The sequence below is a fragment of the Desmodus rotundus genome, chromosome 12, assembly GCF_022682495.2.
Source record: "Desmodus rotundus isolate HL8 chromosome 12, HLdesRot8A.1, whole genome shotgun sequence".
NCBI classification, from domain to species: Eukaryota; Metazoa; Chordata; class Mammalia; order Chiroptera; family Phyllostomidae; genus Desmodus; species Desmodus rotundus.
Window position 1 is genome coordinate 98,886,101 of NC_071398.1, and position 69,859 is coordinate 98,955,959.

Here is a 69,859-nt window from a genome sequence, read left to right on the forward strand (position 1 = left end):
TGGCAATAACAGCCCATTTTGAAACCTGTCTCTCCCTCCTGGAGTGTCATTTTCAGACTGGGGTTTTCTTGGTGTCACGGGAAGGTCAAGTGCTGGAACACACGCCGAGAGCAGCCCTTCCTTTCCCTGAACAAGAGATGGTGCCAGATACAGATTTCTCTAGAACACAGCCAGCCCCCGCGAAGCTCCCTCGGGCAGCTCCCCCTGCAGGGACTGGGCTCCAGGACGCTCAGGCCACTTTTCAGGAACTCACAAGGCACGTCCCCCACAGAATAATCTTCACGTAAGTTGGTGAGGTTCCAAAACCACCTGCAAAAACATACTTCCACCCAAAAGGAGCAGAAGCAGCACGCATGTGCAAACAGAAAAGCCATTTCGTGGAGGGCCGACGAGAGTGATACGTGAGGTAAATACCAGAAAATGATTTCCAGTAATGAGTGAAATTAGACTGCGTGTTCCATGAGGACACGACCGTCTCTTCTTTAATCACTGTCTGCCCTCTGGGTCTCAGCTCACAGCCCACCAGCGAATTCCGGAGCCTGAGAAGGCAACGTGGAAGGAGAGGCTGCTGGCCGGGGACGAGCCCAGCCTCACGGCAGGACCCAGGCCACCAGGGCTGTCCTCCCAACACCTGGAGCTCGTTAGGAACATGTGCATGTAGCAGGGGGCACAGGGGACATTTGTCACACTGTGCAGCTTTCCAGGAACCAACCCACTTCCTATTTGGGAGAATGCAATGTGCTATTCTGTGAGTCTCCACAGGAGACGGTCCACGCCATTCACCCTGCAGAAGCCAGTGGTCCTGGTCCCCCAGAAATGTGACTGTACCTGTGCTCCTGCCTCCTGTCCCACCAGCCAACCGGGCCCCTGCCTGCGTGTCACGCCTGCCTCTCCAGCTGCCCAGTGAGCTGCGAGCCCCAGAGTCTGTCTCTGTTACGCACACCGAAAGGAGTCCTCGCCAGTCAGTGCATCCAGCAGGCGCTCAGTTGTGCTCCCTGCTCCGTGACGACCTTTGCCATGTCATTGGGTCACTCTGCTTCTCGAAAGCAGCAGAGCACCTTGCAGAACCACCATCCCACGCCCAAACCAAGGGCTACCGGCCCCGCCCTCCTTGGACGACATCTCGGGCGCCTGAAGCCGTGGCCCCTCTGACAGCCGTTCTGCTCTCGACAAGCTCTGGTCTGGGCCAGGTTCCCATTATGACAGAATACCATCTGGCTGCTGGACACTTCCACCCGCTAAACCATTCCCTCACCAGCTCTTCGGAGAGCACCGATTCCATCCCGGGACAAAAACAGAGTTCCCACCTTGTTCACGGAGGCTGTGTCCTGAGGCAGTGGCACTGATGTGGGCAGAGAACAGTCCCCCAGGGTGCAGGCAGGCAGGCTTCTCACTCACTGATGCTCACACCCGCGTCCCCAACCCCATGCAACCTGGGTACAATTATCACCCCCCCCCCATTTTACAGACGAGTGGGCAGGCCAAGAAGCATGTCCAAACTCACACACCAGGAGGGAAATGGGGCCAGGACTTGCACCTGGGCTGTCGGGCTCGAAAGCTCAGCATCACACCCCAAGTCACACCGCCTCTCAAATTCTGCCTGGAAACAAGCACATTCGGCTGTTCGTGGCTGACGTGTGCTGTGTGGAAAAACACCATTGGAAACCCAGCGCGAAGGGCAAGGGCAAGGGCGGCGGGCTGACACTGCTGTCGGATGCTTGGGGAGGCTGGGGAAGGGCAGGTGCCAGGACGACTTCTGGCCTTCGATCCCCCGGACCTGATCGGCTCCACTTCTAGTAAAATCTCCTACCTAAAAGTAACTCCCACGTCCCCTCCCTCTCTGCTCTTCCTCGAAACTCCCCTATTCCCTGTGTCGTGTTTGCCGAGGCCTACTAGGGCCCCACCGGTAACTCCACGTCGTCCTGAGACGGCAGGTCCGCAGGCAAACGACCCCCTCGTCACCCAGACCCCACACGTGCATCTCTGGATCCTCATTGTCCCCCGAGCTGCTGTCTCTTATCACCCCCAGTCCTTTCCCAGGCACAGGGCCTGAGCTACACTTGGACAACCGATTTTTTTTTTAATCTGTGATGTTTTAACTTCATCATATTCATTTCAGCCTATTATTCCAGACCCCTAAATTTACTTTCAAATCTCTGCTTGCCGTTGTGGCCACTCAGTTCCTCTGAGCTTTGTCTCATCTGCTGGATAATAAAATGCTTCCTGTGTCAATTGAGTCGCAGGTAAAATTCTTGACTGGGACAAAGCCAAGGTCAAGGACAGAGAGGCTATCCCACAGACAGAGAAAGGGTCCCATTTGTTCCAGCGGGACTGGGTACATCTGACAACAGCATCCAGACGAATGTTATACACTCTCCACCAGAAGGCATGGAACACGCTTCCTCACCATCTGGCCGAAACAGCAATGCCCTGTACCCACAGCGCCCCCTGGCCCTGCCAAATAACTGCCCTTTGTGAAAAAGCAGAATGATACTCATTTCTTATATTCTCTTCCCATAGGAAGTGATCGCCGTGCCCATTTCAAAACACTCAGAAGCCCTAAGAAATGGGGTCCCTCCTGCAGCTCCCCGTGACTTCAGCATTTTCCGCAAAGGTTCTGAAATCACATCTACGTATTTCTCCAGCAGAGCTCGCCACGCCAGAGCCCTTCATGCGTCTCCATGCTCCCCTCCACAGAAAAGGAAACTTGCACCAGACCTTTCAAAACACACTGGGAAAGAAATAACTGTGAATAAATATAATAAGAGAACCACATGAGAAGATTCATTTTTTAATCTTGAATCAACTTCTCTACAGAGTAAGGATGTCTGGGTCCAAACGAGATTTCAAAACCTTTTCTAGTATGTTCAACAGTTTTTAGAAGCCTGCCCCACCCCAGACCTTTCCCCGACCAGGCATTCCTGTGGGTCTCAGGGGTAATATTCTTTCTCTTTCGCAGCGCCCCCTGCAGGCAGCACCCTGAGTGGCCGGGCCGTGAGGAGCCCGCACACCAGGCGCCATGCTCGGCCCCTCCCTGACCTGGCCCTGGTTGGTCTGGAGTCGCTCTGCAGCTTCAAGCCACCTCCGCACACCCTGCACCAGCTCACCCCTCCCTTCACGTGGTCTGTCTTCCAGGAACTCGTTGGAGGTGTCAAAGCAAAGAGATGATATGAATCTGAGCCAATGGCTGAAAATTTCCCCCCAAATTAGGCGGGGAAAGATGCCTCTGGCATGGAAGGAATAAAAGTGCAACTACCTGATTAAGATGCCCCCCCCCCCAGCCAACCCCCCTCCCGCCGGCATTATTCTGTAAGCACACCCTGAGAGCCAGGGACCAACCCTGGTTTCTCCCAGCCACTTGAGAGTTCTTGTGGGAAATGAAATGATACCTTTGGGAAAAAACAACAATAAAAAATGATAACACGGCGCTGGTGGGCATGTGGCAAAATGAACACACTCGTTTGTTTCCTAGTGCCAGACAGGCCGGTAGGATCGTTTCGGAGGGTTAATGCAAAGTCAGGGTCAATAAGAAATGCGTAATTTTGGGTCCATTCACCCACTCCAGGGAAGTGGCCCTGAAGGAACAAGGAGCAGAAAAAAGACAGGGGCACAGAAAGCCATTCACCGCAGCAAAAACATCACATCCTCGTGCCGCCACCCCAGGTACGTGTCCCACGTTCAGAATAGCCACCGAAAGCTAAATACACCCAACAGCCTGTAACAGCTTAATACACTTTGGTACCTGCACAAAATGAATGTTTACACAGAAATTAAAATTATAGCAGTCTCTACGAAGATGGGGAACATTGCACAGTATAAAATTAAATAAATGTACTCCATTTCACGATGTTCGAATTGCCTGCAACTGCCACACGCATAGAGATGAGGAAAATGAAATACTGAAATGAAAAGTGATGCAAAGGCAGAGGCCTGAAAGCAGTGGTTATAGTCCTAGCACATTCTCTGTGACCGTGGTGGACTTTCTCGGTTCCTTCAGAAGGAAAATACACCGCCTACCAAGGCAAGGGACTGTAAAGACCTGTGGGGTTGAATGTAAACGAGCAGGTTAAAAGCCACTTTGCGTGACCCCGGGAGCGTCAACCTGCCTGTCGGGGGTGGGAGCTGCCCCCGTGGGAGACACGTAAGCATCACCGAGAACTGCTGGAACTACATTCCTCCTTCTTCAAGCTTAAAGCTACTGGAGTTGACCTGCCCATCAAAATGGGTGCTGAGTATCTGCTTTGCCCCGGCTTATCATACTGTCTTGGAAAATGCATTCACGCTCTTTTCCCCACGTTGTCACCTGCCCGCTTGGGTTAGTTTTGCAAGTGCTTCCTCTCCCCTCCAGGTCCAGGAAGGAGCAGCCCTTTGCTCCACCAAGGCAGAGCAAAGGGCTGGGCAGGGGGGCCTGCGATCACGTGTCTCTCGGGATCATGGAGCTGGGCGAACCTACAGAGGCCCTGAGATGCCTTCTTCTTTTCCCCAAAACACGTGCAAAAAACATTTTTAAACAGGCAACAACCAGGCTTAAGTTAAATGTAGAGAGTGGCAGGTCTGGGGGGAAAAATACATACAGACCTTGGAGCTCAGGAAGAGTGTGGAAGGGGAAAGGGACTTCTTCCCGGCTCGGCCTAGCGCTGCTGGGAGGACCGGTAAGGGGGTGCTTGCGTGTCCCTGATCCTCGGGTAGAAGAGGAAGCCCCTTCTCCTGCCCAAGCGCTGAGGCGCTCCAGTTGAAGGCAGCAGCGATTCACCCGCGAACACCGCAGGGCCAGGTAACTCTCACGTCTTAGCAGCTCCTCTGACATCGGCCGGAGACTGGGCCCACCCGTTCCTGTTCGAGAGCCGCTGCCTGCAAAGTGCCGGGCATGTGACAGGTGCCATCTCCCTGTAACCTCGCAACAGCCCTGCAAATTAAGTATCATTATCCACCCGCCTCTGCAGACGAGGAGGGAAGGCTCGGCAAGCGTTGAAAATCCCGCCCAGTGTCTCAGCCACCGAGGGCCAGAGGCTCAAACTCGGTCTTCCCAGCTCCTGCTATGGGGGTGCCTTTTGCACTCCACCCTCCCCCCCCCACACACACACACCAAGATCCAGCAGAGGGGACATTGGGGGAAGAAGACCTGAGCCCTCGGCAGCACCCGGCCATTTGCTCAGACTCCCGAAATAAAAATCACGCCCCTCCGGCTTGTGCTCAAGTCTCACTTTTCCCGACTTCCTGCTCACTCTCACTGTGTCCTCCGGTGGTGGACACCATTTGAATGGCTTTCCATAAATCAGCTCCCCCTTCCTCAACAATGAGCATGCTAAGTTTGGTATTCAGGCGGGAAAAAATCACTAAAACTACGTGTCAAAATCAGGGAGCAGAGGAGACCGTCGGGGAAAATATGAGGGCAAATAACCACCAAGCAGCCCAATCCCAAACTTGGTGTCTGTCCATCTTAACCGAGCTCACCGCCTCTCCATCCCCGAGCACCATGAATATGTCATCTCCAGGACCTACGCGTGTTAACCTCGGACAGTTCACACCAGCCAACCCACGCTTGGACTTCGGCGCCCAAGCACCTGGAAGTAGACGCCTGTTCACCCGAGATCCACTCCCGTGCCAGGACTTCCTGCGGCCCTCACCGGGTTCCAGAACGCTGGCCACCATCCACCGGGCAGTATGCGCGGGCAGTATGCCCCCCCAACCTGGCTTTGGGGTAGGCCCACCATAAACCACCCGCAAGGCCTCTGGAGAGGAGGGCGTCCACTGCCCCCCACCCCCACGGCTCTGAGGCAGCAGCTGCCAACTGGCCACAGCTGGACCCCATCCGGTGCTGAAGTTTCTCCAGAACCAGGGCTCCAGGTGTCTGTCAAGTGAGGGTTCACCTGCTGGCCCCCAGGCCCCTCTGGGCCGACCCTCCGGGAAGTAAGCGCCCCTGAGGAGTTGCAATACGGAGATGCCAGTGTTCACCCAAGAGCCCGCCCTGAAGGCCGGGCCTCTGCAGACCTTGACCAGCTCCATTGGGATCCGCGGTGACCCCAACTCGGCAGCACGCGCAAGCGCAGTACTCATCCTGCCCGCGGGTCTGTGGAGTAGGCAGCAGCCTGGTCCCCAAACTGCCTCAGTCCCCGGGACGGAGGGAGCCCACGCCTGCATGTGGCTCCGAGGCGGCAGCTACAAAGGGGAACAGTGGGTTCCCCGTGGACTTGTGGCCTGAAAGGGGCTCCCAGGTGCCTAGAGCGGAGGACACCCGTCAGGGTCCCTGTCCGGGCCAGCAAGGCGATGGGTTCTCTCCCCGGCGCCTCCGTGGGCCCGTGCGCATGGGGTGGGTCCAGGCTGCGCACTGGGTGCTGCCTGGTCCCCTGAGAGCCGCTCCTGTGACCGCGCTTCGAGTCTCACACTGCGGGTCCCAGCCTCCTGGTCGCCGTCACCATTGCGCACTGCGCCGCATGCGCACACGCCCTGCGCACGCCACGGGGCCGCCAGGGGCTCGCGCCGCGGCCCATCCAGATGCCCCACGGGGCCATGCAGAGGAGGGAGCTCCGTCCCCTAAGGCCTCTCCCTCAGAGGCTGTGAATGGACCACCACCGGCTGCCACGTAGCCTTCATAGGCCACGGAACCCGGGGTTTCTCTAGCAACCAGGCCCCCAGGTGCATCCTATCGAAGCTGCTCAGACCAGCCCACGCAGTATCCCCCCAACCGCAGCCTTGCCTTCAGTGGCTACACGTACCTTTGGGTAGGTTAGGGCTTGGACGTCGGTAGGTCCCTTGTTCCCCCAAGAGCCCAAAACCGTGACCAACACTCCCACGACCCTTTGCGGGTTCAGTCCTGGCCCCCCTAAGCTGCGCGGAACCCATCGGTGGGCCTTGGGCAGCTGGGGGCCCCAGGCCCGGGGAACTGGGCCCGGGTGACCACCCGCATAGCGTCCAGCGTGCAGGGGCTCAGCTTCGTGCCCTCCTCTGGCCGACAGAAACCTGGGACAGCGCACGGCAATTCTCCAAACACGGAGAAAGTGCCAACTTTGAGCAAAGGTAGCAAACTACACAAATTTACCAGGAAATCCTTCCCATTGGAAGCAGAGAAATTAATTTAGCTGAGGTAATATGTGCAAACAGAGCTGTAGAATTTGAGCAGGGGCGTCATTACCAGCCCACTCTCGTTTGTTCATCAAGGAAGGCTTTCTGGGAAAGGAGGGGTCTCAGCCAACATGTATATAAACATCAGGAAGATGAGCCTAAAATGCACTCATGTGGGTTAAAGGGTCCACTGACCCTAGATGGCAAGGTTAGTCTCACTCCATCGCCCAGGCTCCGAAGAGAAGACACGGGGCACGTGTGCCTTGTCCCCATTCCACAGAAGTCACAGGGACACCTAGGAAGGTGAGGAAGTCAACAGCCACGCACGGCAAAATCAGGATTTCTTATTCCCTGTAAATTTACAGCTCTCCACTGCCCTTGAAAATCAGGGCTGCGGAGATGAGATGACGGAGAGAGAAAAACAAGAGGTGCTCGACAGGGCTCCCCCCACCCCCACCCCCGGTTTTGGCCTCCTCTCAGTGGCCTTTGTCAACTCCCGGCCTCCTTGCCGTCTCTGAGGCCACATACACAGCTCTCAAGCAAGCTGAAAACTGGCTTGCTTTCAAGGTGATCGCTTTTGCAAGTGTAACAGCTTCGGCTGAAACAGGCTGGCTTTTTAAAGGGCTTGGGCAGCGCGCTAACATGAAGAGGAGCAGAGTGTGCCGGCAGCGGGGTGGTGGGGTGGGCTCACTGAGACCTGGGGGGTCCTGGGGAGACTCGGCTGGGGTGTGCTGGACCCCAGCAGAGCGCTGTTGTTTTTACAGCCTCCCCTGTGGCCCACGGGCCCTTTCCCTGCCCCTGCGGTGCAGCGTGCATGCCTCCGACATCGAACCGTCAGCTCCGAAGCGTCGGGACCAAACGGCATTTCGTTCTCAGAGGTGTTTCTTAAACGATGGCTCGCCTGGGGTGGGGGTTGTGTATTTGTTTTGTTTGCCTGTTCTATCCAGAAAGCAGCTTTCGTCCTGGTGACGTCTCAGTTATCGCCATGGCTGTCGTGAAAGCCGCCAGGCTTGCATGGATAGCTCTTTCTGCAAAAGAAAAATCTGCAGAATCACTTCTTTTTTTAAGTTCTGCGTCAGAAGATGCTCTGCCAGGATGCAGTGGGGAGGTGGGTGAACTAGCGCTTTGCTGCCACCTAGCGGCGGCCTACGGGATTGATGCGGCTGAGAAGCCAACTTTCCCACTGGGTGGTCCATAGCCGCAGACTTGCAGGCTCCGGACTGGGGACAGTCCCTGGGTCACACGGTGGGCTCTGAACCTTAAGCTACTAGACTCTGATTTAAGTAGGCCCGGCACACACACCCACAGGCCGGCGCCTGCCCTCACTCCCTTCCACCTCCAGGTCTTCCCAGTGTGATGTTCTCCAGGCTCTTCAATCCCCCAGAGCTCTTAGCACTGATGCCACACTTTTGAGAGAGGAATGGGGATTTCAAATCGATGCACCGAAATCTCCAGGAGATGCAAACCACCAAGGTGTGGCCTGCATGACTTTCCACAAGGCAGGGCTGGGGGAGGAACCTTTGAAGCAGCTACAAAACACACGCTCTGGAGAAACGCTGAAGCTCATTTATCTGAAACCAGGTCTGACGGTGGTTGTTTGCGGCCCCAGGGCCAATTCAAAGCCCCAGCTGCAGCTGGTGTGCATTCTGTGTGCCCCAGACTGGGAACATGCCCAGGAGACTTCTTCAACCCTTCACCAACAAGGCTGTGAACTTGTTCATCGGAAGGGTCGGGGCTGGAGAGTTTAATTGGATTTTCTGGTTCACGGAGACATTCCGGAGGAAATTGTCTCTCTTACCCAGGAACGTGGTTTCTGGTCATCACAAGAGAACAGTTGGAAGGTAGGCTGGATAGCATGTTGAGCCCCATTCTGGAATGTTTTAACAGTGGGCAGAGGAACTTGGCCCTCATACTCTCATTGGCGACAGTGGGCCACCAGAAGTTTCTGAGCAGAGGGGTGACACTGTGCAGACAGGACTTCCTGGAAGTGGTGCTGACAATTGGGGGTGGCCCAGGAAGCAGGGAGGTAGTCACAGGGGCCTGACCCAGAGCCATGGGGTGAGGCAGCTCCGTGGGGCTCTCACACCGTAGTGCTGGAAATAACATGAGAATATGCTGTAAAGGCCACAGCACAAAACACACAAGTCATGAGTCTTAGTGCTATTAACAGGAGTCAAGGAAAGGGCAGGGAAAGAATGTCGGTTAACCAGTGTTTGCTGTTTAATCAAGCAGCCCACCAAGAATTTGGATGGGAGCAGGGGGGTTGGGGTGGGTGTTTAAACTAATGACTAAAGTGAGGTTTGGAAATTAATTTCTAAAATTCTCCCATTCCCCCCTTTTGCATGGAAAATCCAGTCGTCCTCATGAGAACCAATGGGGAACATTTTGAGGGGTGGAGAGACCCACAGAAAGGGATAGGATGCGAAGGAGAAGACTCTCCCGTAAACAACCGTGAGTCTGTCCTTAGGGGCCCTCAGACTTTACATTCACCACACTTGCTGTGTTGCCATCCCTCCGAACTTCATTTGTCCCCCGCTCTTGACTTTGGAGAGCCCCTGGCTGCATCACACGGTGACCCGCAGCTCAGCTGAAATAATAAGAGACAGTGCCCAGCCAGGATTGAGGGGAACAGCACTGAACCCCTAAACCAAGCATGTTATGGGGGCCACATCTTTTGAAAGGACTTTCAGGGTTCGTACGGGATAAACTGGAGGCAAGGGAGAGGAAATTTTATTTGCTTTCGTGTTTGGGTGGAAACGAGCATGGAAGCGTACCCCAAAGCGGGCTCAGGACCGAGGAGCACTTTCCCATCCTGCATCTCCCTAAGTGCATCGCTCTGAAATATTTATGCTTGGTGCCTTGCGGATACTCGGAATCAAATACATGCTAACCTCTGACATTATTAATTTATCTAGCTCGATGGCCACCTACCTTCAGGAATCCCAGGGGGTCTTTAAACAACAAATAACTTTTTAAAAAATATATCAAGATAAAACAAGTCAGCAGGAATGAATGGACACAATAAAGCAGGAGGTCAAAATAGAGGAAAAAGAATTCAGAAACAGTCGTGGAGCCTCTGCTGTGTCACGGGTATTTGGGTCAGTTTCTAGAAAGACAAAAATGGAGGCAAGGCAGCCACGTTTCTGGGGAGCCTCACCCAGGGAGGGAGAAAGATGCCTGAGGAAACAAAACAGAGGCAGTTGTAGAAACCTCGACCTTCATTGTCAATAAAAAAGGAGCTTGGGAAAGCCCCCCCCCCCAGGAAGAATTACCCAGGAGAGGTTCTCCATCTTTGTCTGGGGGGAGAAAACTTCTCCTAAAGGAAAAGTTTTACTTTGAACTGGGACGCATGATTATTTAGGGTTGGTTGAAATTTGGGGAACAACAGGACCCCAAGTTGAGCAGTTAGCATTAAAATTGGACCTGAACTGACATAGCAAATGGGGTTTTTTTCCCCTCCAAAAAATGGCTACAAGGCCATTGCTCCTCTTACAGTGTGACTTTGGCACACCTGCTCTCCAAGGTGAAGCCTGCATTCCCCACAACGGTGGGGACCAGAGAGCAGGGTACAGGAGGGAGTTTCTGTTACAGAGCTGGCCCTCCCTGCCTGGCCAAGCCACTGAAGGGGCCCCACCTCTTCAGCCACCTGCTAACAACTAATGGGTCCTGGGCGATTTCCTTACCACGGGGCACAGCCTGGGGTGTGAGCTGGGATGAAGCCTACATCTCTCCTTGGGAGTGCTCTGAGCCCGCAGGACTCCCAGCTCCAGCTCTGGGCCTTGCTCCGAGCCTCCAGTATGGCAGCAACTTCAAGAGGAGAAAACCTTAAGCTCACAGACAGTGTCTCTAGGTCTCAGACCGCATCAAGCCGTTGGCAGAGAGACGCTCAACAGAGCTGGACAGACGGACAAGGTTGTCTGTCATGAAACAAGCAGCTGCTTTAACTGCACCCAACACTTCTGCACCGCCTTGTGCTAGGCAACAGAGCCCCCTACAGGACGCTGGGAAGACTGCAGGCGTGGGAAGTCAAGCCCCCAGGGAGCATGGGTGGGGCTCAGCTTTCACTCCTCTGCTCCTCTCTGCCCCATCCCTAGGGAGTGCCGATGTTCCTCTGCCCCAGGAACATCGTCACTCCCCAGGCGGGCAGAACAGCAGGACCCGGTGCTCTCCCCGCCCCCCCTCGGCCCACAGCAGGGGTTCCTTCCTTGGTGCGGGTCCAGGAAGCCCCTTCATCCCAGGGCAGCCACTGCGGTCACTGTGGGTGCCTGCCACTTCTGGATCCCAAGGGCCCACGGAACCCTCTGGGGCAGGAAGGTGTGGGGCAGGGGCAAACATCTACTAGCCTTTGAATACCTTTGATGGAGACTTTTGTCTTAATAGCTGAAGCATTTCCACTCTGCTCGGATTACCACCTCCTACCCTTCCCCCCTGCCACCCCCCCACCCCGGTTCCAGAGGTGCCATCAGCAGCGTCCTGTGAGCACCTGGCTTCAGCCTGGGGGGCAAAGGTGTTTGAGCCCCACAGCGGGGATGGCAGGGGAGGCCAGCAGACCCAAATCAAGGCCCCTCCAGGGGAGACTTCCAAACGGCCCAGGCCTCCAGGTGAGTGAAAACCTCTACCACCTGCCTGAAGGAAGTGTTAACTCGCCCTGTGCAGGTGGTATTTAAGTCTCTTCGATTTCATGTGACAGGCCTGAGCCCAAAGTGGTGCCGGTCCTGTTTTATTGCAAAGCGCTGGGTAACGAAGATGCTACAGAGTTTCTCTAAAATCTCAGGGACTCTGTCTTTGTTTAAACCAACTTAAGCCACCAAGCGTGTCCCTCCCAGGCGTGCCTGGACTCTGGAGAAAACCCCAGAAAGCACTCGGCTGCCTCTGGCTGTGTGGCTCACACCAGGGACCCTCCACGCAGAGCAGCTGTCACTCCATGTCACCTGCATCCTGTAAGACTGATGAGAGGCACGCATCCCCACCCCCACCTCCCCTAAGGCTGCGTCACCCTCTGCAGAGGACCCCATCCACCTGAACAAGAGAGGTTAAGAAGGGATGGAGGGTACTGGCTTCCTCTGCTCACTCGGTGCCTCTGGGCGTCTTCCGTCTGCTCCAGGCTGGGGGAGGTGCAGGAAGAGCGAGACTGAACAGGTGTGCACAGGCCAGGCTGCATTTGCTGGGCACTTCGGTGCGTGACCCCCACGCAGGGACAAGTCTGACCTGCATGGGCAATGGAAGGCCGAGACAGACGCGACTTCTAACTGAACGAGAAATGGCCACTTTTGACAACCTACCAAAATAGCACCTTGCAGAGATGCTAATACAGTAATAACTTAATGGCCTCTAATGGCATCGCGGAGGGACAGGGGAACCAAAGAGCCCTATCTGGGGGCACGCTGACCAGGCAGCTTCACAAAGAGCAGTGGCGTGAGTACATTGTGACTCCGCCACTGACGCACAGGGGACCCAGAGCTCCGGCCGGGTGCACCCAAGCAGCTTTCCAGGTCACCAGGTGGCTGGGGGCCATTGTTTCCAGAGATCTGAGTCCAGAAGTGGGAGCGGCCTGTTAAAGGACCCTCTTCTGCAGACGGAACAAGGACTCATTAGGGCCACGTTCGCACACCCAGAGGAAGGCTCGGGTGCAGGGCGGGTTTCAGTGGGCTCCTCAGGCGGAATAACAGTGGGGGCAGCTGACCCACGCCAGGCTCCAAGTGGAAACTTAGACCCCCTCTGCAAGGCCCTGAGCAACAGCTCCATCAGCGCAGGGTGACGTCAGTAATGGGGGAACCGCTCACCACCCAGGTCTGGAAACCTCACTCCTAGGGCTATCAGCACACCCAGTAGTGGGTAGTGGAGGCAAAGGGGAACTGGTGAAACAGTGATTTTGCTCATGGGCTACACCAATGACCTTGGCCAGAGCATGGGCTACACCAATGACCTTGGCCAGAGCATGGGCTATACCAATGACCTTGGCTGGGACACAGGTACAGCAATGACCTCGGCTGGGGCAGAGGTTGAAACTTTTCTCTGAAATTGGGTTCCTAGACTACTTATCATTCTATTTCTCTATTCTAAACAAGTGTTCTCCAAACTTGACTCTGTGGCCATTACCTGGAGCCCTTGTCTGACATGCAAATTCCTGGATCCTGGCCCCTGTGATTTGGGTCCCATAGGCGTGGCGTGCACCCAGGGATCTGTATTTCTAGCAGGTGCCCAAGTGCTCCCGGCGCAGGGGAGCCAAGGACCAGTGCCTGGGAGTTGCTGTTCTGGCCAGCACCTTCTCCATGTGTCAACAATCCTGAGAGCTGGCTGTCCCAGCATGTTCCTGGGCCCCCACACCAACAAGCCACCCTGACCCCTGCACCGCTCCCCCTCAGCAATCACGCTTCACACCAGTTCAGCTCAGCCAGTGTTTATTGGGCACCTACAACAGGCAAGGCACAAACCAGGGGCATGGGTACAAAGGCAGGGTGAGGCCTCACCCCAAGAGGCTTGCAGTCTGTGGGGGAGGGGCACACCCGCAGGCAAGACGAGCACAGGCAGAATGGGGTGTGCTCCCTGACGGAGGCAAGGCAGCAGGGGTGCAGGGCGAGCCCGAGTGCACCTGGGCGGGCCATCCGCAGCAGCACTGACCCGGGAGAGGGGTGGCATCCCCACAGTGGGGCCGGACAGAGGACAGCTCAGGCACCGGAGAAGATACAGTGGCGTGAAAGCCCACTGAACACACGGACAACCAAGGCAGACCGTCTCCCTCGACTAAAATACAGGGTGCTCCTGGGTCACAGGGAGCCTGGGCTGGAGAAGCTGCAAGGTGGGATGGTAGAGGACCTCCTGGTGGTGAAGGGGTGTGACTCCAGTCAGCAGGCACAGGTGAGCCACCGGAAGTTTCAGAGCAAGGGGGCCACAGGGTCTCACGCCCTCAGTCCCAGGCTCCCTGCTGGACGCCATGGTTAGCTCTGTCTCTGTGAACTTCACTCCGAGTTGCGGCCTCTCTCACACTCAGGGTAGAAGCCTTGCAGCCACACACCCCTTCCAGGGCTGCACAAAGCCACCAAGTGGAGCTTCCTTAACAGCTTTGCACCCCATCACGAAGAGGAATACAGCCTCCTAGAATCACTGGGGAGGAAGGGCGAGGCACGAGGAAGGTACTCAGGGACCTGCCGTTGCCTAAGCACAGCGTGGACACGCTGCAGAGAGAATGAGAGCGCAGGGAAACTGGGTAGAAAGATGCAAGTACGTAATCGGCATCATCCACACGGAACAACCTGCCGGTCGGCTGACAGGAGATCCCACCCCATCCTGCAGCTCGCTGGGGAGGGGGGAGGGCCTGCGGCCTCACGCACTGGAATCGGGAGGCGGGGTTTCTAAGTGCTGGACACTAGAAGGTCCTCTGCAGACACCCGCCCTCAGGTCCTGCCTAGCTGTCCAGTGAGGAGGGAGAATGGCGCCCACCCCCACCCGCGCCACCCCAGCCTGAGAATGGGTGCGAGGCCACTGCTGTCCAGGTGGACACGGCGATGCTGGTCAGTGAGGGCTCCCCCAGAACCTCCACAGCCGGTGCCTGGGTGGAGAGGGGTGCAGTCACCGCAGGGTTGCCCAGGAGAAATGCTCCCTGGGACCCGGCATGCACCTCTGGGCCTGATCCGGCAGGGCCCCTGCTACTGTTGCTGATGGTCCACAGGCACGGGTAGGGGCTGCAGAGACAGAGAAAGAGAGAGGGGGGTCGTGGGTGGCATTCCCAGGACAGATCGCGCCCGATGAGCACACGGCGTTGAGAGGGCTGTGGGCCTAGGAGGGGTCTCCTGGCCATGACCTGATTTCCAGCTCTGACACTGACAGGGCCTGTTTCTGCAAAGAAGCCAAGGGAAGCAGCTAGATTTAGCAGGATGAGCCTAAGATCAGCGTCCCGAGACCTGAGTTTTGAGGCTGGCCTGCCGCTAGCAAGCTGCTCGCTCATGACCAGGGCATTGTTACGTCTCTGCGCCTCCCTCCCTCGAAGGCTGTGCAGAGGGCAGGTGGCGCGAAAGGGGGGATTTGGACAGACTGACCTGTGAGCAAGATGCCTCACTGGCCCCTCACTGGCTGGGAGAGGCCATGTAGCATCATCACCGGGACACACTGGGGCCAGAAAGCCTGGGACAGAATCCCCCCTTGCCCGCTAATAGCTCTGTGACCTCTGTCTAAGTACTCAGCATCTCTGGGCCTGTTTCCCCGTGTTCCAGACTGGGAGTGACAACTGTGCGTGTGTCCAGATATAGTTGTAAGATATGCTCGGCGAGATAAGAAGGTGGTGCCTGGTGCACAGTGCTCAGTGAAGGGCAGCTGTTACAGCGAATTCTCCTGTTGCCGGCCCCCAGGCCGGCTCTGGCCACTGGCAGAAAGGCCGACAGCTGGACCACTTTCTCCACTTCTCTCACTCACAGGCTTGGCTGCACCGAGTCCCCCGGCGAGTGTTTCAGAGACAGCTGCCGGGGTCCCACCCCTGCACTCTGATTTGCCCGGTTGGGTGGGCAGGCTAGGTATCAGGATTTTTCAAAGCGATCCAGCCGACTGTTGGGGTGGCGGCAATTGTGCACCCTGACATAGAACCCAGGTGGAAAGGACAGCAGCTGGGACCGACAGAGTGGCCTCCAGTGCCCCAAGCCTCTCGTCAGCAGTGCGTTCTGACTTGAGAGCAGACTCATTACCCACTGACGGCTCTGACACGTGACTTTTCCTCGGGCAAAACCTTTGCGGGGTGGGAATGGGTAGAACACAGCCCGGAGGAAAGCAGAGGGGGCAATGCCACCTCGCACCCTGCCATATTTGGGGTGTCGCTGGCCCCCATAAAACCTGCAGAAGCCCGCCCTGGACTCTTTTGTTCCTGCCAGCTCAGCTTGCAGGGACCCTGGCCCCAATTTTCTCTGCGACGTTGCTCGGGGCCCCCTTTCTGGTGACTGTGGTATTCCACAGGCGCTGAGTCACATAACTCACTGGGGGACCTTCAGGAAGTTTCTGACGCTGCTCAGCTTCAGTTCCTCCCTCAGTAAAACAGGCATTTTAATACCAGCCTTGTGGGTACCTTTGAACACTCTAAGTGACTCCCATAAAGTATCCAGTTCAGGGCTTGGCATTTGATTACTTAATATCCTTAAGGACATTCCTTCCCACTTCCTGGCACAGCCCAAATCAATGTGCATCCCTGAGAACCCCCCCAAAGGCAAGTGTTCATTGAAATAGAAGGTGAACCCCAAATGCCGGGCCAAATTTCCTAGGGGCCACATTTTCAAAGACCTCTGATTGTTAACACTATTTTAGGTAACTGAAAATATTTAAAATATTATTTCATATTTCCTTTGATGTAAAAAAAAATCACTGATTTTTTTTTTTTTTTTATTCTTTGCTTCGTACTAAGTCTTCCCAATTTGGACAAGCTGTGTTTCAAAGGTTTGGTGGCCCCAGGCGGCCGGTGGCGGCTGCATTGGGCAGCCTGGCAGTGGACCCTTGTGGCCACAGCAATGCCAAGGTCACATTTACAGCCACATCAGCACCACCCAGAAGCCTGTGGCAAACACAGGCTCTCGGGCCCCAACTGTGCACTTGATCGACAGCCCAGGCGATTCTCACGCACGGGAGAGTGGCGGAAGCATGGCTGCGGTCCAGGGCCCTGCATCCATCCTCCTGACTTTCTCTGGGCCCATGAACTCACGCATCCTCCAACACCCCCCAATCCTGTCTTTGAGTTCTGAGTCCCCTTTTTGGGCCTCCTCAGAATTCCGCATCCTCCCATGGAGCGCAACAGCTGACACGGATGTAGAACTTACTGCTCACACAGCATTTTGATGCATCTTCTCTCGGGCTCGCTGCAGCTCCGCAGAGGAGCTCATCTCACCACAGACAGGACGGCCGAAGCTCCGGAAGGCTCAGAAAGTTGCCCACGGTCACCAAGTCAATGCAGGGAGAACTGGGACTCACGCCCACCTCCGTCCAACCCCAGGCCCCCTTCGTGTGCTCCCCACACCGGGCTCCAGAAGTCAGAACCGATGCAGGTCTTGGTGTGAGAGTTATGTGACACGCCCCACATGCTACACTGCACCCTAATACCTGCATCGTGAGGAGCCAGACACCCCCCATCAGGGCGGGCAGCGTAGAAGAATCTAGACAACGAAAGGTCTTGGATTCTCCGTGTGAATTTGCACCTTCCCCTTCAAGTCCCCTGTACCCGTCACCTACCCGCTACCATCGCCACTTACAGTGCTTCCCGCTGGTCTCAGACGAGCGGTCCCCGGCCATTTCAAAGTAACATACTAAAGGTCCCCCCAAACAGACATGCAGCCCAGCAGCTGCTTCCCTGCCTCCCTTCCAGCAGGAGTGAAAATGCATCCTGTTCGCCTTCAGGGCCCGGTGGCTTAGACGTGAGGACAAGAGGCGAGCCCACCTCGGCCTGGGGAAAAGGATGCCCCTGCATCCCCAGTGCTGACATCCGCCGCCCCCCTGGGACCGATGAGCAGGCTGCAGGTGTTGGTCTTACCTGGGCCCTGGGTTCATGGGGCCACTGGTGTGGGGCACAGACAGGATGCTGGCGTGCGGTGTGGGGGATATGGAAGGCCAGCTGTCGGCTCCAGAGAAAACTTGCAGATTATTGCCGGGGCTTTCTATCAAATTCACTTTGGAGAGAGAACAACAGTTCAGTGGACGGAGCATGCAGACCCCACAAAGATGGCGACCAGGGGCATGATCCTGGGGCCAGACACAGCCGTGGCTGCGCTACAGGGGCCAATGAGCAATCGCCTCACTAACACGCCCTGTCCAGACTGGACCTAAAACCCAGGCACGTGCCCTGACCAGGAATTGAACTGGCAACCTTTTGCTTTGCAGGAAGACGCCCAGCCCACTGGGCCACACCATTCAGGGCGCGGTGGAGCTTTCTGGGAAACAGACCAGGGGGAGCTTGGGCTTCCTGAGTGCTGGCCGTACGCCATGCACTTTACGCACTCATTGGATTTGCCATCAATCTCCCCATCTGAGGACAGAATCCCCACAAGGGTCGGGTACTTGTCTATTCTGTTCGTGGGCAGAACCTGGGACATTGTCAGCCCCAATAAGTATTTGTTGCATGAATCACTGAATGAGAAATCAACCCTGGGTTTCCTTGCTCCGTCCCTTCTGGCAAATAACCAGGCAAGGGGCTTACACACTGCCAAGGCCGACAAAGCAGCCGTCCAGGAGGCCAAAACCTCACTACGGCGTCAGCGTAAACAATCCTCAGACCGCAAAAACGACCAAGGCGGGCTCCTCACGCCTTGGATGGAACGGACCCAAGCCTGGGACCCAGCTCCCCAGAGACCTTCCTGAGAGCGCTTTAGTGTATGTGGGGGGCGCGGGGGGCGGTGCTGGTGTTCCCCCAGATTGGGCCACGTGCATAACTGTAGAAAAGAGCCTGGGAAGGCAATGAGCTGGTGTCTCGGACCCCACCTCCGACTTCAGGGAGCCTGGGATGCCCCTGAGCCATCACGCCCATTAGAACCAGGAGACTCGGTGTCTTATAAAAAAGTGACAGAAACGCCGGTAATGTTATAACTGCACAGTAGACCATCAGTGTATAAAAGAAAACATTAAATTGATAACATACAATAGAACCCTACCTATGTTAGGTGAAAGGGGCTCCGTCTCCAGGCATTTCTTTCTACCTGCTGTTTATCCATCTCTCTCCTCCCCACCCCACCCCACCCCCACCACCAGCCCGGCCCCTAAGGGTGTCACTGCGGGCAGAGCCACACACCTGGGGTGGCGTGGTTTCTGTGCACATACGTAGAAGGGTAGGGCGTCTGCCGGTGTCCACGGAGGCCAGGGTGGCGCTCGCAGCCGCGGGGGGTGTGGGGCGCAGACAGAGGCAAAGGGGTCGAGTACTGGTAACTGGCATTTCCCGCGGGGCATGCACCGTCTGCGTTGGAGAAGATCCAGCCTCCCCCTGGAACCGACAAGGGGGAGACACAGAGCCTGACACCCAAAATCGGGCTCCGGGCCCCTTGGTTCGGCCATGTTTCTGCGCCGACACTGCATGTCTGCCTTGTGGACACAGATACCACCCCCTCGCCACGCCCCTTCCCTTGGTCTCTCTGGAGATGGATGACTGACAGCTCCTATCCAAGTTTGCAACACTGGAACCACAGCGACATAAAAGCCTGCTTGAGTATATAAGTGCATGGGAATTCAAAGCTTAAGTTGCTTCTGACTTCACTGGGCAGAATTAAGAGTCAGTCCGAGGAGGAGGAGGCGTTAGCGGTGTGCACAACTCACCGACCTGTGGCCGCTGTGTGGTGCGGTGCCACACAGCGGGAGAAGGCAGCTCTGTCTCCGCTCCCTGGGGAGACCCTCCCGGCCTCCCATCACCCCCACGGAGAGGATCCCAGAGCTAAAAGGGAGCTGGTTAGCGTGCCTTCACTGCAAGGATCTGGGAGGGTATTTTGGAAGGCTGCAAAGTGTGTCATAGAAACTCGCTTGTGAATGGTGCCTCCATCAATGCAGAAAATGCATCTGACAAAATTTAACATGCTTTCATGGTTTAAAAAAACACACACACAACAAACTAGGAATAAGAGGAAATTGCCTCGATGCAATTGAGGCCACAAGCCCGCAGCTAACAGCAAACTCAACAGTCAGAAATGGGAAGCTTTCCCTCCAAGATCAGGAACAAGACGAGGGGACCTGTTCTTGCCACTTCTGTTCCACAGGGAGGGACTCCCTAGCGAGGAAACTGCAGAAGGCATCTTAGCAAACACTACAATCTGAGTTAAGGAGCGTGTCTCAGACACCACGGTTAGCTTTCCACACCGACATCCCTGACCTTGGGTCACTGTTGCAGCTTCAGGGGGCTGGCCTGTGGTGACCAACACAAAAGCAATCAAGTACGCAGAACGGGAAATGCAGGACAGAGAGGCCAGAGTGCAGAGAGTGAGGGTGGAGATGGGCCCCGGGCACACATCCGCGGGCTCTCCGCCTCCCTGGCAAGAAGCTACAGTCCGAGAAACTCATCCTTCCCCCTCTTGTCTGCTGCCTAAGGCTTGCTGACACCCCTGGGAACACTGGTCCCCTGGGGAACTCTGGCAAGGGCAGAGACCTGTCTTGAGCAGAAGAAATAACCCGCTGGGTGTGGATGGAAGACTCGGGGTGTATAGTGAGGACAGGTGAGGAGTCGGATGTGGTGGGAGATGGCCCGGAGCCTCCCACCCCACGTCCCCCCGACTCACAGCGGGAACAGGCCGCGTGCTGGCTCTCCGAGATAGCTTCCGGAACATCTTTCAGGTGGTTCCTGAAAGAGGAGCGAAACGCGCCGTCCAGCTTACCACACCAGTCGGCCCCAAGTCTGCCCCAAAGTCTCTCTGGAGAGCAGCACAGTTCTTGAAAACCAAACACCCTTTTTTCTCCAAGCAGCTACCTAGCCCCCCGCTCTCCTTCCTGCAGGGCACTTTACGGACCCGGGCAACTGCTCTCTGAATTGCCACGGTATGGTCCTCCAGGTTACCGCGTTTATGGCTGCCCCTACTTAGGTGACCTTACTGACATCCGGCCATCACTCCCGCCTGATAAAATCCAGGCACTAACGACAGCTGAGGTTTGCAGAGAACGTCAAGGCGCAACCACCCCTGTGCTAGGCTGGAGCCGCCAACAAGCCTGCGAGGGGAACGCTGCTACCCCCATTTTGCAGATTTAAAAAGTGGATCTCAGGGGTAAACTGACATCGGACAGATCAAACAGCCAGGAAATGGCAAGACGCAGACCCCAAGTCGGGCGCTCTCGCTGCAAGTCCCAAACGCTCCAGGTTACACCACGTGACCACCCTTTGACCCCGGGTTCTGCCACCTTGCCTATCAGGTTTCCCTCAGGCCCTTACTCATCTGAAAAAGCGGTAAGTATGTTTTTCACATCCCCAAGGTTAAGTCAGACATTGCCGGGACAGACCCATGGGGCATCGTTATAAATGGCTGTCCGTGAACCTCGGGCCTTTAAGACGAAAAGGGGAAGTTAGACAGTTATAGGAGGTATCAAAAAAGGCTTGGAACTCAGGCACTAAAGTCAGTGGTGTCCTATCTACACTCCAGGCCTTGTTGGTAGAAGTCAATGAGAAGCACCATTATTTTTTCATTTTTTCCTAGAATGGAAAGATGCAGAGATTGAAGTCACGGGCCCAAAGGGGTCGAATTATCATGCACACCCCAGCAGTCTCTAACTTCTCTCAGAGCTGAAAGAGATGAACCTCGTACCTTTATGAGTCTCTCACCTTTCCTAGCGAAATGTAGTTGTCTAAAACTCCAACTTGTTGAAACCACAGTCCTCAGACATTTTGGGGAGTGACAGAATGAACTAGGTAAAGTCTAAACACTTAATTCTTTTCAAATGTGGTCATGCCACTTCCAAGAATCTATAGCAAAACAGTGACCAAACCTCACCAGCTAGAGACTCTTCTCCCAGACCTCTTTTATAAGGAACTGATAATCCTGAGTTTGTTGAATCTTAGTGACATAGTTAAATTTTAATATTAAATATTAAAAACCCATTTCTCTCAAAGGTAATAAAGCAAGTGCTACGAGCCTAGCCCCCTCCTGGATGACCACACATCTCGCATCTGCAGAAGTCGGTGCGTAAGATTCAACGGCAGCGTCTCGACTCACCTTTCCTTGGCGTCCAGGAAGGCCTTGGCAAAGGGGTTGTACTTGATTTTGAGAGCTGTTATCTTAGTTCACAAAGACAAGAAGTGTCAGTGAAAGCGGAACACGCGTGAGCAGACAGAACCCGGTATCCTCTCCTGGGACTTCCTGCAAAGTCAGAATCAACCCCCTCCCTCTCTTTGTCTCCCCCCTGCCCTGCACGTTGCTTTGCTGACTTCTGTGCGGAGCCACTCCGGCACCGTCTCTGGCAAAGGACATTTTACTGCGGCCTGTGACGAATGTGCAGCTGCAGCGAGCCTGAGCAGAGGCAGGACAAAGCCCTGAGAATGAGCAAAGCCTCCTGTGCGAAACCCAGCGTCCTCCCTTTGACCTATTCATTCCTTGTTTTCGACAATTACGGAATGCCCACCCCATGTCAGCTGCGTTTCTGGTCACCGGTGACACAGTGGAAGGCAGAGTGGTGAGACCCGCCTCCCCGAGAGAGTGGTCTAGCTGATCACCTCCCGCATCCTTAAATAATCGCCGGCAGGGGGCCCTGGTCACTCAGAATGCCCACTCTCACTCCCACGTCACTCTGTCCGCCCGGCCTTAGCCTGCTCCGATTTTCTTCAGGGCCACCTGACATATATACGTCATGTGTCAGACATAGGATACACGTGACATATTATATTTGGTCTTCGTCTCTCCCTGCTGGGACCTGAGTGCCTGGGGACCGAGCACACCCCTGTTATATTCACTCCTGTATTCCTGGAGGTGCGCCCAGCGGGTGGTCACCCTCAACAAACATCTACTGAATGAACGACAGTGAAAAGATAGTGAAAAGAATGCTTCCGTCAGTAAAGAAAGGCCTGAGACATGCCACTCTCCTTCTGGCCCTGGAGTGGGGGAGAGCCCAGGCGGGAGGGAGGAGACCCTTCTGGGTCACATGGGCATGTCCCCATCTTTCTCCTGGCCTCACATTAAAGGTGATACATGGTGACTTTCTAAATGCCCACATTGTAGACAACAGTACAGAAGTATGCAGTGGAAATGGAAGATAAAAGGTAAAAAAGTATCCTCTCCCTCCTGCCCATGATCCCATCCTCCAGGGTCACGACAAGTAACAGCTCTGTGTGTCTTCCCCATACGTATTCTGTGCGTAGGTAAGTCTATAGTCACATCTACATTTAAAATTGTTTTAAGTATAAGCAGAAGGAATCCACACTTCTGCAGGTGCTGGGACCCCCAGAGGACAAGGATGGACCCTAACCGCCTGCCCCCTCCCATTCAGCAGCCACTGTCTGGTGACCCGGCTCTCACGGCCAGAGTGGCTCAAGCCAGGCAGGAAAGACCAAAGTGTTCTTGGAGGACCGCCAGCCAGCAGGGCAGACGGCACGACACCACCGAAGGAGGGACAGATTTGGCTCAGTGACCAGCTGCCAGAGCAGGGCAGACCCCAGCTCTGAGCAGGCCAAGGGCACACAGCCCTGGAAGCAGACCCCTGGGTTCGTGCGGGGTCTCTCACCATGCTCGACCTGCCCAGCACCATAGGACAGGAAGTGCTGGCGGGCCTCGGGCAAACGGGCAAGAAGGAGCAGCAAGGTGAGTGCATCTGACCCCTGGAAAGCCTACCTGGCATCCCAGGTTGGTGGTGCAATGAAAGCACCCCGCCTCCTCCCCCCAGGCTCTCCCAGGTCACACACGCACACACACAGACACACACACACACACACACCCTCACCTCCTCGTTCTGATAGGCCGTCACAGCTATGAACTGGGTTTCCGGGAAGGAGCAGTTGGTGACCATGCGGTGGGCGCCCCCCACGCGCACTATGTGAACCTGGGGCTCGTATTTGTGCAGGGAGTTCAGCATTATCTGTTGAGAGGCAAGAAGAGGAGGAAGACAGGACAGGCAAAGCCCCGGCTCTCCAGGAGGGTGGATGGGTAGCTCCCTGTGGCTGGCCCCCAGTCCCGCACCACCCAGTCAGGGCCGCCCACCGGGAAACCTCAGTCACCTGACGTGGCACCACACCTGTCAGTGAAATGAAGGGGGAATTTTCCCAGAAGCTTCCAGGACCATAATGTTGGTGCTTACGGGGTGGCAGGGGGAGCGGTTTGCTAGGGAGTTGTTCTAAAGAATATTCAGTTTTCTGCCGAAACCCGGACTTCCCTCCTCCCTGTTCCCTATTTTCAGCAGAACCCTGCAATTTTGACTGGTTAAAACACAGGGGTTTCCTCCACTGCCCTGGAGGAATGCAGCAGCTTAACCCCTGCCCAGGGCTCCTCCCACCAGGGGTCGCCCAAAGAAGAGCGCTCCCTGGTGGTGACCCCCCGCTGGTGACAGAAAACCCACTCCAGAAAACCCACTCCGTGCCTCCAGCGAAAGATGATCGGGTGAAAGTCTCCTGTGGTAAAATCTGGGAGGCAATACAATTTTCAATTTCCTGTTTTCATAAAGAACTGGAACCTTCCAAAAATGGCAAAGACTTGGGTGGATTACCTTCCCCTCCAGGCTGAGCAGAGAGAGACAGACCAGGGAAGGGCAGACAGACTGAGGGCTAACAGGCTGGCCAGGAGAAACATGGGGAGCACAGACCTTTCCCTCTACTCCCCCCAAATTCTACACATCATACAGTGAAGAACAACCCTACGTGGTACCCAAGTCTCTGTACTCCTACCGGAGACAACAAAGGAGACACAAAGCCCCCAAATCTTGTTCACTCTAATTGAAGACCCTGAGTAATCCCTTCCTAATTTGAGGTTGGTTTGTCTCTGTGTTCTGCAAACCCCAAGCCGATTCCATATTCTGTTGATAATTACCCTAATGCCCAAGTGGAGGTAGCAATTATTTCATTAGGAGCGGCTTTTGATGAAGGCCTTTGTCCACAGCCAGCACGCCACTCTCGCCAAAAAAGAGGGAGAGGGAATAACAAAACCTCCCACCCACCCCTCCCTCCCGGGCTGGAAGAACTCTGAAAGGGCCCCTGATTTTAAGTAAGCTCTCTCTCCACATCAGGGAGTCCATTAAAAACTGAAAGCACCAATTAAGAGCTGTTTATTCCTGTTTACATTTGGACTCAGGGGAATAATTGGCTCCCGTGGGAGAAGAGGCCCGTGAGGACCCCTCTAATTGACTAAATGCACACTTGTTTTCCTTGATTGGTGTTGGGGGGCGGCCGGCGGCCAGGCCGGCCAAGATCGTACCTGCCCGCCTCCATTGAACTTGTTGGTGAGCTTGACTTTGCTGAAGGAGATGGGCGCCTTCATCCAGTGCGCCCCGAAGTTGGGCGAGTCCGGGTGGATGTAGACGCAGCTGTGGCTGGAGGCCTCGGGCTTGCCCGCGGGCACCCACTCCCCATTGACGTACTTCCAGCGGTGGCTGTCGGTGGGGACGAAGTCCAGCAGGAGGGAGTACATGGCATTGGGGTCCAACCCCGTGACACTGATCTTTAGAACAGGGAACATGCGTCTGAAAGGAAAGGCGGAAACTGAGCCACAGGAGGGACGTTGGAGTGTGTCAGGGACACCGGCCCCCTCGTCTAGCCGTCTGTCCACTCTGAGCTCTTCCGTGGAGGGCCTCGGGGTGTGCAGAACACCTGTGGGGAGGCCAAGGAAAGAGGGGCCAAGTCGGCAGCCCCAATTCCACCAGAGCTCCTCTTCACAGACGCGTTTCACACTGGGGTTTCCCTTCAAGCCACTGCGCTCCATATTCAAGTCTGGAAACCACTGAGCTAGCCACCTGACGGAGGAACCTGAAGCCCAAGGTGTACGATCAGGGGTGGGACTCCCACACTCATGCCACAGGGCCGTCCTTCCCGGACTCACGAGAACACTAGCTCTGAACAACGGTCAGAGCCCCGAGGGCAGAAACGGGGTTTGGAGGCCACGTAGGAGAGGGCAGCTGCTGGCTAGACAAAGCTGGGCCAGCGCCCTTCCTGCAGGACTCCTCGGGGCCTTTACAGCCCTGCCGAGCACCACAGGCCTGAGAGGGGCAGGCATGGGCGGGCGCACACTCTGAACTTGAATGACAGCAAAGACAACTTCTCATGTGTCCGAGGGATGCACTGTGGTCTGGACTCACGGGTCTTTCCTCCGCCCCCTAGAACACAGAACAAGTTTGCTCACAGGAACTTCTGCAGAAGCTCCCTCGCCACCTGGCTTCTGACTCCCTTTGGTTCAGTTTTCCTTCACCAAACATCCGGAGCTGCTCCAGTTGGTCCTCTAGAGGCCTGGTGTCCAGGCACACACCACCCCTGGAACTGATCGCCCCAGGTGCTGTCTGACTGGTCGATGCCACTTTTTACATCTGCATCCCCTGACGGAGGAGCTCACCCTCTGGGGTCCAGAGGCTTACCGCCCAAGTGGTCCAGGAGCCAGTGCATCAGTGTAGAGGAAGGTTACAGAAACGCAGACCTGCAGACCTTACTCAGCACTACTCAGTCCGAACCTGCTTTCCCCAACCCCCAGGTGAGCCAGGAACAAGGAACAGGAACCCTCATATTGCTGGCCTAGAGCATCCTCCGCTGTTAGGACAGCCCCTGAGGAGATGTGCGAGGGAGTGGCCCGAGGACTGGCACTTCTGGTGAGCTGGGAGGAGAATGAAAGGGAAAGGGGTGGACCCACAGCTAAGAGAAGGGGTCCAAGGAGGCAGGGGTGGGCACAGGTAAGGGTCTGAGGGTCCCTGGGCACATCCGACTGTGTGGCAGTGCCCAGCTTTGACACAAGGTGGAAAGGGAATTGTTACATGTGGAAAAGGAAGGAAATGACTGACAGGTGAGAGGGTGGGGCTAGGAAGGACTCAGGCCATCCAGGCTCCGGGCTCCTGTGTGCCAAGTACATGGGCTCCTGGAGCTCGCTGGACACTGACATGACCGGTGCCCTTGGCTCAACCACCTCAGTGACATTTCCTTTCCAACTCCTTTGCTGGCCCCTCTTCCAACCTAGTCCTGCAACTGTGGGTGCACAGTTTGTGGGGTCCTGGTTTCTGGGTGCCCTGCTCGGGGCCATTTCTAAGCTCCTCTCGGCAGAACAAAAAGAGCCTGGCCTTTAACCATCACACCGACCGAGGTCCACGTCTCTGCCTGGCACTGAGTCAGCAGTCAGCCGCTGGACCCGGCCACACGAAGAATGAGTCCAAGTGTCGGTTCTGGTTCCGTTTGCCTGGTGCCCACCCCCACCCTCGCTGAACACATGGCCATAAGCGGCCTCTCTGGACCTGTCCAAACTTCATTACCACACTCGCCCAGCCTCAAAGCTGCTGCAAGAACTCAAAATTTGCAAAAAAAAAAAAATTTTTTTTTTCATTAAAAAAAGAACGCAAGGAGCTAATTCGTGCAAAGTGCCTCTTCTAATGCCCCTCGTGAGTGCTCTGGGCATGGCGGTTGTATTGCCCTCATGCCTGAGGCTTCAGCCGTGGCTCTGCTTCCGCTCTAGATTCTTACCCCGGACAGCGACTTGGGGAGCCGGAAACCCAAAGGACATGGGTGCTGCCTCCCTCCTGCCCTCTGCTTTCCTCCCTGAAGGTAAGAAGTCCGGCTGGGAGTGGGGAGTGGCTGCTAATGGGGTTTCTATGGGGGGCAGGGAGGGGCGGGGACGGAAATGTGCTGAAATTAGGTCGTCGTGACCAATGCACCAACCTGGGCACTCACAAAGGGTGACTCTGACGGCATGTGAATATTTCTCAGAACACAGTAAATTAATACCTGTAACGCCACCTCAGTTTTCATTCCCCGACTGACTCACGGCCGTCCGCACACAGACCCCAGGCTTTGGGATCTCTTGTGGGCCACAGCCCATCCTGCCGGCTTCCTCCATCCCTCGACTCCCTGCGGGAGGGTCTCCCACCCCTGTGTGGGGGGCTCACAGGGAGAAAAGTGACGTAAGGGGATTAGGACGCGTACAGGAAGTAAGGCGATTTCCAGGGAGAGCACCGCATGAGAGGGTGCACCCCGATCCAGGGCTCGCCTGAGCGTCGCCTTGCTTCATCGCGTCCCTCAATGACACGACTTATTCCTTCTTTTTTGTTTGTTTGTTTTTATCCTCATCCAAGGACATTTTTTTTTCATTGCTTTTAGAGAGAGAGAGGGAAACATCAGTCGGTTGCCTTCTCGTCCAGGTACCAACCAGAGATCGAACCTGCAGCCTGGGTATGTGCCCTGATGGGGAATCGAAGCTACAACCCTTTGATCTTTGGGACCACGCCCCAACCAACAGGGCACGCCGGCCAGGGCTCCACCTGCACGCTAACCAAAACGATGATGCCCCAGAAGGAGGCTGCCTGTGGCATCTGAGCTCACCCAGTGGCATATCCTCCTGCTCCTTCTTCCACAGAAGGAGTTTTATCTGTTCTTCCCTCTTCACGTCCGACTACACCGCTCCCTCTGACGATATATTTTAATGTTTTCACTTACTTTAGCAACACTGGCCAAGTGTGGGCCCAGAGCCCCTGACCGCACAAGCACCGCTTGTAAAGACTCGCAAACGCGGGTCAGGAGTGAAAGGGATCCAGGGGTCAGACAGGGTCATCGCCGGCCAGCCAGCAGCTGAGCTGGTCTCTCCGAGGACTGCAGAGAAGGTCTGATTCTGGTCCTGGGCTTTTCTGAAACGTGCAATTTTCTTTTTTTTTTTTAAAGAAAAAAGAGGGATGGAATGCGCATGACTTGCCACTTCGCACATTACAGCTGAAAAGTAGCGGACGTGCCCTCAGTACGAACTCACAGGGCAGGTAAATGCAGGCAAAGCAAAGAAAGCTGACGTGTCTTCTCCACGCGTGGGGCTGCCAGGGTGGGGCTCCCTTGGGCAAACGTGAGGGAGTTCCGGGCAATTCTGACTTCGTTTTCCAGACACAATTGAATGCAACGCAGGTTTCCGAACGGCGAGAGTTAACCCAGACCGCGTTTTCCCGTCTCTAGGCCTTCACGCACCTGTATCTCACTGAAGCCTTACTTCGCCCTGGGAGGTAACCGCTCTTACGCCCATTTTACAGATGAGGAGACTGAGGCTCAGGAAGCACCAGCCTGGGCCCTTTCCCTCAGGCCGCGGCCCTCTCTCGCCACACCCCTCCTGTCTCTCCTTTCTCATTCTTCTAGAAGGCAAACATGGGTGGGACACAAAGGACAGAGGACAGCCCCTCAATGTTTTCCTAAATCTGGACACTTGTCAGAGGCTTATTTACTCATTGACCACATGGTGCGAAGTGCCGGCTCCATGCCAGGAGCTGTTGCAGGCGGGCCCTCGGTGGCAGAAAGCGGCAGGCCCCCATCTTGGTCTCGAAACCTGTATGCAGGCAGAAACAGCAGCCCACAGAAATGTAGACAGGGTTTTTTTTCAATGTGCTAAATAATTGCAGATTGTCTGCCTGCCACCAAGGGATTCAAGTGGGTGATGTCAGCAGGGAGACGTGGGGGTTAGGGGAGTAGCGCAGAGCTACTCAGCTGGACCTTAGTGGTTCTACACTGACCTCTGAGCTGAGACCTACATCGTGAGAGGTGTGGATGCCAGAAATGAGTGACAGGAACACATCTGCACACAAAGGAGCCGAGAGTCCAGCACCCTGAAGTCCATGCGTGCCTGGGCTGTCAAGGAAGGAGAAGGCCAGAGTGGCTCAGGCAGAAGGAAGAAAACACTCCATTCTCGCTTGTGCCATCACCAGGCTGGAAGGCCCTCCTCCCTCTCCCTCTCTCTCTCTCTCTCAGCTCCGTCATGCCAGGCCCCCCGAAGTGTGGAGCAGGGCCTTTCACGCAGGGGAAGCCCAATGCGGGCTCTGCTTCTCTCACGCTCTGTCAGCAGCTCCACTTGACATTCCAGGGAAACTGCGACCACGTGGGAAGGTTTCGGCATCACTGGCCATCGGGGAAATGCAAACAGGAACTGCAGTGAGGCGCCGCTTCCCGTTCACGGGGATGGACAGTAACAAGCGTGGGGAGGATGCAGGGAAATCGGCGCCCTCACACCACACTGCCGGTGGGAGTGGGAAGGCTCCCACCGCCTTGGAACACAGTCCGGCAGTTCCTCCACCAGTGGAGTGCAGAACTGCCCCACGACCCAGCAATTCCGTTCCTGGGTGCACATGCAAGAGAAAGGAAAACACGCGTGCACACAAAGACATGCGTGCTCAGAGCGGCTTCCGTCCAAAGGGGAAACAACATGCGTGATGAATGGATGAACAAAGTGGGGTCTACTCATACAAAGGAATGTTAGCACTAAAAATGCTGCAACATGTGTGAACCTTGAAGTCATTTTGCTCAGGGGAAAAAGCCACTCCCAAAGGACCACGTTTGGTCTGACTCCGTCAGCCAGAAGTGCCCAAAGCGGGCGATTCTGTACAGAGAGAGAGAAAACAGATGAGGGGGGGGGCGGGGGGAGACAGGGGGCCAGGGTGCAATGGCTAAGGAGGCAGGGCTTCTTCAGGGTCCAGTGAAAATGTCCCAAAATTATCTGTGGGACTGTATGCACACTTCTGTGAACACACCCAAAACCCTTGAATTTTACACATTGAGTAGGTGAACCAACCGCGTGGTGTGTGAAGACGACAAAGCTATTAACGAGGAAGTAAAGAAGGAGCCACCGTGGAAAAGCAATGGCTTATCGCTTCCTGATTATTTTTCGTCACTCCACGAAGGAAGTAGGGGACATTGTGTCTCTTTTCATCTCCATTACGCAAAGAGGATTAAATGTAAGTCAGTCGTCTTGCCACAAGTCTCGTTAGCTCCTCCCACCTCGCGGAGGCCTGGACGCATGATACGTCCACCTCCGGGCAGTGCCCACGGCCACGCTTGTTTCCAGGGATGAGCTTCCCTTCTTCTCCTGGGGTTGATTTTTCCGCCTTTTCTTCCCATGGTGCGGCTCACCACAGAGGTGCCCATGAGTCTCCAAGGAGCTGAGAAATATGTAGGTCAGTCCCTAACTAAGGGGAGAGGGTGCTGGAGTGGGTAGCGAGACAGACAGACAGACAGACAGTGTGGCAGGTGAATAAGCGCTCCCCACACCTCGCTGGGGGAACCACGGGTGCTGGGGCTGCCCGTGAACTCTCTTGCTTGGCTGTGAGGCTGGTTTTCATTTCATTTCCCTAACAGGGGACCTTGGAGGCAGCAGGGCCGAAGGAGGCGGGAGGAGGGAGGTTTGTGGGAAGGTACAGTAGATGCTGTAGATGGGGGAGCAGAGAAGGGAGCGAAGGCCCCGATCAAGAGGTGTGGTTCAGGGGACAATCCAGTGTTTTCTGGGAAAATCCTGTGTCATTACTACTACCATGTCAGATGCGAGCGTCCAGATTACGCAAATCAACAGCTCCCCATTTGAAAATGAGACTTTCCTTCTCTTGTCACTCTGTCCTGTGCTATTTCAAAACTTGCCATTACTCAGCCCAATGAGACCCCAGTGCCCACAAGCTGATGACCCCAACGGAGGCTTTTAGAAAAGTCAGACCGTCCACTGCCGGCAGAGGTCGCACGAAATGTGAATAAAAGGCCCAGGCTGGGTACTGATTGCCAGGAACACCCTCCCCCACGGGGAAGGGCCACAAACCCACCTGCCTCGGGCTCGAGAGTTGGTATGGGAGCCGGGGGGGGGGCGGCATTTGGAGGGGATGCAATGGGGCTGCAGTCCGAGGACATGGGTACAAAGGACACCCTGAAACAGGCGGTGGGAGAGAAGGGGCAGACGGAGATGAAGAAGGTGGGAAAGACAGGGGGCGAAGCAAGAAGGGACAGCAAAGTGTCGCCAACGTCTGGATCCGTGAAACTGAGAGACTCCGTCCTTCCAGGGGAAGCTCATTCATCATCGCTCACACCAATCTCGCAGAGACTTGTCTTCCGTTGTTATCTGAAGAAGGAGTGTTCAGATCTCCCGGCAAAATTTTGACCCAAAGAGGGTCAGAAGCCTTAAGAGAATCTAAGGAAAGACTCCGTTCATTGGAGGAGGAAAGAGCAGTAGGACTTTCCCAGAGAGTAAGGACACCAAGCTAAACGCAGTTGGATTTTTTTCTACACGAAACAGTTCCTATCAGATGGCTTGAACCATGGGAAGAATCCTACATGTTAAACACGGAGAAAAAATTGTACAGGTAAAAAAGGCAAGAGAAAGTGCGGGCCAATATGACTCATATTAGTAACATTTAAATTGAATTTTATAATGCTATCAGAAACTTTTCTTTAGTCCCTATTGAAAGAGATGAAATATATTTTTACTTGGTGACTACTTACTGTATGTTTCCAGATGGCCAAACAGATACTGCGGGGCTACATATCAGTGTAACTACTACCCCGCATGTACAGAAAATAAGCAGAACGTCCGCCTGTTATCAGACACCCTGTTTCTGAGCGGGGCTTCCCTCTCGGGGTGACCGCTACAGCCCTGCCTGCCCTCACCTGCTCCGTGAACCAAAAGGCGAGTGGACAGCGGCTGAATGCCGCGAGCCTGTCTGGCCAGGCAGGGAGCAGCAAAATCATCTTTCAAAACAGTTGTGTCTTCTCCTAAAGTGAAAGCTTCTAAAATTACCTTGACAGCCCCTCAGCAGACGCAATTTAATAGAATCCAAGAAATGCCAACAGACATCAGGCTCGGTTAATCCCTCACCTGTCGAAATGAGAACAAAAAGACACCTTCCCCTCTCTCAGGTGGCACACGTGTGTTTCGTTACCTTTGACCACAACGGCTCACATCTCACTCACTCACACACACACACACTCACACTCAGCCAAGCCCGAGCCACAAACACGCGCCGGGAAACAGAGGTAGTGACAGGCAGTGATTAAAATGTGCCCTTTGGCTCCCAATTTCAATGAGTCAGAAATCTCTGGCAAGTTGGTTACACTTGAGCAGAAACCACCCGGCTCCCACATAAACTTGGCTTTCACCTTGTCTGCCCAGCACACGCGTCCGCCCAGACCTGCCCTTGCTCTCTAACAGGTGAGTGCATCTCCCCGACCCAGGGGGCATGCCCCTCTTTAGAGCAATTTCCCAGATCTCCCTGCTGTAAATGCAGGCAAGACAGGTGGCGTCTCCCTCCACTTCTCCGATGACCTCAGGGAAATTAATTAAGTTGGCAGGAGCAGCGTGTGACAGTTCTCGGGAGCGTGTTTCACCAGACCCCATGGCGGCCCCACCGCCCTCCCGAGCCCAGGCAGCCTCCACAGGGCTGCAGACCGAGTCACCTGCCGTTCTTGGTCACGATCATCTCGTTAGTGGCCTCCTTGAACCTCTGCCAGAGGGGGGCATCCTCCAGGATGATCTGAAGCTGCTTCTCCGTGGGGTCGCCTCTCTCCCTGCCGGCCTGCAGCTCGCTCTCCACCGCGGTGAGCAGGCGGGAAACGGGGCCATCGCCGGCCTTCTGCACGCCCAGCTCACTCATGGCCACGGGCCGCTCTCGAACAGAGAACGCGGGGCTGAGCAGCGTGCCCTGGGCCCTGCCTGCTGCCACCTCCCACCTCCTTCCCCTCTCAGTCCGCTGTGAGAGGCCAGGGCCTGGGGAGCTGGAGAGATAGATGCCTGGCTCTTGCCTAAGCTCCTAGCATGACACCCCTTAAAGTCTCCAAATTGTACACCAACCTGTTAAGCCTCAGTTGGGGGGGCGGGTGGGCAGTAGAGGGAGGGGAGGGGGAGAAGAAAAAGCCCTCTCTTAATTACTCATTGGATCAGGTGGAGGAGAGCCCGGCTCTGCCATTGGCTGCCGAGCACAGAGGAACCGTTTAAGAAGAGTACTCCATCCAAATTACCAGGCTTTTATCTTGTTGTACCTGAAGAGGTCTAATCAGTGTATTGAGGACCATTTTCCCATTAATTAAAATCATTCCAGGCCCAGACTGCCATAATCAGGCAAATTCTGTGTGTGTACAAACCATGGCATGTGGCACCTATAGGAATGGACGAACTTGAGGCCAAGCCGACGCAGGCCCGGGAGACGAGAGTACATGCGGAGGCACCACGCCAGGGAGTGTGACCACCGCACCAGGGGGCGAAGGCGGGCTGCATGCCAAGGCTGAAGGTCAGAGGTCAGAGGTCAGGACAAAAGAGCAGAGGACCTCTTCCCCCCAGGTGTCCCCGACGGGTCACCTCTCTCCTGAGGGACCCTACACACACCCACGCCCTGCTCCCCTCCCACAGACAGATGTCCTCTGAACCTCATCCTTCCTCCCTGGGCTCCAGAGCCCTAGTCTTCCTTCTCTGAGACCTAGCCCGGGGGAGAAAACCCTCCCTCAGCATCACCTTCATCTCCCTGAGGGAGCAAAGCTCTGCCTCCAGCGAGTGAAAATAAGCTTCTGACGTTACTGTGCAGAGCAACTTTGGTCCTGGGTCCAGAGAGGCGCTCCAGCATTTTCCTTAGACAGTCCGTGGCACTCGGGGAGGAGGGACCCCACACCCCCTGGGAAGATGCTAGCAGCAGCGCTCCTCTCTTGCCCTGGACACCCAACACAAACCACAGACAGGAGGAGCCCGTACTTCCTCCTCCACCCTGAGTGGGTCCTGGGGGGTGTGGGTTCTTCTTGCTACAACAGGCTTGGAAGGTCAAAACCGAAGGAAAATAAAAGAAAAAGGGAAGACCAAGTCAGGGTGAGGACCATATGCAAATACATTCAGTGGTGCTAGGTGCCGAGGCCTGGTGACGTGTCACACCCTGTGATGGATGCAACGGCAGTGAGAGAGAGGTGAACCATACAGACAAGCAAGCCGAGCACGCTGGGTCTCTGAGGCTGTGGAAGAGGGTGCGGAGGGAGAGGGACATGGGTGCCAGGCAGGTGGGGAGGACCGAATGAGAGGGGGCTGTAGGGAAAGTCTTCTCTGGGGAGGAGACAGCTCAGCTGAGACCATGAAGGAGCCGTGCACTAGGTCAGGGAAAGGATGGGGGAAGGGGACCACACGCGAGAAGTGAGGCCGGGGCAGTGAGGACATGGCGTGAGGGGACAGCAGGGTAAGGCTGCTTCAATGGGGGCCTAATCAGCTGCCATAAGGACCTGGGTTTTATTCATCGTGGGACAGGAGACCTTTGGAGAGGACTGTACAGGAAAACGGCATGACTTGCTCTGTGTCGTTAAAAAGCTGGCTGGTTTGGGGATAACAGGCTAATAAAAGGCAAGACTTAAGTAAAGAAAGAGACTAGGAGGCTGGTGTCACAGTTCCAACAAAAAAATGGTGGTGTCTCAGCCTAGCGTGGTGGCCATGGCACAAAGACAAGTGACTGGACTCTAGATCCATCTCAGAAGTAGCTGTGACAGAATGACGTGAGGGACTCGGTGTGGGGGTAAAGGGGGTTAGCGGGTGGTAGGGCCATCTACTGGGATGGGGAAGGCCATGCGGTGTTTGTTACAGAAGCAGTAAGAAATTAACACAAAGACCAGGACACGTCTAAGTGGAGATTTCAAAAAGGCTGGGAACCAGGACACAAATGTGGCTCTGAGCTTCCTAGCAGCCAAGGCAAAAAGGGAAATACAATCTGGCATACATTACTCTGTGTTCCTAAAATAAAAACAAGCCATTTGCCTGAGGGAAACTTCTCCTATGAATCTTTATAATGAAAATGCTGTGATACAGTGAACAAGCTTTTCCCAAACAGTCCATAAACACCAGTAGGATGAGGATCCCTACCTTTAAAGAGTTTAACAATCTAGGAGAGCGAAAAAGGCATATGCCCAGAGAATTCCAACATAGAGACGTGTCAAGTGTTTTGGAGAAAAGAAGGAAATACCTTTTTTTCTTAGTCGTATCTGAAACAGTGTGCTCCTGAAAATTCAGTTAGCACCTGAGTCTCTTCAACCAGCAGGCCGGGAGAACGGCTCTTGGACAACAGCACCGCGGTGGCTGTGGGGAACCCCTCGCAGCAGAGGTGGCCCACGCCCCCATGACCTTGAGTCTGTTCTGTCTAGACAATGCCTCCCCTTGCCAGGCTGTGTCACCTCTGAGGTCTGTGTTATATTAGTTTATTTTTTAATTTATTAATTTTTAGAGAGAGAGAAACATCGATTTGTCGTTCTACATACTGATGGATTCATTGGTTGATTCTTGTGTGTGCCCTGACCGGGGACTGAACCTACAACCTTGGCAAATCAGGACGACGCTCTGACCAACTGAGCTACCCAGCCAGGGCCATGTAGTAGATATGTTAGATTGAACCATATGGAATTTCTGATATTCAACCTTTGTTTTCCCTGAAAAAACAAACAAAAACATAATTTCATAGGTTCAACCTAAGTGTTGGATTCAAAAGTAATATAAAATGCTTTGATGGATACATCTATGTAATAGTATTATTTTACTTGCATAATTGTTTTCTAGTTACTAAATAGCTTATTCTAGACAATTTTGGGAAAACCAAGAAAAGAAAATACTCATAATCTCAACACCCAGAGCTGACCTCTGCTCACAAGCTTGGCGCATTTTTTTCCTTTAAAAAGATGGGGCTTGGAAATGGTTCCGAGTGGGCCTGGCCGATGGAGCACATGCTTTTCTGGCTGCTCCCCACCACACCCCTCCAGCACGGCACCAAGGCCGTATCAGATGTGCACCCACAAAGTTGGAGAGTATGGACGAGGCAAAGGCCAAGAGGAGATGTCGGGAAAACCTTTGGAAACTGACCACGCACATGGCTGAGTGGTCCCTGATGGCGGCACAGATGGGAGAACGCTGAAATCCAAGGCTCGGGAGAAGCCAGCGAGGGACAGGCCACTCTGTGCACAGGACTCGGGAACATCCGAGGCACCGGACCATCGCTCACCTCTGAAAGCGGCGCTGTGGTTAGTTCTGCACCGGATGGGGTGGTATCTTCAAAGTTTACATAAGAAACAGTCCCTTTTGAGGCCCCCAGCCATCAGCCAAGCAGTGGCCCCTCCCCTGCCACATCAGAAAATGAGAGACCAACTTTCAGAAGAGAGGGGATTAGGAAGGCTTTGTCCTCAGAGTCAGGAGTCACTGATGGTGGCAGGCGTGAGGACCACACCAAAGACAGAGACTTAAGACACAGTCCTCAGATGACTAGATTCCTCCGTGAAATGACCCGTCCCCAGTCACCGCCAGCCCCGATCGAACGGGAAAGCCAACCTTTGTCATGCTGTCCTTACTCACAGGTATTCCGTCATCACAGATGTGTCTCAACCTTAAATATAGCCATACGGTCAGGGACCACCCGACACAGAAGTCAAAAAACCAAAGCAAGACAATAAATTAAAAAAGAAATTCTGAGGAAACAGAGACTATGCAGGTGGCGGACGATAGCAAAAGAGAACCGCAACAGTTCACTTACACTTAATCCTCTCCAGCCCCACCCAGGCTGTTGGCAGCACTGGGTCCCCTGGGTGTAGGACCAAGACCCCCGCTCCTAGAGGCCTCCGCTCCGTCAGGGCAGAACTTGGCCATTTGCTTTCCCCTCCAGACCCACAGGGGGGCAGCTGCTGCCACTTCTTTCCAGATTTAAGGGCTCACCTGATTGGGTGACACCACCTAAGGGACCTCCCTTTCATTAACTCAGTCAACTGATTAGGAACCCTAATTCCATCTGAAAACCAGTCCTTTGTGCCACATAGCGACAAAACCACGGGACTGATATCCCTTTATACTCAGAGGTCCAGCCACCCTCAGGAAGGGGAACATGGGGCACGTCCACCAGGGGACAGAGTCTTGGGACATTAAAACCCAACAAGCAAGAAAACCAATGAAAAACCAGAGGCAACTATAAACTACAAAGGATAAAACAAGTTGTCCCAGAAAGAAAATACAGGGTCCGGCAGAAGGCAGGCCTGCTGCAGTGTGGGTGGGAGGGCGATAATGTGGGTGTGATAACTCATAGTTTTAGTTTGAACTTTTCACCTAAAATGCCACATGGGTGTGCCTAAGTGTGACACTGTCATGTCACAGAATTACACGCTAATGATTTTATAATAAACACTTTTGTAATAAAGGAGGGGTGTTATTGGTGCCGGGCCCTGTATAATCAATATATCACAGTATACTAGACTTCAGCTAGAAATACAACAGGAAAAGTATAAATACAGATTTTTGAAAAAACCTGTGATATCAGGATGATGAGAGACGGGGAAGCTTGCATTGCAGGGGCAAGGGGGGCTACATTCTCATCTCCTATGGCAGGAAGACAGTAAATAATGTCGAACGTTGAAAAATGAACACGGAGCAGCATCTGTACAAGGTCTAGGAGACCGGGGAGAAACAGCAGGTTAACTGTACAGAGAACAGAAAATGCAGGTAACTGGAATTGAACGATAAAGTAATTTAAACCACAAAGAGCAGTGGCTGCCTCCGGGGAGAGGGACAGGTGAGTACAGGTTTTTTCCTGTACGTGTTTAACCACATGAGTAAATGAAACACTAATGAGATTTATTAATTTGTAATCTAATTCATTTAACAATCTTTGAAGATAATTTTCCCATGTTATCATGTAATGTTCTACGTTGTTAATGTTTGTGAATTATTCCATCTCATGAATGGGTCATGTTTCATTTACCCAATCTTCTACCCTTTTACTCGTCTATTTACTGTTTCTCTGATTTTTATCGCTTTAACAATTCTGTACAATAAACACGTGGGAATAGCCGTGATTGTTTTCTCACACTGCGTTTTTGCGAGTAGCGCTAATTGACAAGCACAAAATATGCTAAGCACTTTAATGCATTTTCTCACTTAATCCTTGTAACAATGCTAAGGGGTAGGTTATACTCATTGATTAATGGATGATTAATCCATTAATCCTATGATTATATCCATTTTCTAGGTGAGAAAGTTAAAGCTCAGAAAGTTGGTGAAGTAACCAGTCCATGGGCATCGAGCCACTGAGCCACAGAAAACTGTGTCCTGGACAATGAACTTCACTGTTCCTCTTGTTTCACGTGCCAGGAAGAGCTGAAATCTCTGAATGCTCCCAATGTCCCCTGACTTGGTGAACGGGACTCGTGACCGGAGGATGGGTGTGCTTCCCTGGCACCAGCTCACGCACCCGCCCCACCCACATTATGGAGCTCCGCTCCTGGCTGCACATGACCTTCAGGAGGGAGACGGACTGGTTAGCTGCAGTGGAAGTTTGGGAGTGAAGTCAGAGCCAGGGAGAGCCAGGGACACCGCTGCGGAGCAGGGGACGCCTGGGTTTTGAAGAGGTAGACGTGCGCCTTGGGCAGAGGACGAACTACATTCCAGAAAGAGAGAATATTCCGAGAAAAGGCATAAAAACATGAGTGTTGAATAACACAGAGGAGCTCAGCCCACATGGGACGTGGGACGAGAGGAAATTGAACGGGGTTTGGACGTTCGGTTTATTTCCCACAAGCAAACACTGCTGGGCAGCACAGGGACCGACCCTGTGACGGTGACACTGACACCCAAGAAACGGAGCTCGCGTGTGAAACCTGTGTCTCCTGGGACAGAGCATCTTGGGACAAGGAAAAAGTGCAACTAGAGAGAGATTTACATTTGAATACGAATAAAGCAGTAGTGAAGTGTGAACACACAGCTAGTTCAAAGATGACTGGCGTTTGGCCCTGGCTGCTGTGGGTGGTCAGAGCGACCGCGTCACTGAAGCGAGTAGTAGCCTGACGTGACAGGCGTTTTAGGAGCAGGGCAGGCCAGTGAGGCCGGTGAGGCAGGCAGGCAGAGGGCGCAGCCACCACGAGAGCTCTTCCGAAGGTAGGATCCATGGGGACAGGTCACCCCTGGATGTGGCTGTTAGGGGAGAAGGCACGTCGATGATGCTCCAGGATCCGCTGGGAGACTGGGCAGGTCGTGGGGCCACTCCTCCAGGACAGAGGAGACAGGGAAGTATCCAGAGGAAGGGCCTCCACGCTCACCACAAGCAGAGGCATGAATTTCCAGCTCACAGGCTGCAAACTCCTGCTCACCTCTGTGAATATTCGGAACTGGGAAACTTGATGCCCAGCTCTGTGACCTCTGGCCTTAACCGCTGCTGAAGAGGTGAGGGGACTCAATGTTCTTCTGCCTGACGACCTGGTGAAGTTTTATCTTACAGGTCCAGCAGCTGCCCTGCTGCTTTCACCCTGGGGGTAGGTGGGAGGGCGGGGGCGGGTGTTCATTAAGGTGTGTCTCGGACGCAAAGAGCAGAAATTGAAAGCCACGCAACCTGAGCTCCCCACCCAGTGCCGCCCTCCGGCACACTCCAGGCCGAATCCACGTCTGCACATTGAGTCCCTGTGGCTACCTGACACCTGTCCCCTCACCTCCAGTGCCGCCAGGAAATTAACACTCACCCAGGTACCTGGCCGTAATTAAACTGAACAAAAAGACAGCTGCTCTGCCTTCCTGTCTAATCACCGACCTGCAGCCAGGGGATTACTAGCTTCGGGGCAATTTAGGGAGGATTACGCTTTCATTAGTCTAGGGGGTCAGTCCCACACAATGTCGCAAGAGCCTTGCCACCGTCTCCCGGGCCGAGAGCCCATTCCGCCCCTCGTCCAAAGAGTTAGCTGGTACACAGCCGCTGGCAACCGCTCGTCTGACCCCGAGCAGCTGCAATTTTTCACTAGAAATGGCGCCCAAGTGAGCTCTGCCTCGAGTTTCCGGGTGTCTATGAGAGTGTCATTCCAAATCTCCAGTTAAGTCTCTGGCAGCGATGAGCAGGAACGGGACTAAGACTGTCCACCGGGGTGACAAAGGTAAACGACTCTTGACCTCTACACAGCTACGCACCATACACCCACCCCGCCCTCACGAAGCTAAACCTGGGGACAAGAACACGCTGACCCAGGACTGAAGTCGGGGCACTTGGGGGCTGGAGAGATGAAATAGTGAAATGGTGTGGGGACCCACGGAACACACCTGCAAGCCAAAGTCGGCCTGCCTGTCGGGGACCTCCAGTTCCTACTCTCGTTCATTCGGCAACTGTTTCTGCAAAGCCCCTTCCTTCTCCTTTAGGTGGTGTGCTAAGCGAGGGGCGGGGCAGGCTGGCCATTGAACAAGGCCCAGTACCTTTTAAAGGGCTAACATCATCAGAGTATGTCCTCTACCTGCAGCAGAATTAAAATGTCAATCAATGATAAACATCTAGAAAACCCCCAAGTGCCTGAAACTTAAACACACTTCCAAGTAACCTATGGGCCGAAGAAGAAATCACACGGAAATAAGAGTGTTTGAAACTGAATTCAAATGAAGACGCAACATATCAGAATCTGTGAGGTGCAGCTAAAGCCGTGCTCAGAGGGAAGCTTATAGTATTGTGTTAGAAAACGTGAAGATACAAACAATGAAGCTCCCACCTTAGAAAACCAGAGTAAGTTAATCCCAAAGTGTAAGAAAATAAATAATAAAGGCAATAAAATAAAAAATTAAATAAAAAACAGACAACCAATAGTTAAAATAAATGAGACCACAGCGGGGACTTTTATTACAAAATAACACATCACCAAAGTACACATAACACAAAACACACCCTGCGATGACTTATCGGAGTAGACCCCTTGTAAATGTCACTTGATCAAGAAAAGGGACGTGACCGGCACCCAGAGCCCTTGGGCACACCCTGTCCCTTACCAACCACTGGCCTCTCCTGCCCCCTGCCCCAAGTCAGCACTATCCTAACTTTTAGGCAAATAACTTGCTGGTCATTGTAATTTTGCCACCTAAGAATATACCTTTCCGTCTAGAATGGAGCTTTACCTGGTTTTTACTCTTCGTACAATCACAGTATTAGATGTGCTCATTGGCCACTCACATATCTCCCTTTGTTAAATATCTGCTCAAATCTCTTTGACTGAGTATTCTCGGCAACATTCAACAAAATTCATGAACCTCAAGCTAGACTAATCAAAATAAAGAGACGAGACCCCAAAGGCCAGTGTCTGCAATAAAGGAAGGAGCACAACTACAAATTCTACAGACATGAAAAGTATTTTTTAAAAATGATCAACTTTATGCTAATTTGCCAATCCTAGTTTATGCAATGTGACCAAACAATCCAGATGTGCAGGAATATCCCAAAATAAACACTTGAAATTTCTTACCTTTCAAAAAAAACCCTTCAAAATTGTCCTCACACTAATGTTAACCCCTAAGTCAAACTCCTTCTCACCGGGGGCCACATCAGCCTCACAGTGGCCTTCAAAGGGTCGAACGTAATGTCGACTCCTCAACAGTAAAGGAGTAGTCCCATTTATACAGCCCTAAAATTATTTCAGTCCTTTGAAGGCCACCGTGAGGCTGATGTGGCCCCCGGGGAAAATGAGTCTGACACCCCCGCCCTAAGTCATAGGAAAGAGAGGACTCAGCTCAGAAAGCCCCGTGAGCGCCCACAGGGAGTGCTGCCCACCGAGGATTCACACCGAAGACGCAGGCTATCCTGGTGGCCACGCACTGCACTTGGCGCGGCGGCCGCAGAAAGAAAAACACGAGCAGGAGACGACACTGGCTTTATTAAAGATCGTAATGCCATCGTTTATTACAGGGGAAAAGCAAAGCAAAAAAACGAGTGTTTTGTGATGCTTGGGGGGAAAATGGCTTATCAGCAATATCCTTTCTCTTTGAAACGAGCTGGTAAAAAGCACAATCTTCGTTGTATGAAAGAGTCTCAAGGTAGGAAAAGGAGCATGCACGAATATATTTTCAGATAGAAAAAATTCAGTTATGCAATCAGCAGCATTCAGAATTATTGACCGTCTACACAATTACAAAAATTGACTCATGTTATAACAAAGTGTTTTAAAAGCTCATCAGAGCAGAACAGGCACAATGTTCTGAAGGCATAAAAGTTCCCCACAGGCTTCTGAATGTCCCCGCCCCCCGCTTCACGACCAGAAGTTTAGTGCTTCCTTTCCTTGTTCAGAGTGGCTAAGTCAAGCAAATACACTGAGGTGCGCAGACAGAATCTGCATTTAACTTCAGCTGAAGGTGCGTGAGCTTTGTAAAAAATGCTACCTGCCAAGAAACTACTGCACATCCTAAACATAAAAAAATCTTAGATTTAAAAATAAACTATACCCCAAACCTCGCAAAGTGGCTTTAAAAGCCTGAACACTGACTTCCTGTGGTGGTTAATTTGCTGAAAACGGAGGCTGACAACAGGCTGTGAGTGTTCAGATGCCTGTGCCCTGCAGCCGAGCCCGGGCAGCGGTTATGACGGACAGAGGCAGGCCCGGCCCCGCCCCCACAGGGATCGCCAGCCGCAGGGCTGAGACTAGCTCATTCCACCAAGTCTGGTCACTCACACAGCAACAGGAGCCACCAACACTGGAAGCAGCCAAGCCAGCAGCCCCACACCCTCTTTTTAAGGTACAGCCCACTTCTTCACTGGTTTCCGATGGAAGTACCCACAACCCCTTTCACTCGGGCGCATCCCGTGCCCTTGGTTCCCGCTCCCTGCACACGCCATCTGGGGTGGAGGGAGGTGGCACGCAGGTTAAGCAGTTCACAAGGTCACCCCTCCAGAGTGACCAACGGAAGCTCCCCGTGAACACACTCAGCTGGGGACAGTTTTGCCTGCCCAGAGACGAGGAGGCCCGCCCAGGAGAGGGGGACGGGGAGCCACAGCAGGTGTAAGCAGCGGTGGCCGGGGGCACCAGGGGCAGATGGTGAGCCCAGACCCCGGGCCCAGAGTTACTGCCAACACTGTGAGACCACGCACGGCGGGACCTGCAGCGCCGCGCATGGAGCAGCAGCGGGTTTGTGCTGGATGAATCGACGTTCAGAGATAAAATGCACCCCGTCACCTTCCACGGTCACCAGCTCTGTCAGGACTGACTACCACCACCTACCGCTCACTGAGACGCACTCGCCCGTGTCCTGCCACAGCCGGCTGGGGCGACTCGTCCCCGTGTCTTCAACCAGGGGAGCAGTCTGAGGACCAGAGGTTGAGTGGCTCGTCCAACACGACACTAGCACGTGACAGAGCCACACTCACACCCACAGGTGATATCTGAGCCCACGCTCTCCACCACTGCACAGTACACACTGGTGACACCCTGAAGGCAGCTAAGGGCCCACTGGGGAGCAGTACCACTGCCTTCCAGAGACCCCCGGTGTGGGAAAGAACCCACAGAGCCACAGGGAGGTAGCATCTCACTTCCCTTCCTGGCAGACAGAAGGCAGGCGCGGGACCCTCAGCCAAAGACAGGATGCCCTCAGCAGCCTAGAAAGAACCTGGCAGGCTGGCCCCTCCCACGGGCCCCGTCAGGCTTGCTCATTCCTCCCGTCAGAGGGGAAGGCTAGCGGGTCTGAGGTCTCCGCACACAGGGGGGCAGTCCGACATGGCCACGGGCAAGGAGACCACCACTGCCTGTAGTGTGGAGGCACCCGGAGCAGAGCCTGGGGGCAGCCAGAGCTGCTGAAGGACAGAAAGGCACCACAGAGAGACCTCACTTGCAGGGTGATTCAGGGGGTGCTGCCAGCCCAGAGCTCTGGCAGTCACCACAGGACACTTGAAGGTCAGGCGGCAAGGGCTCCAAGGACACACAGAGAACAACGGGGATGCCACAGGCCAGGATGCTCCTCTCGGGGAGACAGGGCAGGAGACTCTGCATGGACCTCGAGCAACCTGGGCCAGGAGTCACAGGCCTGGCTGGTGACAACAGGGACCCAGCTCCCGCAGGGGCCCCAGAGCCACATGGTGTCACGAGACAGACTGAAGCCGGGGCACCAGGCTCTGGGTCCAGCTCTGCCACCCACCATGGCGTCAGGTACATCTGGCAACTTTCCCAAACCTCGATTTCCCTCAGTGCACAGAGGGACAACCCTGCTTCGTCACAAGGCCCCTGAGGACAAGCTCGGAGACACGAAAGCCCTCTGTCTGTGGTTACGTGGCCCATGGTGTCATCTCTCCCAGGGTTTCCCACACGGCTCGAGTGCCAATGTGGGACCTACTTAAAGGTCACAGGGCGGGACGCCTGCATCCTGCTGGCCCCACCGTGAGGCTCTTCCTTCCCTCCCCACCACCGGCCCCGCTCTAGCAGAATGAAAACCAGCCAAACATTTATAAACAATGAAGAAAACAAAATACAGCAAAGAAAAGCAAAAACGGTCACCTCCTGTCAGCTCTTGTCCAAAAGGAAAAGCACCATCTTCTCTGCTGCTTTGCTCTCTCACAAGCTAGTTCCCAGAAATCACGAGGAAAATAAGACATAAAAACCCAAGAGGAAGAGCGGGCGCCGCCGCCACACACCCATTCCACAGCCAGGGTGGGCCTGTAAGCGCCGAGGTGCAGATTCAGAAACCACCAAGCGTCCCTTTGGTGTCCCCGATCGCCGGCTCTTCGGGCAGGCGCAGCGGTCAGGAGGGCCGCGTCCCTAGTCCCAGACCCAGGCAACAGCGTGTCCACACTGCATGGGGCACGGGCGATGGTCTCCAAGCTGAGGGACAAGTCTACAAAGTCCCTGTGGGCCCCCAAACACTGTCCCTTACTGTTGTACCCCTGCTGTCCCCGACGGGGCTGCCTGTTGCCACCTGACGATCCCTGGCTCCCAAGGCTTGTCTGCTGCTTGACGCGGTTTTTATTTGTGAGAATTCGGGGAACCACACCCAGCGAGGAAAGGGGTGACGAGGCCAGCGCCTCTCCGGAGGATACAGAACCCGCCCCTCCTATTGTGCTATAAGACATCTGGGATTGGGGACACGCTGCTGCCTCCGAAAGCAAATGTTTGGGTCACCCGGACCCGCTGCGGCCAGAGGAAAGGCACGTGTCTGTGAGCAAGAGGGTTAGAAGGTATTTACAAAAGTGTCCGCCAGCTTCCGTCCACAGCGCCTCCCAAAGCTTCACAACGCCGGCCACGTGCTATGTGAGACACGCAGCGAAACACTTCTTCACAGCGTCCCTAGGAGGAAAAACACGAGGGTAAACGGGAGACTGTCACCCCAGGCTCCTGGGGTGGTCAAGACCCTCCTGCAGATTTCCCGGAACCCAGAGGGGCACGCTGCAGAGAAGACAGCACCCGACTGTGGGGCCAGGCCCCGGGCAGGACACTGGTCTTGTCTGAGTGGCCAATGTCTCTTCTGTACAAGGGCATGTCTCCGCCCACCCAACAGGCCAGGGGTGGGGACGAGGGCGCAGCACAAAGTGGGTGGTCTCTAGGGACCGCGGTCTCGATGTGCAAAGGAGAAGTCAAGAAAGTAGAGCCCGCCAGAGACCAAGGACTGGGCCGGGACAGTGCGCTTCCTAGTGCCCGGAGCCACAGAACGCACTCAAAGCGTTAAGTGCAACGGTCGCCTGGGGATTTTCCGTCAGCAAGCAGCAAACAGCAGAGGCACGCCGAGGGACATCTTCCAGGAGCTCCCACGCACAGGGGACCTCGCAACAGCTCAGAGCCCGACAGGCCGTGTGGCACGACCCAGGCGCCTGCTCCTGGGAGTCGGTGGAGAGCGTGCACAGGGAGGCTGGGCGCGCCACGAACCACTGTTCTCCCCAAGCGGCGTGTGCACTGGGGCCCCAGCCCTGCTCCGCTCTCTGCTCCCTGCGGCACTGAGCAGAGGGCACAGGGAGCCACCTGAGGGAGGGGGCCGCGAGCGAATGCACCCACGTGAGCAGGCACTGTGCTTTAACATCAAGATAATTCTAGAATGTTTCTTAAGGTACGCTCCACCCTGTGGTCCCTCCCAGGAGGTGTTCTGCGCAAGAAAAGGTTTTATGGCCAAATGAGATCCCTCCCAAACGCCCACAGTACACAGCACCCATCAGGGGATGTGAGAGCTAGCGCCCATTCGCAAGCCACCCAGCAGCTGCGAACATGACGGGCTTTTTTAAGTTCTCATCCAGCCAATCACCCCCAGCGTCTTCCCACCCCCGTCAGCAACAGACATGGGATGGCCAGGATATAGGCCTGCTCCTCCTCCTTCTCGGCTCACGCACTGGTTTCATTTTCTCAACAACATTTAGGAAAAGCTTCCATTGCGTTAACAAGAACGGAAATTAAATGGTGACATCAGAACAGAATCAGAGGTGAACATCACCGAACGTGCTCACTTAAGGGGACCTGCAGTATCAGAACCTTAGGGCTGGAGGGGCCGGCCCTCAGTAGCTGTCAGCGAGGCCTCTGTGTCAGAGGGGTCAGGTGCGCTGCCCAAGGTCACCCTGCTCATTGCTTCCCCTTTATAAACTGTTCCCATCCACAAGATGCTGCTGGAAAACAAGCTCGGGCTGGGATCCCTCCACCTCGTGCTCAGTGATGTTGAAGGGATGCCGCCTTTGAGAAGACCTCCTCTGGGCTACAGGCTGAAAGAGCGGGAACATGCAACCACACACTGCAGGTGCCAGCCGAAGGCTGCCGTGCGTGGGCCTGGGTCAGCACCCATCACTGGTGTGTGATGGGGCGGGGAGCGGGGGTGGGAGGAGATGACCATAGCTTACTAAAGAGGTGCCTGACATCTGCCTGCCTGTCTCGAAGGACCGTAGCAAAGGTAAAACAACAGGCTGTCTCTGCAAGCACTCCAAACTCACAGGCCCTTGCAGACACGGCACCATCCCCAAGCGACAGACACCGCAGCCCTGCATGCAGTCGGTCTTACCTTGCAAATGGTATGAAGGAAAGGCTGTACCTACAATGAGAAACACACACGGGAGATCAAATTACTCGGAGGGCGTGGATGAGCACAGTGGAACAGGTGTCTGAGCTGCCAGAGCCTCTGCAGTGACTTCCGGGGCCCTCACCCCTCGGGGTGGGGGGTGCACACCCACACCTAGGGCACCACCGGCCCTGGGGAGGGGGAGGGGGTCACCTGTGGCAAAGGAGGATCGCCTGGAACGGGCAGATCAGCACAGAATCCGTGTCCTGAAAGGACAGCAAACAACCCCAGGCCGGCTGTCCTCTGACGTTTACAAACCCTCAACAGGACACAGCTTCTCCCCATCGGGACAAACTGCCTGCTCTGCTCCGCTCCAGTTAATTTTTAAAAAAACAGAAAACCAAAAACCGTGAAGCCCCACTCCCTACTCTGTGGACGAAAAGTACAAGCAAGCTTTCTCTTCAGGAGCCCCAGTCCAAAGAGCTCTCAGCGGCCCAGCAGGAGCCGTGCAGGCAGGAGGCTGCCCACCACCCTCAGGACCGGCCTGGGGCGTTGGGCGGGATGGTTTCAGGCATCCACGGGGTCTTGAAACATACCCCCACGGACAAGCGGGCAACCATACAAGCACAGACAGGCATGAGTATGTGGGCACAAATTCCTGCCCCCAGAAAACGAAAATGCACACATCCAAGGCCCCGGCAGCCCCTGCCACCAACTTGTGCATCACATTAAAATCGGGCTGGCCCTCTCCCCCTACTGACACTCGCCAGGCTCACCCATGTGTGAGCACAGCCCATTCCCAAAGGCCGACAGTGTGAAAGCACAGCTACTCAACAGTCCAAAGTGCCAACGGGGGGCGGTGCTGAGCTCAGTCTCCAGACCAACTTCTAGCCCAGGGGTGTAACTGATCCTGGGACGCTTAGAAAGTCCCACGGTCCTCGGCATCAGACATTCTCTTCCCAAAGCAGATCAGCCACGTCTTTCCTGAAACCGTCTGGCAAATACCATCCCCGGGTAAACTTTGAAAGTACTGGGCTGGCCAGAAAGTCCAAACGCACAGTGTAGCACTTACTTGTCTTTAACTTCATTCAAAACGATTTTGTTACACTGTATCGTGACAGCTGCCCTATCAGCATGCATTTTTTTTAAAAAAACTTATCAAAATTGGTGAATTTTTGTGCAGCCATGTTAATATTGAAGATGGAAGAAAATACACAACATTTCTGGTGTATTATACTTTATTATTTCAAGAAAGGTAAAAACACAACGGGAACACAAAAACCAGAAGATCTGTGCAGTGTGTGGAGAAGGTGCTGTGACTGATTGAATGTGTCACAAGTGGTTTGTGAAGTTTCTCAGTACTGTTGACATTTTGGCCAAATAACTCCCTGCTGTGGGGCTGCCTCACGCACTGGAAGATGTTTAGCAGCCCCCCCGGCCTCTCCCCACTAGAAGCCAGTAGCGGGAGAGAGCCAAATCAATAAAATTATTGGAGAAAATGAAAAAAATGCATGTGTGTGCTTTTGTCCTGGCTGGTGTGGCTCATGGATTGAGCGCTGACCTGCAAACCAAAGGGTCCCTGGTTCAATTCCCAGTCAGGACACATGTCTGGGTTGCAGGCCAGGCCCCCAGTAGGGGGTGGCATGAGAGGGAACCTCACACTGATATTTCTCTCCCTCTCTTTCTCCTTCCCTTCCCCTCTCTCTAAAATAAATAAATAAAATCTTTTTTTTTTAATGTGGTTTTCCTTTTTTGGAAAAAACCTAACGGACTTTTTAGCCAGCCCAATATTACAGACAGAACTCAGAAGGAACAGACCCCATAGGTGCCATGCCCACCCTCCCGCTGATGTTGGACCAGTTCGGAAGGGCTGAGACCCCACAGCCCCACCTGCAGTGTCCAACCACGAAGCCCTTTCACCGCATGTGGCCCTCGAGCAGCAATAGGCCCTGGTCCTGCCAACAGGCCTCCAGCGCAGAGGCCGATCCTTCGGCCACGTGGTTTCCAGTCCGTCACTGCTCCTCACCCCTGCGACAATGCCCTCTTTGTCCTCCTGATAAGGATTCCTCCATCCCAAATGCAATGCTCAGTCTTTTCCTTTCCACTTTCCTTTCTTTGATGGCTTTCTGACTCACAGCCTCCTGTTACCTACCCCCGCAGACTTCGTTACCCTTGCTCTTACTGGATGTGAGCGGTTCAGTAACATTAGTAACATGTCAGAACCAACTGTGAGCCCAGCAAGAATGCAGCAGTGGGCCACAGCCGCCCTCAGCCCCTCGCGCCACCTACTGGCAGTGGGCCGAGTCAACTGAGTCGACAGGCTTTGCTCTGCAGCCTGACTTCACCCGCACTGAGATTCTTCAACTGAACGACGTCTGTGCTTCCTGACCTGCTCCCCGAAGCCCCTGGATTTTATCACCATCAATGCAGCGGTCAGAGATTGATGCAGAAGGGGACACTTACCACGTCAGGGCCAAAGACTGCAGAATGCAGAAGATGAGGGCAAGCCCCTTGTTATGCCACTGGAAGAGAAACGACACGGTGCCGTGAACGCCAGCGGCGACGGCGTGAACCACCGAGGCGAAGGCAGATACAAAGCCCAACTTACCCAAAAGGCGGAACACAGGGTGAGCGCAAAACACAACTGGAGAGAAAAAGGAGACATCAGTAAGTTAATGCGGTGACAATGACAACATGGGGAAAAACTGTAACCCTTATCGTCCTTGGCAATCTTACACCAACACTTACCAAGCTGCGGTAATTGGACTCTGGGGCAGCCACCGCGGCAAATGCTTCCCCCCCGTCCGAGCCTTTCACCACCCACCTGAGCGCCCGTGTTTGGCAGAAGAGTTAAAATCGCAGTGAAATTAAACTGGCCAATGAGAATTCAAGTAGGGTTAAAAGAGAAGGATCCTCTTCTACTTCCGAATTTTCCCAAAATCTCTACCCAGCAACAAGGTCACCTTCCCGGCCCACCCACGTGCAGCGGTCCTTCTGCCCAAACACATTATAAGGCAGGTTTCACACGCACCTCTGCACCCCAACTCCTGCCCAACACTGGGCTTCAGGGGAGAAGGGGCCGCACAAGGACAAAGGTTCACATGAGAGGCCACTCTCACACCCAGCGAGCGAGAGATCGGTTTCCCTGTCACCTAACACTTTCCCTAGGTCCTTTCTTAGAGAGCCCTTTCTACGAGACGCTGTCCAGGCCACCCCCACGCGCGACGGATCAAGGACAGCAGGCTCTCGAGCATCCATCATGCCTGTGGTCTCCACCCCTCCGGGATGATAACTTCACAAAAAACATGTCCTAAGTATTTCCTTGGAGCCCAGCTCTGTGCACGAGGCTCTGAAGGACAAAGTGAACAGCAGACGTGGCCAGGGCCTTGGAAAAGCTACCCGTTTGAACAAATGAGAGGCACGCAAACGAAAGTAAAAATAAAAGTGTGTTGCCCGCGTTCCCAATGTTGCAACACCGGTAATCAAATAAAAGGCTGGAGAACGTGGTCAGGAATGGTTCTGATGGTCACATGGACACAAACAGCCCAAAGAAAGGACAGGCACTCTGGGTTAACAGGACGGGGGGGTAGGAAGAGACTGAAGGCACGATCTTCAGAGTAGGGAACCGGGGCAATGGGCCACGAGGAAGACCGGCGAAAACAAGTATGACCCCAAAGTCACAGGACGGTGAGGGGCAGGGGTCCCCCTCTAGAGAATGAGCCCGGTGTTTCCGTGTTATTGCCTCTAAGTTGCGTCCACACGTGGCTTCACCCATCACCAAGAGGGAGTCCAGCTTACTTACTGCCCTATCACGTAGGCTGATTAGAGATGCAGCACCCTCTGGAGGTGCTTGATAGAACTGGCAGCACCTTAACCGCAGTGGAAACCCAAAGTGGGGGGTCCTTATTAGAAGCCTGCTCCCAGGGCTTGGTAACTAAGTCGAGATGAAAGGAGAAAGGTTTGAGAAGAAAAAATGCCCCAGGGCAGCCAAAGAACTCGCGCCCCGGAAGCGCAGCCAGTAGGCAGACTCACCAGCACCATGATGGTCGCGACCAGACGCGTGGGCTCGAACATCCTCTTCAGCTGTTTCATCGGCCCCATGAGGAAGACTGTGCTGCGGGGAGACACGCACAAGCCATGAGGCCAGAATGGGCCACCCTGGGCGCAAGCTGCCCCCCGCCGCCCCCTGCATGACCGGCTCACAGCCAAGAAGCTCTCACTCTGCCGGGCGCTACACTGAAGGGTCTCAGTGCACGGTTCTCGCTTTCCCCATCAACACGTGCGGGGTCGGTCACAGGAACACTTACCATCCGCATTTTACAGAGAGGCGGCAGCCCGGAGGGTGGGTTACCGTCCAGGCCGCCCGACTAGCAAGCAGCAGAGCTAGGCTGCACGTGCATTGGGTCTGACTCTAGGGCCACATTCGTCACCTTCTCCGAGGGTGCCTCCTTCCTCCTGTCCATCTGCCCGTGGAAACCAACCAACCAACCAACCAACCAGACTCAGGCAACTTAAAAAAGAAAACCACACCCTACAGGCTTAGGTTGTTTATGTTAAAAAGCAGAGCATCTCATGTTCCTTCACAACCTCCACAGGATGCTTCCAGTGACGATACATCTGCTCTGAATTGCTGGAAGTCTGCTCAAGGCCGCATACGTGACCTCATTCCGTCCCTCCACTACTCTGTGAGTCGGGTGTTGTGACACTTATTTTGGAGATGAGAAATGACGCCGAGACAGTTAACTGATGCATGCAGGACCACACAGCTGGGAGCTTAACGTGCAAACCCGCAACTGCTAGGTTCCAAAGCTCTGAAAGACCTCCCTGGTGTGCCTTCTGTGTGAATGGGACCTGAGAGGTGGCAGGAGAGACAGAGCAGAGCCTCAGGCCCACCACACCAGGGCCAGGGCCAGGGCCAGCCTCGTGTCATTCGTGACTCATCACAGATGGGCTCTTGCAGCATCAGCTGAGCAATCACCTCTTATAACCAGGGTTTAATACAAGCCAACCAGCAGACAGCGTTGGGGCGGCGTTCCGTGCAAGAATGAGGCCTAGGCAGAGGCACAAAAGTGTCTGGGACAGGCAGAAGATTCAGCACTCTGGGCTATACCAGGGGCAAGTGGGAGGGGCAAAGGCAGATCTCAAGGGCCTGAGTTGGGACTCCACCTGCAGAGAGGAATCAGGAGCCCCTAAGCAGCTCAGCAAGGACAGTAATGAACGGCCAGAAGGGGGCAGTGAAGGAGGCAAAGGACGGGGCAGTGGACCCCTGCAGCAGTTCGGATGAACGCACCATCGGTGGAGCTGAGAGCAGCTCCCACGCCACCTGCTCCAGGAAGCCCTCCCTGGTCCCAGGTCGGGTCAGACCAGGCCAGCTGCCCCTCCCTGAGCATCTCCCCCTCCACATCCTACTCTGCTATCAGGTTGTGTCTGTCTGCATGGCCGACCCGTGAGCTCCACTGCAGCAGGAACTGGACCATACTGGTCTTTGAATGCTCAGAGCTCAGCAGGGTATGATCAAGGCTCCTCATGGGAGGGCCAACAACCACGAGGACAAAGAGGAAGGAGTCAGCAAGAAGGCAACACCAGGCCTTGGGACCAGCGGCATCGGCACACAGGCGTGGCTAAAGCATCAGAGTGAGCAACAGCAGCACAGGGAGTGGGTGGGCGGGCTGGCGCCCTGCCCTGGGGAGCAGGTCTGCGATGGTCTCGCACTGAGTAATAACAGGTTTCTCCTGCAGCCACCAGCGCAGTGAGGCTCCTGAAGCCCTGGGCCCAGCCTCTGGCAGCAGCATGAGCAGAACAGGGCAGAGGGCTGTGTGGTGAACCTTAACGACGCATTCGACTGCTCTGGGCCACGGTTCCCTCATGTGGATGGAAACCGCAGCAGTGAGACCTCTCCTGCCCCCTCCTGAGGGCATTTCAGGTATAAATACATTGTGTGGTGGCAGTACGGGGACAGGACACCTTCTGACTACTCTTTCCTCCCCAAAGCCTTAAAGCTACCGAGGCCCTCTCCTTCCCGCCCCCTAACCACAGTCCACTTCCACGTCCCCCTCCAATAACTGGCCAAGGGTAGATTAAAAACTGTTACCTCCCAATCGATGCGATGTTACCAAAGGTGTAAAACACTGCAAACAGGTACAGCCCCTTCCTCGGCACCCAGAGCAGAAAAGTACCCTGCGAGAGAGAGCAGAGGGTGTCTTCCCCCTACCACACCACCAGGGATGCACACAGACACCCGTTCCACTCCCCACTCTCCTCATCTCCCGCTCCACCGGCCTCCTCCTTCCCCTCTCGCCCACGAAGAGCAGAGGCGGAGGGAAGGAGGCAGAGAAGGGGAGGGAAGCCTTACCAGCAGGGAGCAGAGAATTCCCGTGACAAAACACGCTGCGAAGCCTTTGATTCTGGTGTCCCAGCTTAATGAAGACGTGTCAGTCACCTGGAATTTTGGAACACAGGTTGCAGACCTCCCCGGGACAAGGGACACACAGGGCTGCGGTCAGAAGGTCAGAAGCAGTGCCCAACGTTGTTCTGAGGAAGGTGGGAGCACAGAATCCCGCACACTCGCAGCTTCGAGAGCCCTCCTGAGTCCCGGCGCCCAGTGCTTTTGTACCCATGGGTCCCCTGTCCTGTGCCGCTAACACCTCCAGCAGTGGACACCCTGCCTCAAGCCCACCCACGTCACAGACTGGAAGGCGGGACACAGACCCGCAAGCAGCCAAGCCTCACAGCAGCCCGGGCAGAAGCAGGCCCACGATGGTCAAGGTGTGAGCTCCGCCTGGCAGAGGCCCAGCAGATGGGGACGTGTCCCCTGGGCACCGTCCCCTACGCCCACTGGCCAAGCTCCAGCAGCTGCTGCTGTCTGAGACCTGGGGTGGGGGAGGGCATGGGCTCGGGCCCTCCTCAGGACACACATGGAGCTGTTCACTGTCGTAAGTGCTGTTCTTTGGGGCCGGTGGCAGCCAAGTGACGTGAGCGTGAGGCAGGTCCCAGTTAATGAGTTACCGCCCAACTCATCCCCATGCTCTGCCCCCAGGACTGTTCCCTCCCAAGAGCAAAGTTCAGAGGCAGCCAAGTTTCCAGAAAAACTCTGCTAAAACAGGGGAGCCTGTGAGCAGCCCCCAAGGTTTCTCCCCATGTCAAAGACAACAACCAAGTGTCTGCACCAGAGACACGCTCAGTCTGTCCCCCTGAGGCAAGGACCCACGGCTGCTGCAGCTGGGCACAGGCAGCTGCCACTGGGACCAAGAGCCTCCCCTGCAGAGCCAGGCAGCCGACCGGCCCGGGTCCCTTCACACAGGGGCGCACACGTGGCCACCTGGCAATGCAGTGAACACCGTCCAGCACGTTCCCAGCGGCTGATGGGGGACAGCAAGTGGTGGCAGAAGCTGCTAGGGTCACTAGACGGGAAACTCCCTCAGCCTCGAGGGCTCCCAGCTCAGGACCTGTTTCCCAAGGAGGACCTGTCTCCAAACACCCTGTCAAACCAGAAGCTTGGAGGGAAGGACCAGCGGCTCCCCCAGGTGTGGCAGGCATTGCTACAGAATGGCTTCACCTCCACCCAGGGGAAAGGCATTTAGGGCAGCTTATCAAACGGGGTTCTCCCCCCCATATTCACACGTATGGAAAGTGGGTTCATGAGACTGCAATACCCCCCCCGACACACACACACACACACACACACACGGCACCCACAAGATCATGTGGCAACACAGGACCCTGCACGGAAAGGCACACTTGGGGCTGGTGACATGCAGTGGGGGCAGGGCGTGAGGACCAGTGTGTGGGTCCCCTGGCGCCATGGCAGGAAACCTCACCTCCAAAGGGAGCAGGCGAGGCTCTGTCATCGGCCGCCCCGGGGCGCCCACCCACCCAGGCCAGGCCCCCTCTGCCGGACCTGAGCGGCCGGCCTCACTCCTCACACCAAGAACAGAGTCAGACCGAAAGCCACAACTCCTCCCACTCATGCGAGAACCAGAGAACTTACCTTGCCAAGGTGCAAGAACACACCAGGCTGCGTGTAGGGAGAAACGTGGTACGGGGTTGGACTGGATCTGCTACCTGAGCACCACTGGGCACCAACAGGCACATTTTTAAAGATTCAACCTTTTTTCTTCTTCTCAAAGAGGATAAACCATAAGGCGAAGTATCAAACTCAAACTGACGAGGCCTCGAGGGCACTGAACAGTCCCAACAGCAGGGGTGAGATTCCAGCCCTGCAAAGATCAAAGTCACCAGCCACGGAAGCGGTCTGCTTTCTGCCCTTGGAAGGGAAGCGACGTGACTCCTCTGCAAGCCTCTCGGGCTGAATTCCACCCCAGTGTCACCCTGTTCAGCACAAGCGGGGGAGCCGACTTGTCACCATTGTTGTCCTACTCTAGGTACATGGTTGCGAGTTCTCGGTCACAGGCAGGGGCAGCTGCTACTCCCCTTCTTCTCACTGGACTCAGGGAAAACCAGACACTTCCCACACAGATTGGAAACCAGAGTTGCTAGAACAGTACCTGGACAGAACCTGGAGGTGACGTGCTCACCTGCTGTCTGTTTGGCAGTGGGGCACAAAGGTCCCTTTGACTGTGGGGTGTGGACAGGAGAGGGGCTCTCGCCAACAAAAAAAAAAAAAAAAAGAAAGCTAAGAACTGTCCGGGGAATGGCAGGTAACGAGGAGAAGCTGAGAAAGCAAGACTGCCTCCTTCCCGCGCTGTGCAACCAGGGACCATCCACCCCTTCCTCGGCCCAGCAGGCCTTTGTAAACACACAAAACCCGTACTTTCGGGAAGAGGTCCATGGATCCCGCAGACTGAAGGGGTAGTTGTGAAGACGAAGGACCAGAAAACTGGTTGTGAGGCTACCTGTGATCACACATGGCCACAGAATTTTTATAATCACCTGGCTGGCTCCCCACGCAGGAGAAACAGAACCACTCATCCTTCTACTGTTTGCACGAAAAGGAGGAAAGTTTTAAAAGTACTCTCTTCTGGTGACTTCTGACAGCTTACACGATATTGAATTCGCAGAGACTGTAAAGCCACCTGTCCAAAGTGCCACGTAAGACAGAAACTCCACCCCCGAATCCTGCAGTTCCGCCAGCCATAAAACCACGGGAAGCATCAGCCTACCAAGTCAGGACCCGCATTTTACAGGAGGCCCTGACCTAACCGTAAGAACAAAGCCAAAAATAACCCTGAAGAGGAATTCTGCCTGTTCAGAAATGCGTCCCAGGAGCTCAGACCCAGGAGGTGCCAATCAAGGACCATGTGAACAGGACTGCGCGCTGGGAAAAGAGGAACCTGATAGTGGTGTTTCAGAACGAGAGAGAAGCACCTACTCTTTCTGAACCAGATTCAACACATGCCTGAACTTTCGATGCTCTGAAGCCCTTCTCTGCGTCCAACACAGCAGCACCCCTTCGGTAAAAACAAACTCAGCGTTCAGTTTTCCAGCTGAACTACACCATCCCCTCCAGGGTCTGCCTGCCGCTTCAGGATTGCATTCTGAACGCGTAACATCAGCCTCAACCCGCTGTCGACACTCCCCCACAAGCGTCTTCAGGGACAGAAAATGTCCCTCTCGGGAAGCCTGACGCTCCTAAAAGCCTGGTGACAGTGGGCAGGGCATAGAGCTCTGGATGGGCAGGACTGTGCCCATGCCCTTCGGAGGTTTCAGTGAGAGTTCAGTAAAGAAGTCAGAAATCCAGAACCCAGAACTCGGGAAATCACTGTTGGGCCCTGACCAATTAAGGAAGGTGAGAAATGGGAAGAACCCACAGACCTGTTTTGAAATGACAATAGGATATAAAAATTAAAATAAAATAAAATAAAAATAAATCTCAATTCCTACCACACTTGATTACTTCCAGGTGAAGTTGGCAGGCTGAGATTTCAGATGGGTGGAGGTACCCACATCTCGCGAAACTCAGTGACGTCAGCAACCCCACAGTGGGTGACAGGGGCATGGGAGAAAACCACGGGAGACACTGACCAAACTGAGAGCAAAAATAGGGTTTTGGTTGAAAGGTGGGGAAACTGAGGCGCACGAGATACACGCCGAAAGTAAAGAGATGTTCATTTGTTATTCAGAAAGGAAAACAAAAACCAAAGCAAAAAGCTGCTAAGAGAGGAAACAGACATTCTGTGGGGCTCTAGAACCTAGGGCATCAGGGCCCAGATTTCCACCGGACCAAAAACCTGTCTAATCAAACAGCAGACGAACAGCTCCGGGGGTCGGCGGAGTCCTCGTGCACACCGAGGAACAGGACGCAGCCCCGCCCTCCGGAGTCCAGGGTTTCGCAGCGGAGACACCTTACTCAACACGGAGAGGAGCTGGGACCGGGTGTGCGTGTCACACCCACAACCTCACCAGGCGGGAAGAAGGCCAGGAGCCCCCCCCACCCCGGCCCCGGGCGCGGCTCCGGACAGCCGCGCAGAGCACGAAGGGCCCCCGGTCCCGGCCTGCGAGGTCGTCCCTCCCCCGGATGCGTCCTCTCCGCGCCGGGTTCTAGGTTTCGCTCAAGCGTGGCCCTCCCCGCGCGGGGGGATGGGGCATAGGACTCAAGTAAACAGACTCCGACAGCCGGAGCCCTGAGCCCTGGCCGTCCCAGGGGAGCGCCGGCAAAGCGGGGAGCGGGGCTCCGCGCGGGGCCCAGTCGGGAATGGGAAATGGTGGTGGGGTCAAGGGGGGCAAGAGCAGAGCTGCTTCCCAGGAAATCCTGGAAGTCCTGATCCTTCCCACCGCCCCCATCCCGCGCCCCCCAGGCCCCTGCGAGCCCGCGCCACGGTCGCGCGGGGGCCCCTCACCTCGGCCAGGCCGCCCCGGTCCTCGGTGTCCTGGCCGCTCAGCACTTTCTTGAGTTTGTCCATCCCGGGAGGGTGCGCGCCACAGCCCCTCGCCGGCCACCGCCTGTTGCGCTGCTCCGTCCGCGGCCCTTCCGGGTGCGCGCCCCGCCCAGGTGCCCGCCCACCTGCCCCGGCCCGCGCAGGCGCCCACCTCCGCCCCGCCCTCCTGACCAGCTGATTTTGGAAGAGGGCGCCTGGACGGGCGGGGAGAGTTGGGTCGCGCCCCGGAGCCTGCCGCACTCCCTCGGCGTACGCAGCGAGCAAAGCCCGGGCCCCATGGGCGGGGTCGCCCACGCTCCGGCGACGCTGTTGGGAATCTTGAAGCCACCTGGAGGCAGTGCCGTCTACCCGAGCTTTGTGGAAACGTGAGCAGGAAAGGAGCTACTTCCCAGCGGACGTGCACCGAGAGTGTGATTTCAAAAAAACCTTGGGGACCAGCAGGGACTTGGGTGAGGGACTGGGGAAGGAATGCTAGGTGGCTGGTTCCTTTCACCAACCCCAAACTGGACCCCAGTGCTGATGAGGCCATGCCAGAGAACCTCTAATCCGCAGGACAGAGGGTCACAAACTACTCGCTGGGTAAGGTCCGCAAAGCTAACATCCAGAACAAGTCGCTCAGAAAAACAAACCCACGGGCAGCTTCCCCGGAGCGTCCACGAGTCTTCTCCAGCCTCCCTCCCACACGGACACTGAATGGACAGGATTTATAAATTACCAATGCCAACAAAAGGTCGCTGTCCCCAATCAGAGGTGGGGTAAAAAAAGACCGATTATGCAGGACAAGTTTGCTAACCCAGGAGACAGATTCAGGTGGGAACCAGAAGTGCACTCCTCCGAGACAAAAGGGAGGCCTGCTTTTTCTAAAGTTCCCGCCCTCGTCCCTGATTGGTCCGTTTTTATGCAAGTAGGGAATCCAAATTTGTAAGTTGATTGGCTAGTTATGGAGCTGCAGCTTCTCTAATTGGTCAGTATAGGTGCAAATGAGGATAGAGCTCCACAGTTCCGATTGGACAGGGCAGGTCTCAGCCCATTGGTTGAAAGACGATTCCAGGAATTCCTTTATGAAGGTGGGTTCAGGTAGCGGAAGCCCAACTACCTCTTCTCTGAGCTGGCTGTCCCGGACGGCCTTGGTGGCAATGGCTACGTGGCTCTGGTTATGAATTTGTGCCCAGTTGATCACCCGGAGTCGTTACTGGTTGAGATTCCTTATCGAAGTCCACGCGGAGAATCTGGGCCTGTTTTAAATTATTACACATCAACCAGCAAGAGTTCGCACAGGACCCTATTCGCATCAGTCAAATGGTTGTAACCACACCCCTATGTGATTTCATCTTCATGGGTATTCAAACATGCTTGGCTTCAGAATTTTAGTTTGCACCTCTGAACTTGAAAAGCAAATGCTACTGTTCCCGCCTGGATGCCCTTAACCCCCTTGTTACACTCGGGTCCCCCCCGGGGGTGGGGGGCACACCTGTTTTGTTATCCCTGCAGCAGGGGCACTGAGCCCAGGATTTTCTTCTGCTCCAAGGTTAGAGGTATTTGCTTGGACTACCGTCGCAGTAACTGCTGTTTGTGTCCTCAGGCAGAGCATTTCGGACACACACCCCACCCCGCCCCCCAGGCAGAGGGTTTTGCCTTTATTCCTCCCCCAAAAATCAAGGGTTTGGCCTGGGCCTGGGTTGATGTGATTTGTTGCTCCTCCCTTCAGCAGCCTAAGACTTTGGCATCCTTGGAGGGGAGGGTCTGGGGGAAGTGGGCTGGGTTTCACACCTCTGCCTCCTGGGTCCTGTCTGCCTGAGCTGCTAACTGGGCTTCCCTGTCCTGCCCCAGCACGTCTTAGAGCTCCAGGTGTAGACACTGGAGAAGAACTTGCATGTTTCAAGTCCTCTTACTTGAGACTTGCAGCAACTCCACACTGAAGTGCTAGCCCACACTTAGCCTTTAAAGTGTTAAAATTTTAGCTGAATTTTTTCTCCCTTGCTTGTAGAGTAGCCACCTGTCACGTTCTTTCTGGGACAAAGCAATTGGTATGTCCCATTTCTTGTCGGAGAGCTCATCACTCTTTGGGGTTCAGTTTACTCTGTCTTCCAACCGTAACTCTCAGATACACGCCAAAAGAAAAGAAAAGCAAGCAAGCTATAATTCTGTAGATTACCCAGACTTTTCTCCTTGTTAAATTAGGAGTGATGTTCTCCTGAGGCTTTCTACATTCTCTTCAGAAGCAGAACCTTTACTAAAGGTGATTTTGTTACTCTCTTAAATCAGTGATATTTCCATCCTTGTACTTACTAAAGTTTGTAATTAGTTTTACTTAGTCTCCTCCATTGGACTTTAACCCCATGAAGACAAACTGCATCTCTTCATTATTGCGATCCCTTCACATGCAGGGCACCCGGTACTCAAAACTAAGTGGAATGATACACATAGCAGGTATTCACATTTTCAAAAACAGAAAACATTAACCCAACACACAGAAAACACTGGCAAGCGCAACACCCACAGCGTGCTGGGGGACAGGAGGAGAGGAAGAAGAGCCCAGAGGCTAAACTGAGAATACATTCAGGCCTATCTGTTAGGTTTTCATGTACGATCTGCCTGGAGACTCGGGCCACAGCGCTGACCACATTCGAAACACAAAGCACAAACAAGAACGGTATTCCGAAGCATTCTTTTAATTAGGCTTCAAGAAAAGCTGAAGTAAACGAAATAGCAAAACATCAATAATTCATTGTTTATTCTCCTCTTACAAAAGACACTCGGGACAAATAAATATAAAATGGTATGCGCCTTATTTAGCAATGGGCAAATGCAGGTTTTCCTGGTGTTTTCTGCAGGAATAAACTCACGACATTTTCAGAAGTACATTCTCCTAGGCACCACCCACCTTCTATTAAAAAAAAAAGTAAATTCTTTTAATTCTCTACAATTTTTAACAATGGAGCAAAATAATCTAAGCCTGACTCAAGGACAAAGACATCTGAATCAAGTTTAAAAATATATTTATATATGTTGCTCACAAACTTCAACTAATGAATATTCTCACAAGTTTTTCATTTCTTGTAATTTGTATGAATAAAATATCCATCCTGTTTAAATCTGCATGGCAAATAAAATAAAACAGAAAGCTGAGTACAGTATGTATACTTTCCCGTCCTGAGAGAAATCATTAAATACAGGTATATTTAATATACAGTGAACATGCCATGTGTCTTTGTAAAGTCAGCGAACTCCTGATTTCCTGTGCCTTACAGGTGATGCAACAGATGACAGACAGACGCCAACACCGTCTGTGAGCAAATCTAGCTGCTACATGAGCTCAACAAGCACACGCAGCGGCGGCACGCCAGAGTCTGAGCAATAAACCACTGTCCAGTTGCACTGTTTCACTAGAACATTTCATCGGGGTAATGCCTGAAGAGCTTTGCTAATACTTCTTTTTAAATATTCTTATTTAATTATTTATCCATCAAGTGGAAATATGTACAATAGTTATTTTAAACCAAGGAAAGGGGGATGATACTAGTTTTAAAAATCCATTTCAAGTAATTCCTTACTGGGTGCTTTCCGGCCACTCTCCACTTCATGGAGGCCATTCAGAAAGGCAGAAAAGAATACAAAATGTTTAGTGTCGTCATCAAAGGAACCAAACAGATGTTAAATCTACTTCTGTACTACCCAGGTCTCGTACTAATGACACCCTACTGGAGTCCCTGTAATGTTAACAACGTGAATCCTAGAATAGAAAAAACTGGCTTTGATACTTAAAAATAAGCTCCCCTGCCTCCTCCACAGCTACCTCTCAAATGTGGTAAGCAGAAAATTAATGTGGTTATTTAGGGGTTGATGTAATATGTCGTACTATGTGCTAAAAACAACCCATATGAACTCTTCAAACTTTTTAGGGCCAATACCAACTTAATACTCAGTGCATTCACTCACTCTGAGGCCGCATGGAAGATGGAAGTAAAAAATGGCAGGACGAGGAGAAGCAGGTCAGAAATAGCACCTAGGATGGAGGACTGGCCGCTGTGATGCGCTGGGCAGCAGGGCCCAACCACGTTGGCGTGCTTCTGTGGGCACAACAGCTTACGTTTGCCAAAAACTAGGTTATTTGGTTCTATGTCTGAAAGAGCCAATTTAAATTTAGGGGGAAATGTATCTTTCTTTAATCTGTGGGTGAAGATTATTAAAGCATGAGGTCAGTTTCCTAGGAGGCAAATCCCAACTCTCCAGAAGTGCGAAGAAACGCCACCGCGCCCAGGGGGCACGGCCAGCACAGCACCGTGCGTGCTCAGCAAGCCCACGCAGGTCACAGGGCTTGCGACCCGGGGATTTACACTGACCTCTCACGGGAGAAGACAGTGTTTCATGGGGGATGCAGATCATGCCCCCTGCTCACGAGACATACACACACCACTACTGGTGACGTCCCACGTTGTCACAACCTAGAAATCCGAGTTTAATCCCAGGAAACGTGAATCTGGAGTATGAAGACGGACAGTAACCACTACTGGTGACGTCCCACGTTGTCACAACCTAGAGATCCGAGATTAACCCAGGAAACGTGAATCTGGAGTATGAAGACGGACAGTGCAGACAGCGGTTGAGTGGAACCTGCCTGCGACAATCTTTTACTTTTTCCTTTTAGGCTACTGAAAATCTGCACATAGACAAGGCAATTAATTCTCCTAACAAAAATACCCCGTCCACGCAGCCAAGGTCTCCATCGGAGTCCGGGGTGAGCATGTGGCACGTCACGTTCTATTCCGCAGGTGCATTTTCTTGTGAGGCTGTGGGGTTATGATCCATTCTTTCTGGAAATGTTAGCTTCTCACAGACGGCCTCCTTGACCGGCAAATACTGCGCTACTTCATTGGGCTCGGTGAAGAAGGACGGCGGGACGTGCTGGGAAACACAGAAACCCTGTCAGCACAGGTGCAGGGGCTGCCCGACCCTTTTTAGAAGTGCTTGGATGGAAAGCCTGCCGACGTTAGAATGAAGTGCGATACGGGCAGAGAAGGAGCATCATTGACTGTTCCTGATAATACCAGGCACCTCTGTTACTACTGACTCTTCGGCTCCGTTACTCCCATCCAAGAACTAACCAGACAGGACCCTGCTTGGCTTCCGAGATCAGACAAGATCGGGCGTGTTCAGGGTGGTATGGCTATAGACCAGCTCTGTGACCGAATGGCCTCAAAGATCACATGACATGGTATTCACAATGCTCCATAAATGTCCTAGAAACTTAATATCTCTCTCTCTTTTTTTTTACTGAAATCCTTTCTGTTTGAATTTAACACCTCTCCATCCAGTCCCCCTTTCCTTGTTGCTTCCAGCCTCTGAAAGCACTAGGCTTTCAGAGCCCATGTGTGGTAGCTTTTCTAACCCACGTACACTCCGTGCCCAGGCAGCAGTAAGCACCAAGGTGAAAAAAGAATGTCAAGTTTGCAGAAAGGTATCACTTATTAAACAACTTATTTTAGAATCATAAATTCCAAGGAAGCCCTACACAAGTCTCGGGGGGGCAAAGACTAGAGAGAAACTGAGCCCACACCAACAAGCTGTGGTGCAGAATTACCACACTTTGGGGGGAAAGGCGGGACTGGGTAGAAAGAAATCAGAGGGTAGCAAGTGGAAACACATCCATTGGTGCCAACCACCCTGGGGTGTGACTCAGGGTAATTCACACCTCTGGGTCTTTGCTTTTCCAGAATAAAATGTGGAAATCAGATTGGGTGATAGCTATCACACCTCAAGAGTCTAACTGGTCTTATATTTGAGGTTAGTTCAAAGTTATATCAAGTAGGATTTATCTTATCGAGCCCTTAGGTGATGGATGGATGCAGGGAATATATATATAGATTTGGGTGGATGGATGGGGTCATGGGGGATACCGTATTTAAAATGAAACATAAAAATTCAACATCTAAAAAATTGGTATTTAAATACTGTACCGTTAAATTAGCAATTTTGCTCTCTCGTGATGTATATTCCCGTAACATGTAGGTCTTGTCAGCCTATGTTTAAAAATAAAAAACATTGCAACAAGTTTACTTCTATTGATTTTATAATCCCTTCTGCTACACAGAACTGCTCACATCCTGGTGCAGGTGTGAAAGTGGTGCGACCAGCGAGACTCCCTCCTTCTCCAGCGAGAGAACAGCTAGCTGCCTCTCACCGAGAACCCTGGACTGTTCATTCCCACCCCGCGAATCACAGTAACGTCAGATTCGACTGCGTAAACAGATTTCATAACTACCATACAAGCAAACATTTTACCTTCAGGTTCGGAACCACAGCTTCTCCATAAGCTATAAATGTTATCACCTACCTACATAACAGGGGCTACTTTTATGTTCCAAAAAGAATTAAAAATGTTATTCTCTCCCATTTCCACAAAAGTCCTGCCAAATTGCTTATTTAAAATCATTTTTTTGTACTTCAATTTTTCCCATTTAATTTTTCTTTAAGTTAGGTTTTAAAACAGCAATTGACCATAATTTTTTGGCGGGGGTACTTTCTAATACAAGAAAACACAAGATAAACTCATTAAGGTTTTAATCTTTGTTATCAAAAAAGACAGATTAGTGCCCATTTTTGTAAAAAAATAACAAAGTATTCAGCATACAGCCAGCTGGGCTGTGCGGACGGCTCAGGAGGCATCTCCCAGAAGTGGGGTAAGGGCCAAGGCAGCTCAGGAGAGGGAGTGGCCGAGGTCACGCACCTGGGGAAGGAGGGGCCGGGAAGGCGCAGGTGTGCCCTGCAAGGGAGACCCCGCCAAGGGACAGTTTTCTTGAACACAGATCACGTACATGCGAGATTTTTTAAAAGCATCATCACCCCCGCTTCCCACAGTAGGGAGTATCTTGTGCAACAAATTTTCAGCCACGAGGACTTTTGGAAAAGAAGATGTGCCGTGTCAGTAACCGCAGCCCACAGAGCACGTGAACCAGGCCACATAACACGCAGCACGATGTAACTTCCAATTCTCACGCGACGCCACTGCACAAACAGACCCAGTCATCAATGAGCACATTCACTGAGCGCGAGCAGCTACCTCGTGGTACAGCCTCGTGTCGTTCATTCTGATAAGCACTCCATCAATTCTCAAAAAAAACCGCAGGAGCAGGAAAAAGCTGGAGGGCATTACTCTCTGAAAGAAAAAAAGCACATTAGTATTTTAATGAAAACCAAATACTGTTACTGTGCTAATGAAATCGTTTAAAGCATCGAAGGAAGGCTGAATGAGACTGTACGGAAATCTCAGAGCTAGAGTTCTTTGTTTCAGGACCAACTAAGGCCCAAAACCTTGTTTATATTATATTATTTAACATCCTGGTTCCAGTTTCCTACAATAGAAATATATTTTTTCTAGGTCAAAAGGTATCACTGTTAAAAAGACTTATTAACATATACCTAAGTAATGAGAAAATGATAACGTTCACTTTAAAAAAAGGTAGTACTTATAGTAAATGCCAACACCAGTGATGCCAAAATGAAAGAACAACCCGCTCTTTGTTGCTGCTTATCTTTTATTCTTCATTTTACGGAAAACAAAGATGGGAGGCCTTGAGCGGAACGCTCCACGTCGGCGCAGCTGACTAGGTGCTGGTTCTCGCCGCCGAAGCCTGGTCCATCAGGCTGACAGAACACGCTCCTTACACCTTCTGTCTGTGGCACATCCACGCATCTCTGTTCCCCAAGTGTAACCAGGGAAGGGGCCTGAGTTAGTGAAGAGTAAAGAGGTGCGGTCTACGCATCAGACAGTGGTTCTCTCCTCGGGGCATCTGGAAGTCTGGGGTGAGCAGCACGGACGGGCAACCACATTAAGAGCTTGCTGTTTTGCAGTGCACCCGACAACCCCACATGACAAAGCCCCCCCTGCCTCCCACCGAACTTCCAAATGGCTCGCCCAGCATCCCGATAGGGAGCACAACCGTTTGTAATTATCTGACCTTAGAACTAATTCCATTTTACATATACATACAAAACTCAATTATCCAGAAAGACAATGACCTCGTAAATCAAGGAGAAATTATGCTTTGTGTTATTTGGAATTTTACTGATCTCACCACTTTGAAAAATTCATCACCAAAAGCAGCGCCAGACTGTGTTATCTGAGTCACTGCCTATGAGCTGGCTTCTGTCAACCTCCGTGTGTACCTGTCACTTGCACAGGGACTCCGCACGCGAATGTCAGCACCTGCCCCTCATCAGGCCTGCCAGTGCGGTCACAGTGTGCTCCCACGCCGAACCGCGCCCCGTTTCACCCCAAGTCAACTGCCTTTCATTTTCTAGTTAGGACATCATGTTGATTTTCTGGAAAGTGGTGCATTATCTATTAATTTTATTTCAGGGTAATAAAAGGGAGGAGGGGTACTTAAAGTATTTGTTAAAAACAAAAGATGGAGCGATGGGTCTGATGAGGTGCAGAAGCGGGAACTTAGAGCAAGTCACTCCGCCTACGGTCCCTCCTCCATCTGCAGCAGCACGGCTGTGCAGAGCCCGCCCCGGCCCCACAGCCCTACGGCCCCGTTTCTAACAGAAGCCTGCTCCGCGCCGGGCACTGCCCCTCCGTGGGGAGGTTTCTGCTCCCTTGGGCCACCCTTCTCCTGGGTTCTCACCTCCATCCTGACTTCTCAGGCCGGCCTCTGCCTTCCAACAAGGGAACTTCATTTGTCCACACTCATTACCACTAAGCCAGGAACTATGGCAATTACTCTACTTAGAGCCGTGTCTGCTACATGGTTAGGAAGAAACCCACCCAGGAAAAACACTATTTCAGTGAAATCCTTCCAGGCATTGTTAAAATGCAACCCTATCACCTAACTTGTAAAGTCACATGAGGTGACAAGAAAAACCACCTCCCGATGACGATGACGTTACTCTTCGGCTTGAGACTATACTCTGGTACACGCTTGCTACACGGATGCCCTTACCCTCCCCAGCACCTGCATCCACACAAACGCGTGTGCCCCCCATGCCACAAGCCAGATACAAGTGCACGCCCAGACACACACGCACTCGGAACGAACACCCCCATCGTCAGCTCCGTGGGCAGGCAGACAAGCGGAAAGGTACAGGACTGGGTGAATCAGAGTGGACGAACCTAAATGACAGAAGATAAGCTGGGGGAGAGCCATAGGTGAACAGGGAGTGAAATGCTAGAATAATACACATATTGGTTCAAAGAAAACTTTGCTAATCAGTTACACCAACTTAGATAAACCAGTCTTTTGGGGCCTCATCTATAAAATATGGAGGCCAAGCTAATTGATTCTCTAAAAATTCACTACAATTCCCAAGTCCTAAGATTCTACAGAGAAACGTGACTTTAAAACAAATTCATTGCTGCTTCCAGTGCACTGCTTCCATCCTTCATTCCTGCGTATGCCTCCTGGCGCTCGCTGTCGCCGAGCTTCGGCACAGCGTCGGACCCTGGGCTGTCTCTGACAGGCGCCAGGCGCCAGGACGAGGGATGTTTAACTCGGCTGTGGAGGGCCTCATGGCGGAGGGGGCATTTTAGCTGAGTCTTAAAGGGCAAGGCATTCAATAAAAAGATGCAGCTGAAATTTTTCTGGAAAAGGTTAAGAAGCCCACCACAACCCAGTCGTAAACAAACGGGAACGACTGCTAGCAGCCTGTTTACTATTCTTCCTAAGCAGGCTGCCCCAGCAACGGCACTGTTCACAGAGCAGCCCGTCCTCCGGAAGGCCCGACACTTCTCGTCCTGTTCCCACTTCTGTGCTGGAAACTGAAGTGCAGCCCCATGGGGCACAGAGCCCTGACACGTGGGTCCTGTCCACCTTGCCACCTGCACAGCCTGGTTTCCACATCATTTTTAATTCAAAATGTGAAAATTAAGCCACAGTTTTCATTCAAATTAAATAATAAGCAAAGAAAGCACACAATGGTCAGGTCCTTAAAAAATGCTTTGCTAAATTCTTAACGATGGACTAAGACTTTGTGAATTTTATAACGGCAATCAGTAGGATGTACTTGAGACCCAAGTGAAACGTCACGTGACGTCGCGTAAAGACAGCATGATTCAGAGTGAGCCTCACATTTCTGACCAGTGGTAGAGAGGGAAGACAGGAGGAAATCTTAAACAAAACCCACGATACTCACAATCTTCACACTCAGGCTGGAAACTCCATGATCATGCAGCTCATCCTCAAACAGGAGAACTTCTTCAAAAAACCTGATCTGTTCTCTGGCTTTCAGTTTCTCTGTATCTATGTGATCTGTTGTGGGCACGACCTGAAGGAAACACGGGAGAAAGTGTCCCCAGGAGCCGGAGACACAGGCGGAGCTGAGGCTCCTCCGCGGCCTCCAGGAGGGTTTCCGGAAGTCAGCCGCGGCCAGCACCGTCCCCACCGCATCAGGTTAAAACAGACTCCTGCCAGACTGCGGTGGCTCGGCTGGCTGGTTGGCATCTCACCCCGCAAACCTAAAAGGTCACCGGTTCGATTTCCGGTCAGAACACATGCCTGGGTTACAGGTTCGGTTGCGGTTTCTGTCCCAGTTTGGGTCATGTACAAGAGGAAACTGATTGATGTGTCTCTCTCACATCAGTATTTCTCTTCCTCCCTCCCTTCTCCTCTGTGTAAAAATACATAAATAAAACCTTTAAAGAACAAACAAACAAGTCCCCACGTTCTCACTCTGGCAACGACGCATCAAATGGCCTCTGCGATTCACAAAGGTTTCAGTCAGGAGTGGGGAGAGGGGACATCAACCTGCCACGCGCTGCGAGGGTCTGAGGAGCCTCCCTCCCCACCAGACCACGAAGGAAGGACGCGGGCTCCTAGGAGTAGCGCCTGGCGCTCGGCCAGAGCTCAAGGATGAACGAATGAATGTCCTCTCAAACACTGTGCTTTTTGTCTTGGGAGCAGCACAGGAAAAGAGTTAAAGCTTGGAATACAGGAGTGGCAGCAACTGAAGTCAAGAATTAAGTCCCGCGGTGACCCCCAGCCTACCCAGACCCTAAGAATCCCGGCAGAGACAGGGGGCCCATCCAGAGGCCGCCCTCCCTAACGTTTTGCCCGAGCGTCAACCTGTGACACGGGGTCTCCGGTAACGACTTCTGCTGTAGAAATGACAGTGGAATAGTGTTGTTCTCTGTAATAGTCCATGATACTGAGAGGCTGAAATCTAAGCCAAGTTTCCCTCATTTCAGTCACACTATTGTTTCTCAAAATACAGCCAAGCTCCCAACATGAGACCCACCGATCCCACCCTCCTAGAGCCATTACCACGAAGCAACCCCTCCTTCCGCAGAGTTCGGACAGGTGCCGCCCCAGGCACACAGGGCCTGCGAGCCAGCGAGAGCTTTCCCACAGCCCGTCTGCCGTCGAAGCCCTGCCGGGAGGCAGCTGTTTCTGTTCATCCAAGTGACCAATGAGGCTGACACTCAGATAAGGAGATGAAGTCGCTCCCCTAAAGCTACCCCAGGTTCACACACAGGACAGGCAGGACAAGGTCCTATTTGCCCACCTTCTGTTCAGCTGTAAGACTGGGAGCCCCTAGCTAGCGGGTTCCGCCCAATTCACCTAACATCCCGTGAGGACAGACACACATCCTCATGCTTCTTGACAGTGACAACATTAAGGCAGTTCATTGCCCCCAACCACACTTTTAATAAAAATTGCTCCATTGAATATGGCCTTCTTTTATTTCCTGCTGATAATCAATAAGCAAAACCCCTCACATTAGGTTCTGGAGCCTCCCACAACAGAAATAAGTAGGTGAAAGGAGTAGCAAAAATAAGCCATTACTAGAAAGTTCTAACGCCAAGACTGTCCAAGACAACTGATGGCTCCTAAAAGCAAAAAAAGAAGCTTTACCTTTAACTTGAGTGATTCTCCAAGTAGCGTTCCCTTGTAGTCTGTTGTGTAGGTCCAGTCGTACGGCTTAACG

The 69,859-nt window shown here is 53.6% G+C and overlaps 3 protein-coding genes across 4 annotated transcripts in view; all 3 read right to left on the reverse strand.

Annotated features, from left to right (window-relative positions):
• Window positions 1-13,457: 13,457 nt before the first annotated feature.
• Window positions 13,458-33,142, reverse strand: TBX19 (T-box transcription factor 19). 2 transcript variants are annotated; one of them, XM_024553716.4, is made up of 8 exons: window positions 32,828-33,142; window positions 24,882-25,146; window positions 23,419-23,553; window positions 21,702-21,763; window positions 20,280-20,341; window positions 18,812-19,000; window positions 17,561-17,696; window positions 13,458-14,744 (listed from the first exon to the last, which is right to left on the reverse strand). In XM_024553716.4, exons 1-8 carry the CDS (start codon window positions 33,022-33,024, stop codon window positions 14,468-14,470), a joined length of 1,323 nt encoding a protein of 440 aa, XP_024409484.2. In that variant the 5' UTR covers window positions 33,025-33,142; the 3' UTR covers window positions 13,458-14,467. The 2 variants fall into 2 exon arrangements, with proteins under 2 accessions (XP_024409484.2, XP_053770768.1); XM_053914793.1 differs by lacking the exon at window positions 32,828-33,142 and having other exon boundaries at window positions 24,882-25,462.
• Window positions 33,143-45,074: 11,932 nt separating this feature from the next.
• Window positions 45,075-58,053, reverse strand: SFT2D2 (SFT2 domain containing 2). Its single transcript, XM_053914794.1, has 8 exons — window positions 57,899-58,053; window positions 53,455-53,541; window positions 53,194-53,279; window positions 51,135-51,216; window positions 49,711-49,746; window positions 49,566-49,624; window positions 47,106-47,135; window positions 45,075-45,418 (listed from the first exon to the last, which is right to left on the reverse strand). Exons 1-8 carry the CDS (start codon window positions 57,959-57,961, stop codon window positions 45,379-45,381), a joined length of 483 nt encoding a protein of 160 aa, XP_053770769.1. The 5' UTR covers window positions 57,962-58,053; the 3' UTR covers window positions 45,075-45,378.
• A 2,536-nt stretch (window positions 58,054-60,589) lies between these two features.
• The window catches only part of TIPRL (TOR signaling pathway regulator), a 14,479-nt gene continuing 5,209 nt past the window's right edge, over window positions 60,590-69,859 (reverse strand). The window contains exons 3-7 of the mRNA XM_053915592.1: window positions 69,787-69,859; window positions 68,069-68,200; window positions 64,998-65,093; window positions 63,895-63,957; window positions 60,590-62,842 (exon numbers count right to left, since the gene is read on the reverse strand). The exon at window positions 69,787-69,859 is cut by the window's right edge and continues 27 nt beyond it. Coding sequence (XP_053771567.1) covers window positions 62,699-62,842; window positions 63,895-63,957; window positions 64,998-65,093; window positions 68,069-68,200; window positions 69,787-69,859 — 508 coding nt within the window. The 3' untranslated portion in view covers window positions 60,590-62,698. The remainder of the gene's footprint in view (window positions 62,843-63,894; window positions 63,958-64,997; window positions 65,094-68,068; window positions 68,201-69,786) is intronic.

Excerpts from the sequence above, each read along its gene's own strand:
- TBX19 (XM_053914793.1), bottom strand. The coding sequence starts at position 25,385 with ATGGAGCGCAGTGGCTTGAAGGGAAACCCCAGTGTGAAACGCGTCTGT. Across the intron at positions 23,554-24,881 it reads AGTTCAATGGAGGCGGGCAG|ATAATGCTGAACTCCCTGCA; the intron begins GTACGATCTTGG and ends GCCTCTCAACAG. Across the intron at positions 21,764-23,418 it reads CGGCCTATCAGAACGAGGAG|ATAACAGCTCTCAAAATCAA; the intron begins GTGAGGGTGTGT and ends TTGTGAACTAAG.
- SFT2D2 (XM_053914794.1), bottom strand. The coding sequence starts at position 57,961 with ATGGACAAACTCAAGAAAGTGCTGAGCGGCCAGGACACCGAGGACCGG. Across the intron at positions 53,542-57,898 it reads ACCGGGGCGGCCTGGCCGAG|GTGACTGACACGTCTTCATT; the intron begins GTGAGGGGCCCC and ends CCAAAATTCCAG. Across the intron at positions 53,280-53,454 it reads GAATTCTCTGCTCCCTGCTG|GGTACTTTTCTGCTCTGGGT; the intron begins GTAAGGCTTCCC and ends TCTCTCTCGCAG.